This window comes from Artemia franciscana, chromosome 5, assembly GCF_032884065.1.
Source record: "Artemia franciscana chromosome 5, ASM3288406v1, whole genome shotgun sequence".
Taxonomy (NCBI): Eukaryota; Metazoa; Arthropoda; class Branchiopoda; order Anostraca; family Artemiidae; genus Artemia; species Artemia franciscana.
The window spans coordinates 18,225,782-18,297,870 of record NC_088867.1 but is presented as its reverse complement, the minus strand read 5'-3'; the positions used below and the strand labels follow the sequence as shown (position 1 = coordinate 18,297,870).

Genomic DNA, 72,089 nt, shown 5'->3' with positions numbered 1-72,089 from the left:
ATTCACATGACTTTTTTTTCAAAATTAATGCTCTAAAGTATGGTCTGCCAAAGAGTGTACCTCCTCTCATTATCCACCAAAATATTACCCTACTGCACCGGTGTAGCCTGCACGCCCCTCGTTGGGAATCACGGGCTAAAGTGAGAAAATCTAAAATTAAATAAACGAATTTTTTAAATAAATTAAAATTGTGTTAAGACTTTTGTATTTAAACGGGTCTGATAGTTTTCTAAGAGAAACGGGGACGGAGGTATTAATTACAATTGATGATCAAGTAAATCAATTAATTGAACTATTATGTTAAAAAAAGTGTATTGTTCTCCCGAACAGTGAGAACATTTCATGGCTTAACCCAGATTCAAAATGTGTCTACTTTGATAAGCCCAGCTTAAGATCAGAGGCCAAATCTATTGAAAATAATACCACAGGGAATCCACTTTTTACATATTTCCTATTGCAAGAGATTTCTCATTGACACCATTGAGTTAATATGAGATTATCGACATTCACTAGAGGAGTTATACCTTTCCCCTTCAATTAAAATATTGAAAATAAAAAAGTATACAAAATAATGTGAAGATTTTTTCTTGGTGAAAATTTTTCATTTCTAAGTCAGTGCAGTAAAACTTATCTACAAAAGCTACAAAATTTGATTATTTTATTTCTAAAAGGGACTTACAAAAATAAGGAGAAAATACATTTTGCATAAGGAACTTCATGGAGACAAAATTATTAATGAGAAAGTTATGAAATTAGACAGTTTAAATGATTTTCAGAGAATGGTGGTGGGGAGGTGATGGAAATATATATCCACAATTCCACCTTTTTTTCAGAAATATATTCTTCGGTTCTACCATGTTTTCTACCATCGGTTCTCATTTATATTTGTATGCTTTTTATTTGTATTTTTTACATGACTAGTAATTAGTTGACTAATTGACTTCGCTCCTTATATGACTTTATTGCAATATTATCATGCGATTTTAATATAACGTCATTGCAACCTCCATGTAGAATTTTATATTTGCAAGTGACGTCATTATTTGAGCATCAAAATAGTGTGATAAATATGACGTCATCTTTACTATATAAATCGGAATCCCGATGGTGTGGTTCAGTTATTGATTGTATTTGATAAAGCACAAAGCAATGTTTAAAACAACCTTAAAACATAGAGCATATGAAATGGAGACATCCTCAGTGATGGAAGATGACGAAGGAAATAGCGACAGAAGTCCACTTCATTCAGCAGCGTTAGGTGGACGGTCACAAACAGTTGAATGTCTTTTAAGGTCTCCTGCGAATGTTTATGCAAGGAATATTGATGGCGATAGTCCACTTCAGTTAGCAGCTTCAAGTAGACACTTAAGAGTTGTGAAATGTCTTTTAAAGTCTGGTGCTGATGCTAATCTACCAAACAAAAATGGAGAAAGTCTACTTCATTTAGCAGCTAAAAATGGACACCCAAAAACAGCTGAATATCTTTTACAGTCTGGAGCACATGTTAATATGAGAAACAATGATGGTGAAAGTCCACTTCATTTAGCAGTTTCGTATAAACACCCAAAAACTGTTGAATGTCTTTTAAAGTTTGGCGCTGATGCTAATATACAATGCAATAGTGGTGAAAGTCCACTTCATTTAGCAGCAAAATCAATGGAATGCTTAAAAACTGTTGAATGCCTTTTAAAGTCTGGCGCTGATGCTAATCTACGAAACAAATATGGTGAAACTCCACTTCATTTAGCAGCAACATCAATTTATTGCTCAAAAACTGTTGAATGCCTTTTAAAGTTTGGCGCTGATACTAATATACAAAGCAATATTGGTGAAAGTCCACTTCATTTAGCAGCAAAATCAATGGAATGCTCAAAAACTGTTGAATGTCTTTTAAATTCTGGCACTGATGTTAATATAAGACAAAATAAAGGTGAAACTCCACTTCATACAGCAGTTATATATAATAACACAAAAACTGTTGAATATCTTTTAAAGTTTGGTGCAGATGTTAATATAAGAAACAATCATGGTAAAAGTCCACTTGACTTATCAAGATTTAGTTTTGGGTCGGAAACTTTTGAATATCTTGCATACCACATATTAAAAATGAAAGTGGCAAATTTAAATTTAAGTGAAGAAAACAATTCACCCTTATTCTGGTGGGATTCAAAGTGGGATTACAGGAGAGTAGTGAAAGAGTGTGAAATAGAACTAGAACAAATGAAGAGTGAAATGATATTTTGTAATATTTCGTTCTATGATCTTTTGGTCAAAAGAATAAGCTCAATAGAATTATACACAATGAATGAAAATTCCTTGAAAAGTTCACTGAGATCAGGCAAAAGCAAAGTTCAAGCAAAATTTCCAATGTATAACACAATAATAGTTAGCCAATTCAGAAAGAGTATAGAAAGGAAAGTGTTACTTGAACTAGCCAATAGAAGATTCAATTTTCTCTTTAATAGATTTGCTGAGTTACCACATGAATGTGCTGAACAAATACTTAGCTATCTCTACAATGAAAACTTAAAAAATTTGATAGATGCTTCTGAGCATCATCACAACAGTTAATTGAAAAATATTGTAAGAGCGTTGTGGTCTAAATGTATATATATATATATATATATATATATATATATATATATATATTGCAAAATATTTATTTAAAATACAAATTACTCTTGCTGCAAAACACTTTTTTCTCGAAGAATACCGTTTAAGATGAGAATTTCTGCATAATTTGTTACCGAGGATGGGAGATTGCTTTTAACAACAGATGTTTCTCCAACTTTTTATATCGGGTGTTGAGAAGGGAACAGCCCCTTTCATATACGGAGCAATTTCTATTTGTTTTAAGATTTAACGTCGCTTCTTAGTTTCATTTAAAAAGAACTTGTTTTTTTAATTAATTCATCTAAGAAGCCATTAAAGAGGGGTAAATTATTATTAATATGGAAAATGGAAAAAACATTTTTCACATAATACATCGACTCCATATTTTGAAAAAGTTTTACGTATAAGTGATCAATACGATCTTGAAATGACAAAAGTTGAGCAAGAAAAACTCCTTTGCTCCTTATATAGGGAGATAGTACAGTACACTGTTAAATTTATTGTATTCCATGGGGTTCCCAAATTAGCAGCCTGCTACCTAGCTATAGAGCACCATCTGGGAGGGGATAAGTTTATCGTTTTTTCTATTTTTTTTTTCATTGAAAACACCCCTTAAAAGATATTTTAATAAAGATAAATTTTTAGAAACATGTTTTTCAAATCTAAGGGACACAGGCAAACCCCACCTCCCCCAACGGACGCCACTGATAATTTAGTGTTTCTAATATTTCTCTATACAAACGTTTTATTTTTGAATAAAAAAAGAAAACTAAAACAGTTTTTGTTTATAATGTAGCAAAATAAATCAAATTTCGTAAGAAAAAGTGATGCCCGTTAAACCCTTGAAACTTTTTACCTTTCCATGTTTATCTGGTGAAACCCTTCTGTAGCAGAACGAAGAAAACAAAGCCACCTATATCCTTGGGGGATCAACTGTCCTAGTACCTAGTATCAACAGTCCTAGCATCTTGAAACGCAGTAAAGAAAACCAGGTCCTGACTAGATCTTTTTGAATATTAAAGAGATTCAATACTGATAAATACAATTGAAATAAATTTACACTGATAAGAATAACACGAATCCTTGACTTTCTCCATTCAAACCCTGGATGACAGTTGAAATTATTAAAGAAATAGAGAACAGGAATCACCTTTATGAACATTACTCAGACAGGAAGCGATGGATATTTCGGAGAATTCAGGATTGCCTGTAACAAGGTGAACTCTTTCAGAAAAAGAGCAAAGAGGGGTTACTTTGAAGAGAAGTTTATTGCAGCCAAAATTAACTTGGAATGTCATCGGGGAGAGGGTATCAAAGAAAAGCAATGGCAAGCCTCTCTCGATAGAAATAGATGGTACTACAATTAATGATGCTCAAAAAGTGGCACAACATTTTGCTGGTTATTTCTCAAAAATTGGTCAAACATTGCAACGGGATAATAACCAGAGTCTTAAATCTATCCGCTGCCACGAGCTTCGAGACGATAGAGGTAGTAGATTAGCCTTTGAGTTTGAGATGTGTTCCAGTGAGGAACCACTCAAGAAGGAAGCATTAGCTCCAGTTCAATGGGGATAGACGGAATGAACCTCCAGACTTTCTAATCAGTGTTGGTTTACCCTTTTCGGTGCATCCTTCATATCATCGACCCACCATTAGAAACTGAGATCTTTCCTGAAGGTCTCAAGGAAGCCAAGGATATCCCTCTTCACAAGGGCAGTGTAAGATCAAATGTCGGAAACTGGAGCCTAATTTCTGGCCTTATTCTTTTCTCGAAAATATTTGACAAAGTAGTTCATAAACGGAAAGTGAATACTCAAATAATCACAAACATGCCTGTTTACATTGATTTTAAAAAGGCATTTGATACAGTTGATTTTAATACTTTATCGAGAAGATTAGAGTCACTAGGAGTTAAAGGGGTTTGTTTAAATTCGTTTTATTCTTTTATGTCAATAAAGGTTGTAATTGCATACAACCAGTACTTATGGTCTTCATTGATTTTAAATGTTACTTCCAGTGTATATCTTGTGAATTGTGCTGTCCCACAAGGGGGTGTTTTGGGTCCTCTCTAATATATAGTCTCCATGATTCATGTCTTAAATCTTTTGCTGATGGCATGTCTATCTCTTTTTGTGGTATTTCTGTTGATTATCTGATAAATAAAGTAAACATATGTTTAAATGATTTAAATGTGTTTACAACTTCAAGTATGTACCAATTAATGTAAAAAAGACAAATTTCTATGGCTTTCAGTCGAATTGGCACACCCGTAGATCTGAGAGGGCGAATGTTATTATTTGGCAAGTTCCTTGAACAGGGTGTTTGGTTGAGGTATTTAGGTTTTTCACCTCAATTTCACATGTCTTGAAAACGTCAAGGCGATATTATGGCATCAAAAGTTGCAAGAGGTCTTGGAATCTTACGTCGTCTGAAGCACTTCGTACCTGCTCGAGTGTTATTACTTCTTTATCATGCGATTTTTAGCCCCTATATTTCTTACTGTTGTGTTTTATGGGCTAGCAGTTTTATTAGGAATTTTAGGCGTGTTCAGATCTGACAGAATAAGCCATTCCGTTTGATTGGTGCATAATTTGTCCGTCTGTGTTTTTAGATTTGTATAGACAAAATAATGATTTGCATGGCTAATATACAAGGAATGCTACTAATCTGGTAACTGAGCATAGGAGTGGTAGACGAACTACATCTTTAACTAAACATTTGGGCCAGTCGGTATGGAATTCACTGCTTGATAGTGTTAAGGCGGCTGAGCACCAACAATTATTTAAAAAAAGAGTAAAGAAATTTTTGTTGGAGGGGTGAGTAGTCACGATTTAGAGAATGAAGCTAATATATATATATATATATATATATATATATATATATATATATATATATATATATATATATATATATATATATATATATATATATATATATATATATATATATATATGATCTGATACAGATTTCTTGGGAAATAGAATTTTAATTAAAATTTTGGAAAGTAAATACAAGTATTTAAGTTTGGCTTCTTGAATGTGTCTACCAGATAAAATCGATGGGGGAAAGAAGCAAAAATTCCTAAATTTATGCAGACGATTATCCTAGAACTAATTCATATAATATTATATTAAAACTAAAAAATTAAGTTTACTTAATCATGTTACATTATAGGAATATGTTCCTTAAAGAAGCAAAGTAATAAAGAAAGCTGCATCCTGGCAAAAGCAAAAAACTGCTATGCTAGCGCATAACCAACTGGGCTGCAGTGAGCTAGGGAGAGAAGATGGACTTTCAAACAAGAGGTCGGGTTTTAAAGAGACCTGGTGTTTCGACGCGTTTTGCAACATAAGATGAACACATAGTTATGATCATGTACACGTACATGACTGATAGTATAGATCTCTTTGATATTTAAAAACGGCAACAGGAGTAAAAATTAGCTGTCAAATGAGCCCTTTCCATCTCTCTGCGACCATCCGTTCATATGATGACTCCTTAAGGGACAAAAGAGAATTAAGGGCTACATCACAGATACTAATTGTGAAATGCATTTTTTTTTTTCAGTTTTCGAGATAGAAAATGAGAAACTTCGATTGTCAATTTCAAGCCATGACGACTCCAAAGACAAACTTTTGATTTTGTTTCAGCAGCACTTTCAAGGCTTTTGTTTTGAACCATTGTCAATTGACGATTTTTCACGCTGAATTGCTCCTTTGAAAACATACTCTTTAATTTTTGGTTGCTATGGATTGACAGATTTACGAGAGGGACAATTTTGAAAAAAAAGGGAGGAGAGGAGGCCTAGTTGCCATCCAGTTTTTGGTTACTTAAAATGCAACTAGATTTTTATTTTATTTTTTAGGAACGTTTTTGTTAGTAATACACATACGTACCTTACGAATTAGACCTTAAGAATTGTTAGTATTACGTATATGAGGGGGTTCGCCCCCTCTTCAATACCTCGCTCTTTACACTGAAGCTTGAATTTTGTCCCAGATGTTTAAGAATGACCCCTGGATCACAAAGGCCGTTGAATAAATAGTTGAAATAACTAAAAATACTTTAGCGTAAAGAGCAAGGTATTGTGGAGGAGAGGAACCTTTTTATATAAGTAATATTTTGTGTTCGTTTTTCTCATTTTTTTTAAATAATGCTAGAAAAACCTGCGCACCCTTCATGGATATTCTCTGATCTCATGAAAAATTCCCCCATGGAAAGATCCTCCCACGTAACCCCCTCTCCCCGACCCCCCCCCCACCCCAACGTGAAAGTCGCCCTGAAAATGTCTGTACACTTCATAATAACCATTACTATATGTTAACAATGGTCGAAGCTTGTAACTTGCAGCCCCTCCCCCAGGGACTGTGGGGTATTAAGTCATCCCCAAAGAAATAGTTATTAAGTTTTTAACTAAACTGAACAGAATGGTTATCTCAAAATTTTCATCTATTGACTTTGGGGGAAAAATGTGCGTGGGAGGGAGCCTGGGTGCCCTCCAATTTTTTGGTTACTTAAAAAGGACACTAGAAATTTTAATATACGTTAGAATGAGCCCTCTTGTGACAATCTAGGACCACTAGGTCGATACGATCACCCCTGGAAAAAAAACAACAACAAAAAACAAACAAACAAATAAACATGCATCCAAAATCTGTCTTCTGGGAAAAATTCCACATTTTTGTAGATAAAAGCTTGAAACTTCTACACTAGGGTTCTCTGATACATCGAATCTGATGGTGAGATTTTCATTAAGATGACTTTTAGAGGGTATTTTCCCCTATTTTCCAAAATAAGGCAAATTTGGGTAAGATATAACTTGATGAAACTTATATATTTAAAATCAGCATTAAAATACGGCTCTTTTGATGTAACTATTGGTATCAAAATTCCGTTTTTTAGAGTTTCAGTTACTATTGAGAAGGGTCGCTCCTTACTACAGTTCGTTACCACAAACTGTTTGATCAGAGCATCTAGATGAAGGAATAATCCGACCTTAATAAGACTTGTCCAGAATTGCATTTAACTGGTTAAAGCCTGTAATCGAGTCAGTTTCCACGACGGAGGGGGAATATGGGTCCCTATATCCCGTTCATAAGCACTTCCAACAGAAAAAAAGTCGTCCTCTAACCAAAACTGGTAGGAACTCTTATTCAGGCTCATAATTGAGTCTTCATACCGTCTTTAACTGAACTAAACTCTGACGCAAATGGGAAGATAAAATCTTTTGAATCAAGATCACTAGCCAAACCGACAGAATTCATTGAAACAAATGTGTTGTCAACAGCTAAGTTATGATCTTAGGTATCTATGCATGATTAGAATGACCTCTGTAGGGTCATCCCGTCCACAGTAAAAGTTTAGTTGTAATTCAATGAATCAGATGTGGAATAGCAGCTGACATTTTTGATGTACCTAGCTAATATTTGACTCAATCCTATACACACTGTTACTTTTGATGCCACGCAGGGGCATGGGCATAAGAGGTCTAGCTTGCTGCTTCTATTAATATGTCTATGTTAGGCAATTTGCCTTTGTCAATATTATTCAGAACTCCAAAATATCCGATTCTTGTTAGATTTACCTGTTGTTTTTTTTTTAATATATCATGATCACTTAGTTGATCCCAGGACCAATTAAAGATCAGGATAGAAGAAATGAATAAAGAGAATCCTTCACTCTGATTTGGTATAAGTTCTGAACCCATACCTCTTTCCTTCATTAAGTACTGAAAATATTAACCAAGGAAGATCCGTGGGGCCCAGTCTTTTCGCAACCTCCCCTCTCCCCTCCCCACAAAAACGAGTATCGAGCTATAAAACAAAGATAGAAGAGATAAAATCGTTAATTATCAATCAATCAATCAATCAATCAATCAATCAATTTATTGATACTAAAAGAAAAAAAAACTATTACAAAAGTAAAGTGGTTACTAGGCCCAAGAAGCTTTGCTTGTAATGGACCACAGAGAACAAGAATAAAACACTATTATAAAATATATACAAAAAAAAAAAAAAAAAAAAAAAAAAAAAAAACACTGGAACAAGACAAGGACATTGAATAGATAGGATATTTAACAGATAGAAGATTTAGAAGGAGATTAACATATAGCTGAAAATGATTTTAAAAGAAGAGAAGAGACATACAAATTAGGAAAGGATTAATAAAGAGAGAAAAATTATTGAATTGGAAATACCCGACGAAATAATGCCTTTGCAGAAAGAAAAAGAGGGACATCCGAAGGGATGGAGTTCCATAATAGAATTGATTGATATACTGGAGACCTCTGGCTTGCTGTAGAAGATCGTTTTGGTAAAATAAATCGTCGAGAAGAATTACGTAAAGAAGAAAAGTACCTACCTGAGCCTGTCCGTGAGAAAAACTGCTGTAGGGGCGGTGGGAGAGTACCTAGAAAAGCAGAATGCGCAAAATAAAGGGTACTTTTACCTATAATATGATCCAGCGGAGCTATTCCAGTATCATTATAAAGATCAGAGGAAGGGTAAAGCCGAGGGAGAAGAAAAGTAGCCTTCACTGCCCTATTTTGGGCTCTTTGAAGTGAGCAGAGAAGAGATTTATTAGTATTACCCCAGACAGAGCAGCAATAAGAAAGGTAAGGATAAATAAAAGCATAATAAAGAGAAACCATAATATCAGGAGGAAGAAATGAGTTAATCCGGTGCAACATTGAAGACTGGCGGAGGATTAAGGAACGGGTGTGAGTTATATGCGGTTTGAAAGAAAGAAAACAGTCAAGATACACACCAAGAAATTTCACCACAGTAGCTTGTGGTATAATATCATTCCCAAAAGTCAGGGTGATTGGCTCCTGTACGTCTCGCATACGGTAAGGGGTCCTGAAGTTGACAATGGCACTCTTTCGGCTGTTAAGAGCCATACCATTTGACCAGCACCAATCCTTTACTTTATCAAGAAGACCTTGAGCCATAGAAGTGGCAGATGGCAGGTCCACCGCAGCAATGAAAAAGTTACTGTCATCAGCAAAAAGAACAGGGTGAACATGGGGATGAAGACCATCAACAAGATCATTGATGTAAATTAGAAATAAAAGTGGACCAAGCACAGAGCCTTGTGGGACACCTTTCAATACAGGCAAAGTAGAGGAAGAAGTACAGTTAACCAAAACATACTGAGATCTCTCTGAGAGGTAGGACCTAAACCATTCTAGTGGGACTCCATGCACTCCAAATAAAGATAGTTTAGACAGAAGAACATTGTGGTCAACCATATCAAAGGCCTTAGAAAAGTCGAGAAATAGACCCAAAACACACAAGCCCTTGTCCAGATTAACGCGCACAAACTCAGTTGCATCAGAAAGTGCGTGCAAGGTAGAGAATGAGGGACGAAAACCATACTGATGGTTAGTGATGAGAGGATTTCCAGCAGTCGAATTAGTACTAAATACAAATGAAGAGAGTCGACGATACACTACTTTTTCAACAACCTTTGAGATGACGGGAAGAAGAGAAATAGGTCTGTAATTTGAAATTAGAGAAGAATCACCTTTTTTATGCAAGGGTACAACGGTAGCAACTTTAAATAAATGAGGAAAAAAACCAGAAGAAAGAGAGAGGTTAGTTATGTGTGAGATGGGATGAGAAACAAACTGACTGATTTTTTTAAGGACATTATTACTCAAACCAAAACTATCAACTGAACAACTACTTGGAAGTTGAGAAATAATACTAGAAATCTCAGTAGTACTACATGGGGAAAGGAAAAAAGACTTCTCTGTCATAGGAAAACAACTTACTCTACTCAGGGGTGGAATGAGAACTGAGGGAAGTGTGGTGAAATACGAATTGAAGGCACTTGCTAAGGATTTTTTATCCACAACAGATCCATCAGCTTTCCTATAAAGAGATGGGGAAGATTGTTTGAGTTTCTTACGGGAGAGAGCTTCATTAATTACAGTCCAAACCTTGCGCAAATTCCCTTTACACTCATTAATTCGACGCGAAAAATACAGCTTTTTTGCTAAGCGAACTGAAGAAGTGAGCACATTTTTGTAATGTTTATACTTCAGAAGATCTTCCTGTGTCTTACTTTTACATGCAGCCTTGAACAAAGACGCCTTCATATGGGTTGCATTGATCAGACCTCTAGACATCCATGGGCATTTAGGTGTAAAATTCCTTGGCCTCTTTCTAAGAGGAAAATGCTTATCCAACAGAGTGCCCATACGACACAAAAATAATCTAGTTGCACAATCAGCATCATTAGCTTCAAGAACACTAGACCAATCATTACTCTGAAGACTATGTATTAAATTAGAAATTTCTCTATCTGTAAAAGTTCTAAAAGAAGACTTGCCTTTCTCATCCACAGTAATCTCTGTTTTAGGCACAGATAGTGATAGATAAATAGGGAAGTGATCAGAAAGATCAGTGAAAACAAGACCAGACGAGAACTTCAAATTAGGAGAAAGAGAAGTGAAAATATTATCTATTAAAGTGGCAGAATTTCTTGAAGGGTCAACGCGTGAAGGAAAAAAAATTGAAGGAAGTAGCCCAGAAGAAGAAAATACATCAAAAAGATGGTCACATTCATCATTTGATCCAACATTTAACATATTACAATTAAAGTCTCCCAAAACACAAATCCGTTTTTTAGAGAAAGTCCCCACACCAGAAAGCTGATCAAGCAAATCACAGAACAGATGTGTTGGAAAAGGAGGGGGCTTATAAAACAAACAAACAGTATCACATGCAACCTGGCTTTTCAGATCAATAACAAGAGAATAAACTGTCCTACTATTAGACACCACCGATGTAAACAAGGATTCAAGATCAGATCTTCTACAAAATTCAATACTAGATTTTATGAACAAAGAAATACCCCCAGAACACTTTGTTACCATTCTAGGGACATGAATAGCAATATAACCATGCATGTCATAAGCTGTAAAATTATCACTGTCAGATAACCATGTTTCCGTCAAGCCTATGACATCAAAAGGGCAAGAATTATCAGACCACAGATACGATTTAAGAGTGTCCCACTTATCTCTTATCCCACGCACATTCAAACAAAAAACATTAAAGCAACTGTTTGAAGAGAGTGAGGGCATAATATTATCACAATAATCAATGGTGGTGTGATAATTACAGCTAGAACTAACCATAGATTCAAGGAGAGGGTCAGAAGTGTGTGCCTCTTGTTTACCAGCACTACTTGGTTGATCAAATATAACTGAATTAAGAATAGAAGAATTCATAAGGAAAGAGAAATCACCCATATTTATCTCAGACATATAAAACCTTCACAAATGACACACTATCCATAGTACACTTGAAGGTAATGGAATCATAAACAAAGAAAAAGAAATATCAGTGGGATGGCAAATATTAACCAAAGAAAGGGGTCAAATAATGTGGCACCAATCAGGAAAAGATGAGCTGCGAGTGTTAAGGCATGACAAACAATGACAGAAATCAGGCTACATAAAGGCAATAGGATCTCAAACAAATATAAAGAGACATTAGTAGGATGGCTCATAATATTTGAAGAATAGGCTAAATTTACAATATGGGACCAGTAAAATTTATGTGAGCTGTAAGTGTGCTGACATGACAAAAGTGTGATAGAAAATAGCATACATGAAGGTGATAGGAACACAAACAAATACAAATAAATATCAATGGTAAGACACACAATATTCAAAGTATAAGACCAAAATAGATTTGAGCAATCAAAATTATGTGATCTGCATGTGAACACACAGAACAAAGATATGGTAGAATTAAGGCAAAATAAATTTGTCAAAGTACTGGCCAAAAGTATAATGTGGAGCCAGTCAAGATTATAAGAGCTGCAATTATGCTGACATGACAAAAATATGATAGAAATTGGCCTACATGAAGGTGAGAAAGTCAAAAACAAAAATAAAAAAAAAATTCAGTAGGATGGCATATATTAATCATAATATTGGCCCAAAATATAATATGGGAACAGTCAAAACTCGATGAGCTGCAAGTGTGCAGACACAACAAGAACGTTCTAGAAGCCAAGCAACATGATGGTGATAGGATCACAAACAAACATAATGAAAAATCAGTGGAAAGGCACATATTAATTAAAGGAGTGGCACAAAATATAATGTGTAACCAGTTAAAATTATGTGAGCTATAAGTATGCTGACATGACAAGAGTAAAACAGAAAGCAAACTACATGAAGGTGGTAGAATCACAAACAAACATTGAGCAATATTAGTGGGAAGGGACATATCATCCAAGGTACTGCCCCAAAGCATAATATAGCACAAGTCAGAATTATGTGAAGACAGTGAAGAGTGAAAAAGGAAAAATGTAAGAACATAAAATAAATTCATACAAAAACAATTCAACATATTATAACAAAGTGAACTAAAATCCATCACTTTAATTCTCTGCATTTGCAGCACACAAATCAATTTCATCCTGATCACTGAACTTAACTACTCTTCCAGACTGAGTTTTATACAGGATATCACCTTTACTGGACCAAACATTACGTAAACCAAGCTTTGACTTGGCATATGAAAGAAGCTGTAAGCGTGGTTTTGTAAGCATCTCAGAAAATAGTGTCCCAGATCCTTTCAAATCCTTCTTTTGTCTGAGAAGCAGTTGGCGAATTCGTAAATTACAAAATTCAACAACTATGGGTCTGGGTTTGGCAGATGGTTTGCCAATTCTTTTGGCTGATACAACATCAGACTGGGTAATTGGTATGCCAGGAAATTTCCCAGCACATAATGACATGAACTGACTTTCAGTGTTTTCAATGGGGACATCTTCTTTCACCCCAAAGACAATAATTTGGTTGCTCAAAGCCTGCTGTTCAAAACGATCATTTAATCTTGCCAGGTTAGACTGGATAGGCTTGAAAGAGCTCTCAAGGTCTTTCATTGATGACCCTAGAGTAGTCAAAGAAGATTCAATTGAAGATATGCGTTTATTATAGCTTTCAAGGGTCTTATCAACTAGACTACTAAGATCTAGACTGAGGCCAGCATACACATCCTGCTTGATTGCATCCAGCTTATCTGAAGAAATAGTGGCATCATGTTGAATGAATGCCTGTTCATCTTTCATTTTGATCACAGCCTCATCTACCTGGGTAGAGATCTTAGCCAATATGAGGTCATCAAGTAACCCTTTCACTGAAGATTTAAGGCTGTCAGGATGCAGTGAATCTGCTAACATTTTGTGTTTTATTTTTATATTATTCATGTGGCTAGTCAGGATGAGTATTTGCTCTGAGACAGATTCTGATCCAGAGAATTGGAGTGAGCTGTCTGACCTAAGTTCACGGGGTGGCTTGATTTGACCTTTCATTACTTACTTAATGTGAACAACAAGACAGGTACAGAGTAAGCAGTAGTATATGGCAGGCTGTGTATAAGGCAGGATATGGTTCACAATCTAGCAGCAAATTTCAAATAACAAAGCAGGAGCAAATTAAAATTAGCATAGGTCTCACCTGATGAGTCCCCTCTTACACCCCAGGGGTAGGGGCTGCTAAGTATGCCTGCCTTTACCCACTGGTAGGCAGGCAGAACCAGTACTTCGGGCTGCTTAAAGCGTTGTTGGTAATGCCACAAGACTTCAGATTACTCCAGTTAATATTAACACGTCTTTTCAATTTTTAAATTTGGCAAAATACATTTCCTTAAATCTAATCAAGTCCATCGCCGTCTCAATAAAGAGGAATTGAATCATGTAGTTGACATAAAATGCGTCGTTCTCAGGTAAGAAAAGGCAATACCATCTGGTTGGTATTTCATGTTCGGAAAACAGCCATTTAAGAATCCCAGCGAACATGCCATCCATACTAAAAGAAACATATATTGATATGTTGAATCACATAATAAAAGGCAAAACAGAACAATAGAAACAAACGAATTTTGTTTGTTCACAGATTAATATATACATGAGAGAGAAGGAAAATAGTCATCATTAGGTGTCAGTTTAAGAGGGGGAATATTTTCTTCTCCTTTTTCAGCAAGTATCTACAAATACGCATTATTTCAAACATTTCTTCCATATGTTCTAAATAATTTGAATGCTCACAATAGGATTTGATATTTTTAACCAATCACCTAACTAGTTAAATATAATAATTATCCAGTGCTTTATTAACGAACTAAGTGATCCCCCCCCCCATAACACCCCATCCCATAAACACCGCCCAGTATGATGTTAACAGTTTTAATGACATAATAATGTCATCTAGTGTCAAATTCGTAAATTTAATAATATCATGAACACATTCTGAGAATACCTCCTAGCTGGAAGTGTACACTGGAGAAAATCCTATGTCTTCTGTAAAACTATCCATTTCGTGCTTTTATGCTCAAGGACAGTTTTTAAGTAATTTCCCTCCCTGAATTCTGCAAATCTGTTTTGGGAGTAAGCCGCATTATAGAGATAAAACTCAACAAAAAGAACCTCAAACGAAACTGCGGTCAGTAGACAGAAAAGAGATGAAAGACTAAAATAACGCGGATATTTTTCCTGTATCAAGACTAGGCGTCCTCAGCACAAGATAAAAAGAAATAAAACACTAAACTAAAAACAAATAAAACCACCACCAATAATAATAAATACAATTACCGCTACTGATTCCCGTAGGGAAAAGAAGCTATTCGAGTTACTTTAATGAGAGCATCAAAGCAACTGAGGAAAAATTATGACAATTGAAACTAAGTTAACTATTCTGTTGCAAAATAATCCTCTTGTTAGCTAATATTGAAGCAACTCTTTTTGATCCAGTAGGTAATCTTGTCCCCACAAATTAAATTACTCTACTCTGTTGAAAAGTAAAACATCGACTAAAATCAATATCTGACAATTCGAGAGAGCTACCATATGAACATTTATTGACAATAGCAGCAGTACTGAAAAACTTTTTTTTTGCATACTTAAATTCTTTACTGGAGATAAAAAAACACCATTAGTCTAAAGAATTAGCAGCATGTCGCATGTTGTCAAAAACCTAAACCATAAAACATCAACAATTTTTCGCAGCAAGTGAAATGTGCAATACAGTTTTAAGTTAGTATCACTGTTCTGAATAATGAGTGACAAAAGAAAAAAGGAGAGAAAAGACAAATACGAATAAGATGGTTAAAACAGTAGAAAGAAAGTATAGCAGAATTATAACAGAATTGGTGAGACAAATTTATTGCATTCATTTTTTACACAAACCTTGTTGTAGCATGGTGGATTTAAGCTCTGCTTGGCATGGTTTTGATCCCTGCCACAGTAAGGTTGGGCAACAAGTTTGTCATTTGTCCCTATAAAAAGACCTAACAAATGAAACGTCAATTCGACATCCTATTCAACAGCAGTGGCTCAGGAGGATCTTTATCCTATCCTTATTTCTACATCGAGGCGTTTTTAGAATGTATAATAATGAATGTTTTTGTTTTTTTTTATAATACGTTATAAACATTTCAAGTTGTATCTATTTCAGACTGCAGTCGGAGAGTCTAAGATGCAATTCCAAAGATTGAAGATGGATTGAATTCGGAATATATAAAAAATTTCTTATTAGAAATTTTGTATTTGTTTCAGAACAAGGTTCTCTCAGAACAAGCGTAGGTAAAAGACTATCAAAGAATTTTGCAAAAAAGCAAAAACTTCAAATCATAGCCGTGGTTTTAAGTGCAAATAAATAATTAATTTACTTACCTCTTTCTAACTAGCTCTGCAACCTCCTGTGTATCATGGACTACACTTATCTCTTTTACAAGTATGTCAGGGTAGGCTTTTTTAAAGTGATCTTCTAGCTCATTTTGGAGGATGGTTGTAGAATAATCGTAAGCATAATGTCTGCATTTCGCATTCAAATTGGAAATCATTAGTGTTACTGATAAAGGCGATCCGAATTCGTTTGAATAGAGGTCTTCTACATGATTTTTCATTATGCATGCAACGGTGATAAAAAATGCAATGCCTAGTAATATGTGCACTCCCACATACGGAGAGCCGAAAAAAAGGGATACTTCTATTAGTGTGCATCTATTTGTAATAAACAAATGACCTGTCACAATCTTTCTTTAGGAAAGCATAAAATTACTGGATGTTCATGCTAGGGCCCTGAAACTATCAATTGCCATATACTCTGATACATGCACTTTATTCTAATTCTTAAGTATTTACCATTTTTCCTTACAATTATTCCATTTTCTTGGCTAGTAACCTTCGCAATATTTTTGTTTGATATATGATCTATTTTTGGCTGCTATTTAACGTAGATTCTTTGACTCAATAGATTGGGAGAATAGGTACTAACACCATTTTTTGGGAGTAGGCAGGAGACAGATCCGTACCATACGACAGTGTTGTGAGTTATATTTATTGTTATTATTGTTATTCGTCAAGCAAAAAAAAAACAACAACTATTTTTTGGTCTAAAACTCAAGTTATTCTTCTATGCAAGGTTCCTAGGTCAAATCTCAACTTTACTTTTCCGTTTGTATTGCAACCTTTCCTTGCCCAACTTCTTCCTGCATAGCCAATTTTGCCTGTTCAATTTTAATTTCATCTTACATAAGATACAATTTTTAAGCTCACCTTTTATAAGCTTAAATTTATTTCGATGATTAATAGGTTTTTTTTTAAAGGTGATATCTTGAACAGCGTTCTTTTTTTCTTTAAACGGTTTGAAAGCTGAACAAAAATTCTGATGACAGGTCACGGTTTTAAAGCTCAATTTAAATTGCTAAATTACAAGCAATAAGTGTAAGTGTAAATAATGGATACCATAAGATTTACTAGTAAGAAGTAGATATATACGGATACGTAAAAAAAAAGATGGCTGATTAGGAAATTGTCTCAAAATAAAAAAATAAAAAATAAAAAAAATTGTCTCGAGATAGTTTTTCATTTGTAGCGTGGACTAAAAACACCTAACTCCAAATTTTTCGCATGGCTAAGCATGAAATCCAACAAAAAGCGGTTACGATAGAAATTATCAATAATAAACAAATAGAAATTATCATCAATACTAAAGGGGCAATGGCAGGAAGCAGTGGAAACAAATCGAAGTTCATATTGAAGCTTGATTCTTAAAAAAACAAACTTACTACTTACAAACTTACTTTAATGATAGAAGCACTAGAAACTAAAATGAGATTGTTGTGGAAATTGAGACGAATAGAAAATTTTTCGATATGATAATAAAACAGTATCAACTATGTCCTGACTAAATTTCAAATGTAATTTTAGTGCAAACCCAGGACCAGAATACATTTGTATGTAAAATTATAGGGATGCTTCTAATACTACAAGCATGTCGCGGCATCAAGGCATTTTGTGGCAATTACTTCGAAATACTTCAACTCCATTAAAGTGTAATAACTAAAATGTCGACTCTACTGCTGTAACTCAAAACTTTTTTTGCAAATCTGAGGTTCTTAGTTCAATTGTAAGAAAAATGTATTTCTGCAGAAAATTAAGCATTAGTCTAAATTCCTGTGAATCTAGGCTAAATTATTAATGTCTTTTACCAAGTTATTTTTTCTCTTATTTTTTTGATGTGATTGCTATCTTTATTAATCTTTGTCGCGTTTGATTTTATTATTTTTCACAATATCATATTTATAACAGTAGCCAAGTGAATTTAATAGCTTGTATGATTTTATAAAAGTAATCATTGTATTACTGTATCTCTAAAGTTTGTTAAAAGGTATTATTGTCTCTATTGGTCAAATGAGTTGTTGGTTTTTCACCCCCCCCCCTTTTTTTTCTTGATCCTTCCCTTTATATTTTATTACAGGGGCTTCACATTAATAAAAAAATAAAAACAATAATGAACCCTTGCTGAAAAATACAAATAAAAAAAATATTTTGTGATTTTGATATATTTTTAAAAACAACCATGCTGATGTTCAAAACTGTTTACTACCTAATTTTAAGTCTATCTTTGGTAACTACTTGTCGTGATATGTGCTGTTTATTTTAGCAGACTAGAGTCCTTCAAAAATATCACTGCCATTCTGGTTTTAAAAGACATCCTCTCACCCACATTGTCCATTATATGGGCGTTTTTACTGCATTATCATTAAAACCAACTCACCCCGGATCTAGATTCGAAAGGGTTGTTACTGCAAACACATTGTTCTTCAACGTTGTACCACACCAAATGTTTAAAGACAGAACAATCACCATGGACGACAATGCAACAATGGACAGAACTTTTATCAGGGCCCTTTGAAAACTTAAATAGCTGAGAGCATCACTCCCACCTAAAAATGAAACGTCCTTTTCGCTGAAAAAAGAAAAAAATAACTTAAATCTCAGCAATATAAAAACGATCAACAATCCAAATCAGTTATATCAGAAAGTTTACCATTTTTGTATAAGATGTACTCAATTTACTCATCCTTGTGGTGGGAATCAGTGTGTTCACCTTGCCCAACATCAAGGATCTTCAAGACCCTTTTTGACCATGTAGTGAGGTCTGCTGCCAACTCCAAATTCTTTACATATCACGATCATTGCATTTTTATGTGGTCACTACACTGAGCAATATGCATCTAATGAGCTGTTCAAAAGATTAGGAATTGGGTACTTGTTGGTCGAAGCACAAACATGGTTTTTCCTCCACTTCGGTTTTTTTTTTAAGATGTGCAAACTTAAATAAGCAAAAATTAAAGGAAAACGTTAACAACCACTGTAACAATAAAAAACACTAAAATACACTTGAATTCACTGAAAAAGGAATACACTTGTCAACACTTTTTGTCAAGAATTTTTAAAAAAAATTCTCCGATTTTATACGTTTTACTGTAACCATCTTCGGGCAAAATTTGTGGAGTATGTTCTTTGAATTGCTGTTCTATTCCACTAAGCAAGTGATTTCCATTAGCATAAACAATAGTGGCTCTCGTTGTTGCTCTACTAATTGCTTCTATAAGGTCTTGAATCTTCAGATTATCTCGTAATTCCTTGTCACTGAAATGTTTCATAATAGTTTTAAAGATAAATTCTGTCCTCTTGAAACCTTTGGAACTCATTTCTTGAACAATTGTTTCTAGCTTGTTTTTGTCCGTATATAATTCTAAGTTTTTGTTAACACAAATGACACTAATTTTGTATTCCTTTCCTCGAAGTGGAAAATTTCTTCCATTAAAAAAAAATTTTACTGAATGAGCATCTTTAGTTTCTTCATCAGAAATTGCTAGAGAACTCATAAGGCTCTTTGCCTCTGAAAAAGCACCTTCTCCATCCCTGGAATAAAAAAAAAAGGTGAAATAGATTATAATGAAAATACAAATGTAGTTCATAAAATTAAAAAAAAACTATTCAAATTTTTTAGGGATGATTCTCCATTATTTTTTCAATAGCGTTTTTTACTTTGAGGACCTTTGAACCATTGCAATCACCGCTACAACAATGAAAACAACCCAATATGATTTGGAAAAAGAAATATTTTGTAATTTGATTTCAATAAAAGTTTCTAAGCCCTATATGGACAATTGTGTCCATTATTTTAAAGTTTGATTGTCCATTATTCTAAATTAGTTATATTAAAATTCTAATTAATTGTTAGTGATTCTAATTTTACGTCTGATCACTTCCCTTGTCTTTTAGTGCTCTGGTCGGTGATTTTGGCTCTTCTTCTAACTAGCTTCCGAAAAAGCAATCTATATTTTGTCCTAATGACTGGGACTGGAAGTCTCCAGATCTTTTCCAGAATGCGTGCAATCATGTCCTGGCAAAAATTTGTATTCTGTTCGATTTGTTGATGTAGAGATCAAGAAAGAAGAAGTCTTATTTAGGCTCATAATTGAGTCTTCATACCGTCTTTAACTGAACAAAACTCTGACGCAAATGGGAAGATAAAATCTTTTGAATTAAGATCACTAGCCAAACCGACAGAATTCATTGAAACAAATGTGTTGTCAACAGCTAAGTTAGGATCTTAGGTATCTATGCATGATTAGAATGACATCTGTGGGGTCATCCCATCCACAGTAAAAGTTTAGCTGTAATTCAATGAATCAGATGTGGAATAGACGCTGACATTTTTGATGTACCTAGCTAATATTTGACTCAATCCTATACACACTGTTACTTTTGATCCCACGCAGGGGCATGGGCATAAGAGGTCTAGCTTGCTGCTTCTATTAATATGTCTATGTTAGGCAATTTGCCTTTGTCAATATTATTCAGAACTGTAAAATATCCGATTTTAATCGGATATAAATAATCCTTCAGTCTAATTTGGTATAAGTTCTGAACCCATACCTCTTTTTCCTTCATTAAGTACTGAAAATATTAACCAAGGAAGATCCGTGGGGCCCAGTCTTTTCGCAACCTCCACTCTCCCCTCCCCACGAAAACGAGTACCGAGCTATAAAACAAAGATCGAAGAGACAAAATCGTTAATTATCAAATTTAAACTTAATTTGAAAATACTAGACCTTTCAAATAATAAAACATTTCCTTAAATCTAATCAAGTCTATCGCCGTCTCAATAAAGAGGGATTGAATCATGTAGTTGACATAAAATGCGTCGTCCTCGGGTAAGAAAATACAATGCCATCTGGTTGGTATTTCATGTTCGGAAAACAGCCATTTAAGAATCCCAGTGAACATGCCATCCATACTAAAAGCAACATATATTGATATTTTGAATCACATAATAAAAGGCAAAACAGAACAATAGAAACAAACGAATTCTGTTTATTCACAGATTAATATATACATGAGAGAGAAGGAAAATAGTCATCATTAGGTGTCAGTTTAAGAGGGGAAATATTTTCTTCTCCTTTTTCAGCAAGCATCTACAAATAGGCATTATTTCAAACATTTCTTCCATATGTTCTAAATAATTTGAATGCTCACAATAGGATTTGATATTTTTAACCAATCTCCCAACTAATTAAATACAATAATTATCCAGTACTTTATTAACGAACTAAGTGATCCCCCCATAACACCCCATCCCATAAACACCGCCCAGTATGATGTTAACAGTTTTAATGACATAATAATGTCATCTAGTGTCAAATTCGTCAATTTAACAATATCATGAGCGCATTCTGAGAATACCTCCTAGCTGGAAAAGTGTACACTGGAGAAAATCCTATGTCTTCCTTAAAACTATCCATTTCGTGCTTTTATGCTCAAGGACAGTTTTTAAGTAATTTCCCTCCCTGAATTCTGCAAATCTGTTTTGAGAGTAAGCCGCATTATATCACATATAATAAAGACAGTTTATTCCAAGAGGACAATAAACAACATAGAGAGATAAAACTCAACAAAGAAAACCTCAAATGAAACTGCGGTCAGTAGAGAGAAAAGAGATGAAAGACTAAAATAACGCGGATATTTTTCCTGTATCAAGACTAGGGGTCCTCAGCACAAGATAAAAAGAAATAAAACACTAAACTAAAAACAAAAAAAACCACCACCAATAATAATAAATACAATTATCGCTACTGATTCCCGTAGGGAAAAGAAGCTATTCGAGTTACTTTAATGAGAACATCAAAGCAACCGGGGAAAAATTATGACAATTGAAACTAAGTTAACTATTCTGTTGCAAAATAATCCTCTTGTTAGCTAATATTGAAGCAACTCTTTTTGATCCAGTAGGTAATCTTGTCCCCTGGTGATTATGCAAAATTTTAATTCCCTTATTGACTATTGTTTCATTTTTCAAAAGACAATTATAAATTGGGTCAATACTTAGATTCTTCGTGTCTCTTTTTATTGAAAGATTTGCAAACATATATTTTTTAATTTCTATAGCCTCCCTTGCCCAATGAGAGTAGGCGAGGGTATGTCCAACTGTCCATTGAGAGTGGACAACTAACTGTCTGTTAGTTCAAGGACCGTTCCACAAATATCCAAGTCAACCTATTTTAGGTCTTTTAATCAGTCGCCAGGAACTTGTTTGACTGAAAATTGAAAAATGTGCAATAGAAACACATTACAAAACCTAAAGTATAATACCAAAACCTATTTTATTGATATTGACAATCCTTAGCAACGGTATGCACGGATTGGTTTGCTCCTTTTTTAATTATAAAACGTAGCGTAATTGTATAATTTTGAAATCTACTTTTTATAAATATTGGCAAAGTTTTACATTGATAGTAAAATTTGAAGTAATCATTTCTTATATTGATGCCAAAATATCATATTTTTCTTGCAAATCGTACCTATTTCAGAGTTTCGTTCAAAAAAACACAGGCATACATTAACGATAACATTTATAACACATTTTAAGAGCTACTAACTCATAAAACAGGGTCTTTTGTTTATACATTTGTTCTTAGCTTTAAAAACCCAAAAAAAGAGGAAAGAATAATGTTACCTTAGGAGACCTAACGAGGGAAGCAACAGGACCCAAAACAACAGGGAAAAGAATTTCGTCATCATAACGTGGAAGTTGACTTTGGACCGGGTGTAATGATACGACAACAGCAAGCTCAAGAATATCGGAATCCATAAAAGTTTTTTTGATATAAATGAAAGAATGGTTGACAGACATTGCGCGGAGATGCGGTTCATCTTTTCTGACGGAGCAAGGTTCAAAATGTTGATGATGATATTCGGTGTTGAAAACACAAAAACGAAACACACCAGCCCAAGATAGGTAAAAAACCACATAAAACCCCAACATAAATTTTTTGTATCTTCTTCAGTTCTCATTTTGTAGAGCTTGCTCCTAAAAGAAAAGCTTACAAGTAATAATTTAACTTAAAATTTCGTAAGAAGAACGATAGTAGCAACAAAACAGAAAAATAAAGGTAAAAACAAAAATACTATAAATGATATTTATTAACAATAAAACTAACAATAATTAAAAAGAATTAAAAAATATATAAGTGGATGGCCTGAGAGGCAAATGAAACATGCAACAACACATTGAAACCATCGACCTGGCGTACTTAGTCTAGGGTATGGATTTTCAATAGATGTGGATTTTCGAAAAAAGGACAGACTTTGGCTTTTTCAAGGAATCCAAGTCAGATGGTGAGGCGACATTATTCGAGTGACAAACCTTTGGTACTCAATATGTATTGCCCCATTCGTTCAACCGTAAATTGCAGCACAACGTCCAGATTTGCTATTTCTATTTCCCTTCGAAAATAAAACCAAAATCAAAAACGAATCTAATTGATAGCAGTCCTTTCGTGTAGGAAATTTCAAAGATCTGCAATAACTTGCAACTGCAGAGAAACAGTTTACTTGAATAAAAGTTTTCCATAAACTATAATCCGTAGCATGCCTCTGCAGAGAAACAGCTTGCCTGAAGAAAAAATCTACGACCTATAAATTTATCCCTGACCTATAGTGTTACTGCCTTGAATCAAAGAGTTTACTTGGAATTGCCTTTTTCGTCACCAATAGCCTTATCCGTGACTTAGAACGTGGTACTGCAGAGAAACAGAGTTTTCTTAAAGAAAAATTTTCAGTGACCTACAACGATATCCGTGAACCATAGCGAATCACTGGTGAGAAACAGTTTCCTTGATAAAAATTTCGTGACCAGAAAACTTCTGACTCAGGAAACAGGACTTGTTTAGTCAAGATTGATAGAAAGAATCGTTGATCAGAGTATTCAGTATTGATTAGGAGTTCAAGGTGAAAACATCTGTCAAGAATTTGATATCATTAAGTATCACACCAGTAAGCTTTTTCAGTGAATTTTAATCCCAGCGAAGCTAGTTAGATTTCGCAATATCTGGCAAATGATTAAAGTTCATGATCAAGTAAAATTATTACTCAGCATTTCAATACGTAAGAGATAATCCTATGATAATTATCAAATTATTTACTCATCTATTATTTTTGCAAATTTTTACTAAAAAGCGAGCAGAAGAGGGGAGGTTTTCTGTAGCAAGTGTCGTCGCACCTGCCGGTAGTGGTGTCTCCCTTAAATTGCGGGGAATAGACTTATTGGCATTTCTAGCTTCTGAAATTTAGCCAACTACCATTCAGCTATCGTGAGGTTAAGACGTGTTTTGCCCTGGCTTATGTTTTTGACTCGGAATTGGATTATCGGTATTTTTTCTGCATGAAATGGACTCTGATTCGGATACGGACTGCTTAGTTTATGCCCCGTTTCTGAACTTTATGCAGTACAATAATGAAAAAGGTATCGAAGTTGCAGTGATCTTAAAATTTGCTGTCGAATTTTTGAGTCAAGTGATATTGCCAAATCGAAGAATTGACCGAGCTCATTCCAATTCGCATGGGTTCAAATGCAGCTCTGAATCATTTGAAAGACATATTGGAACTTCTTCAAAATCAGAGTTCTTCCGAGGACAAGCCTTTTTTTGTTATCCGTTCCCCAGCCGACGTTCCCTGTATTCCAGCAGTTGCTTACTCCAGGATAGCTTTTAAGCTTAACGGAATTCAACAGACTCTTTTGCAAGTTAATGAGAAAATGTCAACTTACGATATAAATTTCCCCAGCCTTCCGAGTAGTGCCACAGGCAGTGATATAAGCAAAGCCACTATTATTATCACGAATGTACCGCTTGATCTAGATAATGCATCCAAGCGGAAGGAAAGAATTGACTATATTTCTGGTCACGAGTGCATTGATACTGCGCGCGCCTCTGGTGATAAATTGATTGTGAAAATAGATAGCGATGCCGCTGCTCACTTTTCCAAATCTGTGCGCTAGTATTTTCGTGATTGTGAGGCAAAAATAGTGGAAAAAAAGATTTTTGGCATAATGAAAGGCGTCAAAGCTTGCCGGGGTGTTCGAGACGCTGAGAGAATTGGGAGCTCAAATTGTGTGAAAATTACGCTCGAAGACAAAATTTCTCTTTCCTCAGCCCTTAAATCTGACTAAATATAGACTAGGAACTTGTCCGACTGAATGAATATCATCAAATTCCTAGGTATTGTAGGAAATGTTAATCTCATAACCACCTTGCTGCAAACTGTCCGATCATAACTACAAATGCTGACGGTACTCTGGCCTCCATAATAACGCCAGCGACTCACCTCGCAGCAACACCCCCAAGTGTGCAAATTGCAGTAAAGATCATGTTGCTTACAGTTTTTGTTGCTCCAGCCTAAAGGCTCTTACTAATTCCAAAGTTCCGCGACCTTGTCGCTTCAATCATGGATGAGTAAAAAGTCTCAGTGTGCTCTTTCAACACCGATGGGACAAAGGATAAAGTGTTAAGCCTTGATAAGAAACTAGTCAATCCCGATGTTGTTCTCATACAATAACACGTGCTCCCAAGCAGCAGTGTAAACTTTCTAAGGCGAAGTTCTCAACATGCTGCTTTTAGCACGAATACCCGTCGTACCCGAGGCAGGCCTTCTGGCGGTCTTGCCTGTATAACTAAGGGATCTCATCTTATCTATTTGGCTCCTAGCTGCTACCAATCCTCTGAACACTATATTGCAACCCGGCTTGAAGACGTGATCCTAATCAACACCTATTGCCCCATGATAGAAGATCAGTTTCTTCCTTCTCCATTTATGTGAATGCCTACAGCAAATTAAACTCTCATATCTAGTATTGAGCGTCTGAGATACAGCTGGGTACTTATAGGCGACCTAAACTGTGAGATTGCCGTTTCCTCGACACATAAGGAAGCGCTTTTTCAGTGTTCACCTTCAGCATTTACGGTCCTAACGAAAGACCTCAGTTTTACATATATCCACTGCAGTGGTTCTGCCTCGAATTCTGACCTCTGTATCTACTCTCCTTCATTACAAACTTCTGCAGTACATGTCGATGAAGATGAGAGATTATGATCCTTTACCTCTGTATTTCGATATTACGGTTACTTCTGACGTATACTCGTGCCAACCATTACTGTCGCATAAGTGCTTTAAAAAAACGTGATTGGTCTAGTGCGAACACACCTCTTTACCTTGTTACACATGGAGCTCTACTGTCCAGCGTACGTGTCCCTTTCCATCTTCTTTGCACAAACACGTACCCTACTATTGACAATGCTTGTACTGATTTGAATTGCCATTATCGTGGCATTATCTCATGTATAAAGCAAGCTGAGGATGTGACCGTCCCACTGATCCACGTCAGGCGGAATACCCAAAAACAAATCTGGAAGTGTACTCCTATGCTAAAAAAAAAAGTTAAGAGTAAGGCCAAATTCTGGTTAAGAATCTGGTCTGTCTGGGGTCGAGCTTCTCGGGGTACTGTGTTCGATCTAAAACAAAAGACGAAACTCGAATATAAGCACCATCTTCGCGCCGTTCGTTACTCTGGTGAAAATTTTCCGAAAAATAATAGTGAGTAGCGGTGATGAATTCTACCAAGTTTTCTGATACAAGTTCTAGTGATATTATTCCTCGCCCATCTTAGATCGAACATAATTCAAACATTTTTTCGAAAGTTAATTTTGCAGTGCAAAAGCGTTTATCATGTTTGCTCGGAAAAAATTTGCCGTCACGTTTATGTCAGACATGTGATTCCATTTGAAAAGTCGGCTATTCTTAAAGGTAATAAGGGTTCAAAATCAAAATCTTTGGATCTTGATGGGATTAGTGTTTCAATCTTGTTTCTAACTCTTGGAACTGAAATCTTATCTCCAACTGTTTTTTCAAATGTGTTTTAGTAGTTCGAGTGCGCCCGATTCGTTCTTATACGGTAGCGTCACGTCATTTTCTAAAAAAAGGAAAAGGCCCGGTTTCTTGCAGTTCTTATAGAACCATAACAAAAATCATGCATGTACTCTTAGCAAACTTTTTGAATGCCTCCTACTACCTTATATCACAAACCTTGCTATATAACATGATAATCAATTTGGTTTAAATCTGGGCTAGGTTGGCAGCATGTTCAACGTGCTTTGACTTCTTTGTTAAAAGATGCCTATCGCATTCGTCGCGTACTTCATTTCGCAAATCTAGACTTGTCTAAATCATTTGACACTGCCATACTCAAGCATGGACAACGTTATGCCAGAGGGGAGTAAATCTGTCGGTATTTCACGTGCTTCATTTTTGGTATTCCCATTCTTGCCTTAAGCCATTAGATAATTCTTATTTTGGTCATACCTGTCCGTTGCGGAATAAGACAAGGGGGAGTTCTTTCTCCGTATATTTTTAATGCTTGTATTGAAGATGTGTTATCAAAAATATCGACTACGTGCCTACTAAGACCATCTGATATCTCATATCTGGCTTATGCGGATGACCTTCTTCTGATTAGTCAAACTGAGTCTGGTCTTGTCCATTTAGTGAAATCAGTCACTTCTGCTTTCCGCGATATCAGCCTGTACCTAAATATTAACAAGTGTAAGTTTCTTGTTTTCAACAGTAATAATTGTTCAGAATCGCCATATTGCGACGGTTTTAGTATTCCCCATGTTCAATCGTTTTGTTGGCTTGGCATAACAGTTTGCGATTCTATGAATGCTCTACGGTCTCGTGCCGTCAAAGATATTAGTAAAAAGCAGAGGCTTGGTTACTCGAAGATTGTGGCAAATCGTGGACACTATAGGAGAAGAGCGCTAACTCGGCTTTACTCAATTTTTTGTGATCATTCTGTACTCTTCTGTACTGGTATTCAGCCACTTCTGTTGACATGGGATCTAAAACGTATCCGTATAAATTATTACTGGCATTACAAATTTCTTTTATATCTACCTCGTTTTTACCGGAATACAAAACTGGTTAAAAATATTGTGCGACAGATATTGCTGGTGTTTTCGAAAACTTATTTACCAAGCTAGCTATTGAAGCGCCATATAGGGTAGGATATTTCATTACCTTATCCTTTTTATTTCTGTATGTGATTAACTTTGTTGTTTTGATTGTTTGTTGTTTTGTTTGCTGTGTTTCTTTTGTATTTACTCCATTTAACATCTGTTTTGTAAAGTGGGTGATAAATAAATTATTATTCTTATTATTAGTCGGCCAAGAAGGAAGAATTATAAAATAAACACTAATGTCTAAATATAGGGTAGGGTGTTTCATTACCTTATCCTTCTTTTTTCTAATGTGATTAACTTTGTTTATTGTTTGTTTTTTTTTGCTGTTTTTCTTTTGTATTTACTCCATTTAACATCTGTTTTGTAAAGTGGGTGATAAATAAATTATTATCATTATTAGTCAGCCAAGAAGGAAAAATTATAAAATAAACTCTAAAGATTAATTGTAATTGAAGTTGATTGTTTAGAATTTCTGGCTCAGTTGGATACTGGAATTTTAACATATAAGAAAATTAAAAAGAAATTAATTTAATTAACTATCGAATAAATTTAATTAACTAAAAATTAAAACAACTTAACAATAGACGAAGAATCTGAAAAAGGATAGATCAGCTTTTACCAAAAATCTAAGTAAAAAATGAATCTATATAATATTAATCTAAAAACAATGATAATAAAAGAAATGACATTTAATAATAAAAGAGGAGTCCAAGAAAGAAAAAACTATGTCTTTTATTGATGCTACAACAAGCTTTAAACTTGAATCAGGGATTACCGTAATGGGAGGGGAGAGAAAGGGGAGTGAAGAGAGAGGAGGGGATAGAGAAAGGGGAGAGAGAGAGAGAGAGAGAGAGAGAGAGAGAGAGAGAGAGAGAGAGAGAGAGAGAGAGAGAGAGAGAGAGAGAGAGAGAGAGAGAGAGAGAAACATTTAATTTAAGTTTGACTTGTTTATTCATTTTAATTTCTGTTAGATCTATATTTCATCAATTCAAACGAGTATGGGTAACTTAAAGACTGGAAACTGGTGCTAATGTAGAAGAAAAAAAGCATCAGTGCCACCTAGTGTTTGGCGTTTTATTGGCATTTATCATAGCGATAATAATGCAAGATTAGTGCAGCTTACTTAATCGCCAAAATTAGTGTAGAAATAAGTGTCTGATGTCATAATTGCGAAAACTTGAAAAAAAAAATCCAAAAATTCACCAAAGGATAGATGACGATGATATTTATTTTCTCTTTTAGACACTAGTGGCAGTTTCGACTCTTAAAACTTGTCCACACTCTTTGATCAATTCATCCATGGTATTATTCGTTTTAATTTATGGTCGTTTTAAGTTTGTATAAATATTCAATCATAGCCTTTTCTGACACTTGAGTCATTACATCACTAATTGGCTCGTTTTAGGTTTTAACAAGATACATTCCTTCTTAATTTTTTTTCCCATAATACTTTTTTTTAATTGACCTCAGTTTTTTTTTCGGCTCGACATATTTTTACATATTTGGCATATTTTTGAAGTTAATTAAATAGCACCTCCGTCTCCTCTGCTGATTTAGTGTTGGACAAGCCTTGTTTCCCGGGGGAGATACGCAAATAGTGAGATGAAGATACTCACCGGATTCAGATTCAGAGACGTCACCAATACTGGGTCGAACAGTTTTTTCAGTTTCCAGTACGAAATCATCTTGAAAAAATGAAAATACGACATAGGAAAATATATAGACTGCAACAAAGCCAAGGGCAACAATGCCAAAAATTAACCGTCTGTCTTTCGTAAAAGATTGAACGAGATCCTTCAATATTCCCATCTCATATAACACGAACAAGCACTTGAAAAAGAATATAAAATAATGAAGGTAAAGCACTGAAACACAAAACAAGCCAAGAAAACAAGTGAGTCGAGAGGAGAGAGAGAGAGGGGAGAGAGAGAGAGAGAGAGAGAGAGAGAGAGAGAGAGAGAGGGAGAGAGAGAGAGAGAGAGAGAGAGAGAGAGAGAGAGAGAGAGAGAGAGAGAGAGAGAGAGAGAGAGAGAGAGAGAGAGAGAGAGGAACTTAAATGATTCAGCTTAAAATCCTACTTGTCTGTGAAGATAAATAGACTTAGCTCTTGTGTCAACATTGGTTAGAGATATAAAATCTTTGCTATTCACTTTTACCAGCATTTAGTCTTAAAGTGAGTTATTCTGAGTAGTTATAAATGAATTACAAAAGATGGAATGATAAAAGCTAAAATCAAAGTCTTCATGTCAAATTAGTTTTAATAAGAGCTAAGTTAGCTCTTATTAAACCGGTCCAGTTTTGTCAATTACGCATCTAGAACTTGTGTTTATTCTTGAACTCGCCAAAGAACTAGAAATCCCCTCAAACTCCCCCAAAGAGATCAGATCTGGTCCGGTTATGTCAATCACATATCTAAAACTTGTCCTTATTCCTCCCATCAAGTTTCATCCCGATCTCTCCACTCCAAGCGTTTTCCAAGATTTCCGGTTTCTCCGATTTGTTTCCTCCCTCCACCTCCCAATGTCCCCATATCCGATTCGAACAGAAAATAAAGCATCTGAGATATAATATGGTACTATACAACAAGTCTCATTAAGATCCGATCAATGATTCGTGAGATTGATCTCACAATTTCTTCGAATTTTTTTTTTCATTTTTTTTTCGAATTAACCGTCCTTCCACGGAAAAAAGGCAAAATACTCTTTTTGCTTCTTTTTTTGTTATAACAAATATAGTTCATTTCAACCTCTAAAGCTTTCGTGTCGATTTGTTTTCAAAAATTAACAAAATTTCTCCAAACGAATCAAATTGGGGAAAGATGGCTAGAATTTTTCAAATTTTTCCATTACCGCTTTACAGAAGCCAAAGCAGTCTAAAAAAGATCAGAGATTTAATCCTCATTCGTTGATCATGTCTAGCGTTGAATTGGCATACACCTTCTGCGGCATCAAATGCAGCATTCCTAAAAAGAGAAAGAGACAATACATCAATTAATTTCAAACTAATTTCTTTGCTTAAGAAACACAACTTCATTGCTTTCCCATTTAGGCAGAAAAAGGGATAAAAGACAATATATTATCTATTACTTAATGAGCTCCATATTCTTCACTATATTGGATCCCTACTCTTATGTATCCCGTTTGATGTATTTATTTTTATAAATCAATCCTTTATAAAATAAATCTTTTATAAAATGATTTATTTTACAAATCAATAAATAAATAATTTGTTTTTGAAACAAACACATGTTACTCTGGTATTGTAGACTCTTCTCTTCTAATACAGGTACTTTCCAGTTTTTATTTCATTTTTACCCACACTTTATTAATTTTACATACAATGCGAATGTGCTTTCAAGTGAGCCAATAAATAGGATCACTTGATCTGCTGGATAAGCAATTATCTTGTCTAATAGGTGATACTACTGGCCGTTACAGGTGAAATAAGAGCTGTGAAATTTAAAGCTTCGTAGCATCACTTCGAAGCAAAGTTTTTTTTTTCGTCAGAAGGCGTCAGAATCAATTGCTGCATATCGTCGGCCTCGAATACAATATGTGCGCTATAGTCGCAGTAACTGACCTTAAACTGGTTATCCCAACAGTTTTCCTGGAATAAAAGTAGAAATGTTGGAGCAGATTATCACACATTTTACATCAGAGAATAGAAGGAAAGAAACGCTACGCATAGGAAAGCTTTAAACTAGATTAGTGACCATTTTGACAATTTTTCCTTTTCATTGTCACAGTTAATGCGTACAATTATACCATAAGGCGTTTGCATTATTGTTGATTAACAGTGACTTGATTTGTTATAAATTAAGTTACTCTACTCCGTAAAAAGTAAAACACCGACTATATTCAATATGTGACAATTTGAGAGTTACCATATGAACATTTATTGACAATAGCAGCAGTACTGAAAAACTCGTTTTTTTTTTTGAATAATTAAATTCTTTGCTGGAGATAAAAAACACCATTAGTCTCAAGAATTAGCCGCATGTTGTCAAAAACCTAAACCATAAAACATCAAAATTTTTCGCAGCAAGTGAAATGTGCAATACAGTTTTAAGTTAGTATCACTGTTTTGAATAATGAGTGACAAAACAAAAAAGGAGAGAAAAGACAAATAGGAATAAGATGGTTAAAACAGTAGAAAGAAAGTATAGCAGAATTATAAAAGAATTGGTGAGACAAATTTATTGCATTCATTTTTTACACAAAGCTTGTTGTAGCATGGTGGATTTACGCTCTGCTTGGCATGGTTTCGATCCCTGCCACAGTAAGGTTGGGCAACAAGTTTGTCCCTATAAAAAGACCTACTAAGATGGTTAAAACAGTAGAAAGAAAGTATAGCAGAATCATAACTGAATTGGTGAGAAACATTTATTGCATTCATTTTTTACACAAACCCTGTTGTAGCATGGTGGATTTACGCTCTGCTTGGCATGGTTTCGATCCCTGCCACAGTAAGGTTGGGCAACAAGTTTGTCATTTGTCCCTAAAAAAAGACCTAACAAATGAAACGTCAATTCGACGTCCTATTTGCCAGCAGTGGCTCAGGAGGATCTTTATCCTATCCTTATTTCTACATCGAGGCGTTTTTAGAATGTATAATAATGAATGTTTTTTTTTCTAATATGTTATAAACATTTCAAGTTGCTTCCATTTCAGACTGCAGTCTGAGAGTCTAAGATGCAATTCCAAAGATTGAAGATGGATTGAATTCAGAATATATAAAAAAATTCTTATTAGAAATTTTGCATTTGTTTCGGAACAATGCTCTCTCAGAACAAGCAGCCGGTAGGTAATAGACTATCAAAGAATTCTGAAAAATTTTTGTTGAATTTTGCAAAAAAACAAAAACTTTTAAATCATAGCAATGGTTTTAAGCGTAAATAAATAATTAATTTACTTACCTCTCTCTATCTAGCTCTAAAACCTTCTGTGTATCATGAACGACACTAATCTCTTTAACACGTCTGTCAGGATAGGCTTGGTTGAAGTGTTCTCTTAGATGATCTTGGAGGATTGTTCTAGCAATTCCAATTTTGGCATGTTTTGAGTTTGCTGTCACTTATCTTCTAGCCCTGTTTTATTTCTTATTCTTCATTTTGAATTTTTATTATTTAAGACAAGGTTATTTTTAGTCAAGGTTGTAGATTTGTTGATTGTTCAGGTAGTGGGACAAAAACTTCTTTTTCTTCCAATGATTTATCATTTATAACACTTGTAAATTTTGGTTTTGTGGGTCTTGAATTTGGTTAGAGAAATTGGATTGCTAGAATTTGGGATTCTAGTTGAAATAAGATCATCAATTTCCGCTGGATTAGGGATTTGACCCTCAGGACTCATGATCAATAGCAAATACATATTTGGTAGACTGTGTTTTTGAAACTCAATTGTATACAAATATGCTGCCACCTTTCCAAATATGAGCCCCTTATAAAAACATCATTGATTACATTGTTAAAATTCAGTTTAGCAATTTGGGTAATGAGATTGTTACAATCTTAAAGTTACTGTTCAATAATAATTATCATCAAATTTAATAATTGGTGCTTCATTAAAGTCAGGCGAATCAGGATTGCAAGTCACATTTATAAGGAAATATGAGGGTCCAAGGCGTCTTCGAAATGCAGAGCAAAGTAGTGTGCTGGCCCAACAAATGATGACGGTAGTATTACTTTTTTTTTACCAACAAATGCATCTTGTTTCAAGGCTAAGTCTTTAAGAAGTTGTGTAAAACCCATGTAGTTTTCACTCAATATTTTTCAGGTTAAATTTTAAAAGCATGTTCTATGGCTGTTTAGACAGAGAGAGAGAGAGGAAGATTAGAAGAGGGAGGTGGAAGGGGAAAAAGTGAGGGAGTGATACTTGCAAAGCAAGTCACCACACTGAATATTAACTTCTCAGGAATCCCTCCAAATTTCACATCAAGATAGTTGGTGATGGTTGAATTCCCTGAATCCTGTACACAGACTTTCAAAATTGGATAATCTGGAGATATTCCAAAGAGTGCTTTGAGTCTTGTTGTAAATAATATGAAAAAAACTTCGTTTTCTTAAAGAGTTAAAGAGGCTGCGTCCCAAAGTCGAACCTTAAAACGTACAGAAATTAGAAGAGGCAGTTGGGGGGCTGCCGCCCCCCCAAACCCCCAGCTTTTAAAGACTCTTTTGTACAGGTTTTTTGTTTTTTTGCTAACCCCCCGCTCTTGGCTTCGGAAAGGCCCTCTTTTAATTAACAAAAAATTGAAATGAATGAATAATGGAATAACTTCGAAAAATGTTAAACACAAGAGGACAGGAGAACCATTGCGCCGAAACTAGTAATTAGTAACAATGAAGTCCCCCCACAAAAAAACCTGTACAAAAGAGTCTTTAAAAGCTGGGGGTTTGGGGGGCGGCAGCCCCCCAACTGCCTCTTCTAATTCCTGTACGTTTTAAGGTTCGACTTTGGGACGCAGCCTCTTTAACTCTTTAAGAAAACGAAGTTTTTTTCATATTATTTCTGTACGTTTTTCTATTAGGACTATAAGAAGACTATTAGGAGAGGCAAACCCCCCGCTTTTAAAGACTCTTTTGTACAGGTTTAATTTTTTTCATATTAATTCTGTACGTTTTTCTACAATCCATGGTGGATGTAATTTAATAATTTACTAATTTTTAATAATTTAATAGGAGAGGAACCCCCCCCCCCGCTTTTAAATCATTGTATAAAATAGAAAAAAAAATAGATAGAATGACCGAAATGTTTCTTTTGCTCATAAGAAGCTAATATTCTGTTATCTCTCAAATGATAAGCTGTCCAGGTGTTACCAAAATTTTTTTGATGTTGTGAAAAAAAACCAACCGTAAGGGACTTGAACCCTTGACCAGAGGATTAATAGTCCCACGCTCTACCGACTGAGCTAAACACTTGCATGTGTGTAAATATAACTTCTCAATAACTTTTAAAAATTTCAAATTAACATGGGCTCTTATGGAGAGAAATGCGTTAATTAAATAGCTAATGCGTGGTTTCTGGAAAACAGGGAAGGAGTTATCGGATCGAGCTGAAATTTCGCGGATAAGCTCCTGGGCCGTAGGGGACCTTAACTTGTGAATTTCAGCCCGATCGGACAACGATAAAAGGGGGGGTGGGGTTAGGGGGTCGAAACTTTCGGGGGGTTAAGATTTTCCTACGAAACTTTCAAGGGCACTTACTCTTAGAATTCCACATCGAATGAGTCTTCGTACACCCAGATCCGATGTCGGATGTGACCTGTAGGCGTCTAGGAAAAAAAAGAAAATGAATTTTAAGTGGCTATGCGTGGTTAATGGAAAACAGGGAAGGAGTTATCGGATCGAGCTGAAATTTCGCGAATAAGCTCCTGGGCCCTAGGGGACCTTAACTTGTGAATTTCAGCCCGATCGGACAACGTTAAAGGGGGGCTGGGGTTGACGGGTCGAAACTTTCGGCCAGATTTTCCCCATGAAGGAAAAGTTGGAGGGGGATGAAATTTTGCAGGTTTCTTAGTTGGAGCTCGGGCTACGAAATGCATCCCTCCCCATCCCTCTGCGACCACTGGAACCGAAGATTGCTTAACATTGTCGTGTGTCGCCTCTTTATAGAGGCACGAGTGTGCCTCCTTGAACTCATTTCAATCTTCTGTAAAAAAAAGTTTGCAATAAGGCTCATAATGGTTAGCTATTTCTAGGATAACAGAAAAGGATAGAATAATTTATATGAGTCAATTGGGCCTGGGAAACTGTTATGTAACTGGGAATATGTTCAATTGTTACTGTTGATATGCTTGATGTCAATTGGGAACACCCTTGTTGAGAGGTAGTTTCATTAGAAAATATCATTTTTTCATTAAGATAATTGAAAAAAAATGACAAATTTGGATCATCATGGATTTGGAGGTATTTACTCTCATGTTAAATCTTGTGTCAAAGTATCTGGTGAAGTGTTATTGAGGATGCTCATTAAATTTCTATGTCAAGTTTTAACAACTCTAAGGTCATCAACAAATTTCCATCTATTAGGCAATTCTATTGCAAGACTGTTAATCAAGACTAAAAAAACAAGAAGGCCTTGGAGAGTAAGTTGGGGTACTCCACTGTTAACAGGAAAAGGATTGGAATAAAGTTTAAGATATTTAACAATTTATCATCTATTTGATAAGAAGGAGGCAACCAATGGGAAGATCACCAGCAAAGAGTTTATATTAAACTCAGTGACAAGTTTTTCAACTAATATACTGAGATTAACTGGATCAAATAGTTTTTGGAGATCAATGCAACATAGAGAAGAATTTTAGAGAGGAATCCATTGTGTATAGAAAAAACATTTTGATAACCATTTTCTACTGGCAAATATTAAGGTAAAAGTCCAGAAGTGCTACTGACCCAAAGGGAACATCTTCATAAAATAAAAGTATTAACAGCTGATTCCTTGTTTTATGCTCCTTTTTAATATGAGTCTATATCCTGACTACAGTATTACCTACTTAGCCTGCATATGCTTTCCCCCTTATAAGTAATAATGTTACCCGATGCACTTTGCTCTGCTTACTTCTTATGTTTTATATTTTAAGTACTTGGGTCATAATAAAAGATTGACATCAACTTCTACATAGTGTCTGAAGTAAAAATCCAAAAATGAATGTCCAACATCCTTTTATCAATTGGGATGCACATAATTTTGACAAAAAGAGGACAATTTTTAAAGACCATGCTACACTTATATTCTAGGGTCCTTAGCAAGGAAGACTGTAAAAGTGCAGTGTGCTAATCTCCTATCTTGGTTGGAGATAGAATATGTGAAATCTTCAGGACATTTGATAAGCCAGTTGTTGAAGTGGATAAGACAACAGCATATATTAGAAATTTAAAGGCTATACTGCACCACAATACAACCAAGTTTTCTCATGATGTGTTTGAGAAAAGAGCAAAACTGGAAACAAAAAGTGTGGACGTATTCATTACTAAAATTAAGACCCTTGTCAAAGCTTGCAGCTACACCAAGGAGAGTGAAAGGATTTGGGACAAGATTGTCTCTGGTGTAAATAATACAACAATCCATGAGAGATTGTTAGCGGAAGGTGATCAACTAATGCTTGAAATTACCATAACAATCCAGCAAACATATGAAATGACCAAAGCACAACTAAAAATACTTGAAGAGAAAAAAGAAATAGAGCAAGAAATTGACTCTGTAGCAAGAAACAGAAAATATTTTCTCTTTGATGTTTTAAAATACAATGGAGTACAAAAGTTTCAAAGAATTTCCCTTTTATCATGTCTGAAATATTTGCTTCATATTTCTAACAAAGCTAGATTTCCAGGGCCAAAGGCTTGGTTCTGAGTGCTTCAATAACTGTTGAAAGTTCCACCATTGGGCTGATGATAGCTAAGACAGGACATCTAAGATAGCCTAGGACAATACATAGCCACATTGTGGGTAAAATTCTAGTCAATTGACTTCTTGCTATCGTGGAAAGGGTTTAGGTTAGGAAAATGAAACTATCAGGGATGGATCTACAGGCTAAAGTATGTCCTGGGAAGGTATTTTAAAGTACCCACCTCCACTCCTTCTCCCTCTGGAGGGTCCCAAAATTTGCCTACATGACAGGTCTATACCTATTGAAATTTTGACAAAACAACATTTTACCTTAATTTTCAGTTACTAGTTGCTTTTTCTCTGCCTTTAGTTCTGAAAATGCAATTCCTGTTATTTGAGTAGAATTCTGAGCCATATCAATGTTTTTTTCTTCTTCAAAATTTAAGAAATGTCTTTGCATATCTTTAAAACCTTACAAAATAGAATTGAGCAAAGTTATGAAACTGAAAACAATTTTGTTGTACTTCAATTAAGCAGAAGATCTATTTAAAAAGGTTTCACATTTATAACAGACATATTTTTAAAGGTCATCATGGATCAGGGCCCTCTAGAGGGAGAAGGAGTGGAGATAGTTGCTTCAAAATACCTTCCTGGGATAAGTCTGTAGATTCATCCCTGAAAGTTTCATTTTCCTAACCTAAACCCTTTCAGAGGTAGCAAGAAGTCAATTAACTAGAATTTTACTGCCTTGTGTATGGCCTATTGTTATATACACATTATGGCCTAATAAGAAGAACAGCACATTTAGTTTTATCTTCAATTTGTCCATAATAGGCAATAGACTTGGCTAGTAGGCCTAGTGGTTGCTCCAATAGCAATTACACCTAACTCCCTCCCCTTTAATAGTCCTAGGCTAGCCTATTTAGCTTTATTTGGCATCATGAGTCAATTGTTGATTGAAAATAAGCAAAGAATAAGGGTTATTCCTCAAAACTAACAAACCTTCAGTGTAATTCAGGCGAAAATCAAGTAACTTTAAAGTAGGCTAACTAGAAAAGTTACTTAAATTTCACATTCGCTAGGAACAGCTTTTGAAATTAGCCTACTAAGGTCTTATTCAGACAGAGTAAAAAATCAGGACCATTATTTTGATAAATATTTGCTTTAGATTCATTTAGTTTGAATTTAGAATAACTTCCTTCACGTAAGTCCTCGTAAATTATTTTATTTAAAGCCACTGACTAGCCTAGAAGAGGAAACTCTTAGAATATTTTAGAATTGATTTAGAAGTCAAAAATTTAGATATACCCTGGGTGTGTTCCAGCTGACGGTTTTTCAGTAACTGCGCGGTAACTGCCCATTTCTAACTGCGGTAGAGCCAGTGGGAGCGGCACAGTAAGCTGACTAGCAGTAGCGTCATTTTCGAATTAAATGCACGTGTTTAAATTTAAGGGACAGTTTAATGCTGATTAGTATAATTTTTTTATTCCTTCTGCTTCAGAGCATTTAGAGAGGTTCTAAGCCAACCATGGGCATTTGGCTGTCACAAATGATTTTGCTCAAATGAGCTGGTGAAAAATAAATAGATCATATACTTTTTCTCTTTTTTATTATTTGAAGACTAGAATATCACATAACTAAGCATTCAAATAGCTTGATTGTATCTTAAGCATATACAATCCCTGATGGAGTTTTGTTGATACCTGTCTTAAATTGATTTGTCTAAATAAAATGGGCCTATAGCATTTACAGGATAGTAGTGGTACAACTATAGCAAGTTTTTTTTCAATATTCTACTTTTTTTTATATAATTATTGTTCTCTGGTCAAATTTGTGTTCCTTGCTAAGTGGTAGGCACTCTGGGCTGGAATGCTTTGTCCAAGGGGTACAGGTTTAATTCCTGGCATTGTCAGTTTATTTTGTTTTGGATAGGGGTTGGTGATATGACTAACCTCAGCTAGAATTGGCCTAACTTTAAATGAGTACAGATGGAAATCTAGGGACAGTAAGAAGGAAGGGCATGCAAGAGCATAGGCTGGCTGGTCCCTAGCTTCCTATTGCACTACCTGGCTAAAGGACCACCAGGTCCTTTACTGGCCTACTGACTTAGCCATAGAAACTTTCTTTCAAACCCATTAAATATAAGTAAAAATGAAGAATACCAGTATGATGGTCCTTCTATTTCCCTGAAATGTGGATGTATGGACAAGAGTGTGGGTCATGAGAGATAGTTTGTGAATGTAATTGGGGTGAATGTTCTGCAAGATTTAAAAAATTTATGACTGTTGCTCAGGTTGGCAACAGTCATAAATAATAACTAACTCCGCCTGTAATCATACAGCCAGTCCCAAGCCTGGATAAAGGAGGAGGGTTTGGCGGCAGACTAGCAGCCTGGCCCTGGAAAAAAGATTTGCCATAGAACCGTCTAATTGAGTGCCAACATGATACCGACTATGCAACCTGCCGACGACTATGGACCGCCCCCGGACTCCTTGACGACGAATTCGGACCGCCCCCGAACACGATTTTTGAAAACGAATTGCGAAATTAAACTTGGTTTTTGGAACGTAAGGACCATGGTTCAACTTTCTAAAACAGAACAGGTTGTGAATGAGATGGACAATTATGGCCTTGACATCCTTGCTCTGTCGGAAGTCCGTTGGACTGGTGCAGGTAGTCAAACCCTCAAGAAGGGATCCACAATCCTGCACAGTGGCACCGAAAAAAAGGAAGAAGCAGGCGTCGCCATAATGCTGTCGAAATCTGCGTCCAGAGCCCTAACGAAATGGACGCCTATAAATGAGAGGATCCTCGTGGCATGGTTCACAGGTCGCCAAGCTAAGTTAACAGTAGTCGCATGTTACGCACCAACTAATGAGGCAGACAATACCACAAAAGATAACTTCTACAACACCTTACAAGCTGTCGCCAAGGATATCCCCAGCCACGATCTCGTCTGCTTTGTTGGTGACTTCAACGCCAAGGTGGGGAGCGACAAGTCCTATTGTCCTGAGGTTCTTGGGAGCCAAGGCCTCGGCGAAATAAATGAGAATAGGATACTGTTAGTTGACTTCGCACTAACAAATGACCTTATCATCGGAGGAACCCAGTTTCAGCATAAAACTATCCACAAATACTCATGGAACTCGCCTGATGGTCGAACCCACAACCAGATTGACCATATCTTGATCAACAAAAAGTGGAAGTCAAGCCTTCAAGATGTAAGAGCCTACAGAGGAGCCGACGTCGCCTCAGACCACGCCTTGATGATTGCAAAGCTGTCCCTCAAACTGAAAGCCACAAAAAAATCCCAAACCAAAGAGAAACCTGCCTACGACTCTGAAAAGCTCTCAAACGCAGCAGTTCGTCATAGGTTCAACATACAGCTTACAAACAGGTTTGAGAGCTTGGCCCTAGATTTGGATAGAGAAGCCACTGTGGAGACAACCTGGGCCACCCTAAAAGAAGCCTACAACCAGACAGCAATAGAAACAATTGGGCACAAAAAAAGACCCAAAGACGAGTGGTTATCCGATAAGACATGGACCCTTATCGAAGAGCGTCGGAAACTAAAACAACGTCTTCTAAATGATGGAGATAACAGCGACACAGTCTTGAGTAACCAGCTGTATCGATACCAAGACAAGCTGGTGAAAAAGAGCGCAAGGGGAGATAAACGGAACTTTCTAGAACAAAAGGCAGCTATGGCAGAAGAAGCGGCCAAGCGCGGTGATTCCAGAGCCGTCTATAAAATCACCAATGAAATCATCGGGAAACGTCGCAACCTAAATGGACCAGTAAAAGACGGAAACGGGAAGACAGTCACAGCCCCCGATGAAATCTCTGAAGTTTGGGCCCAACACTTCGAGAAAGTTCTCAACCGACCTAGTCCTCCGAACACAGCAGATATCCCCACAACCCCTTTCCTGGAACTTCAAATCAATACGGAAGAACCGTCAACCGAAGAACTGGTACAAGCCGCTCGCAAACTGAAGAACGGTAGAGCACCAGGAAGCGACAGGATATCAGCAGAAATGATCAAAGCCTCTTTAGGCGCTTGCATAACTGTGTGGATCACATTCTTTGCATGTATATGGAAATCAGAGAAAGTCCCCGAAGAATGGAGAAAAAGCACACTCATCAAGCTTTTTAAGAAAGGAGATGCAGCAAAATGCGATAACTGGAGGGGCATCAGTCTCCTTTCTATCCCGGGGAAACTATTCTCACAGATAATCCTTCGTCGCATCCAGACAGCCTTAGATAAGCACTTGCGAGACGAGCAACATGGCTTCCGCCCATCCCGCTCCTGCTCCGACCTTATATATGTCCTACGCATGATGATCGAGGAATGCAATGAATGGAGGCAAAAGATGTACCTTGTCTTTGTGGATTTCGAAAAAGCCTTTGATTCAATACACCGAGATTCGCTGTGGAATATCCTCCGATATTACGGCATTCCAGAAAAACTTGTATCCTTGATCATTGCCCTATATGAAGACACCGAGTGCTGCGTTCGGACCCACGAAGGAAATACAAGGTATTTCCATAGCATGTCCGGTGTCAAACGGGGGTGTGTCCTCTCCCCCTTGCTTTTTGTCCTTGTAATCGATTATGTGCTCCGAGACTGCACGGGGTTTGGTATCCAAATCTGCGACAACAAATGACTAGCAGATCTTGATTTCGCCGACGACATCACCCTGATGGAGGCAAACAAGGAAAGGCTCCAGGATCTTCTCGAAGTAATCCGAGAGAAAGCGAGTCTTTTGGGACTAAAGATCAACTCGGACAAAACAAAAAGCATGGCAACGAGCGACTCACCACTGGGCTTAAAGTGCGGGGACAATACAGTAGAGCAGGTAGTGGATTTTAGATACCTTGGAAGTACAGTCGAACGAACTGGATCCAGCGAAAAGGAGGTGCAGTCTAGGATTGGACAAGCCAGTGGAGCTTTTAATCGACTAAAGCCAGTGTGGCGATCGAAAAAGTACTCCCTGAAACTGAAAATGAGGCTGTTCAACAGTAACGTCATCTCCGCCCTCCTTTATAGCTGTGAATGTTGGAAACTAAACCAACACCAAGAAAAGAGGATTCTTGCCTTCGAGAACAACTGTCTTTGCAGAATACTAAACATTAACTGGAGAGACCACATAACCAACCAGACTGTTCGGTCTATCTCGCGCCAGCCCCTGGTAACAGATGTCATACGCCAACGAAGATGGCGCTACCTGGGGCATGTTATCCGTATGGCGGGAGATAGACTCCCCAGAACTGTACTGGAGTGGCAACCAGAGGGAACCCGAAGAAGAGGGAAGCCGAAGAATACACTTCGTCGTTCGTACCAGCGGGACCTAAAACACATCAATGCGATAGTCCAACCCCATTGGGAAGACGTCTGGGCAGCAGCACATATGAGGGACGACTGGCGGCTCTTTTTGGATGCCCTGGGTGCCTCTGGCGGCACAGGAGGAACTAAGGTCTAAGGTAAGGCTCAGGTTGGTAACTGAACACAGAAGTATAATTTTGTTATTTGTTTTTCTTTGTGACTATCATGCTTATTTAATGTCCAGTATTTTAAAGTTAATCTTCTTTAATTTGTCTTTAATTGCCATAGCCCTAGGGCTTAAATACAATAAAACCTACTTATATCCATTGATTTTCTTTAAATAGATAGTAGCTCTATGTTTCCTAGCTTCAGTAAATTTAAATGTAATTGTGAGACCAGGGATTACAAAGTAGGTGAAAACTTGCAAATGAACCTCTGGTATCAATAAAAATTTGTAAGAAATGGATATCAATTTAAAGATTAAAAAAACTGTTAGAAAACAAAGAAGACAAATGAATAAACAAAAGTAACCCTTTACAACCATTTAATGAATTGTCACAAATATAGGTCACCCTTAAGATTGAAATGAACAAAGCTTCAATTATGAATCCATTTTCCTTTAAACAGACTGAAGGGGCAAACCTCCAAGCTTTGACAAATTCAATCTCACTTTTGGGCATTCTCACCTTTCCTTTTCAAAGGAAACTTTCTTTGGATGTTTCTCATCCAACTAAAAACAACACGGACAGTATCAGGTACAAGTGACCTTCTACTTAGCCTACATACCAAAGGGAAAAGCATGCATCTCTATACTATAATTTACCTCCAACCTGCCTAATGTGCAAATATATAGCCAAAATTATGTAGTTCCAATGTATTCTGTCACCTGTTACCTTTTCCTCCATTCTTGCTTTGTTTACAGTTGCTTCAATTAGCAGGGAGTTAAAGGTTGAGGGATAGATTCGCAGAATCAATGGGAAACATGTAACTTCAGCTATAAATATTTTTGAAGGTCATCAAAGATCAAGGCCCTCTAGAGCAAGAATGAGTAGAGATGTGTACTTTGAAATACCTTCCCAGGACATACTTTAGCCTGTAGATCCATCCCTGAAAGTTTCATTTTCCTAACCTAACCCATTTCAGTGATAGCAAGAAGTCAATCGACTAGAATTTTACTGGATAAAATTACCATCCTTTGGAATAGACTCTGAATAGTCTACCCTAGCCTACTTTTTCAATAGGATTAAAGACAGTCTCAGAATAATGATTTGGCAGCCCATAAATCCTCAACTTATCTGTAATACTTCACCTAGGCCTGTTTACAGAGCCTAAAAGGAGTTAATGCTTAAAATGATACCATGTGACAATTTAATGGAGCCTCAATGTTACCTGGAAGAAATCAATCCTTAGAATGATTCCAAATGGCAATTTAAGGTAATAATTATGCCTGGATATGCCAGAAAACATGGAAATCTTTAAATTAAATAAAAAGTTTTTCATTGATTTAACCTACTTGCCAATAGATAGCCTACTACTCAGGGTGTCCTTTAATGTTGATCCCAAAATATGGTGATTTACTAACCTGGCTCAGATCCCTCTTTCTTTTGCAAAATCACTGTCCCACCTTCTTCCAAGCAAATAACTTCATATTCCATTACTTCATTCTTGTCCATATTTATTTTTTGTTGAATGAGATTTTTGTTGAAGAAGGTGAATTATGTACTTACTGCGCTAACCATTCTTTTGAGCACGGTAAGAAAATCACTTACTGCGGTTACTGCCGGCAGTAACTATTCTCGTTCCCAGTGGGTTGGGCAGTAACCATTTTCCCGCTAGGAACGGAAATAGTAACCATTCGGTTACTACAGTAAGTCCCTGGAACACACCCCCTAGGGCTACGGGATATTATAGGCCGAAGGCCTCGACCGAGATCCGTTGATTTTTGAATCTAAAAGAAAGGGAATAGTTGTGGGAAAAGTGGAAGTCATGGCCAATTGTAGAAAAAAGCCAAGACAGATTGTCCAGGTTAATTTTACCCCTTTGATGGCCGTTGTTACTGTCTCCCATTTATGCTCCGTGCAAACGTGTCCCTTCACAATGCCGAACTGAAGTCGTACCGGTTGGAGGTTCTCGCTGGGGAACAATTGCAGGTTGACTACAAGTTGACTTGCATGAAAATTTTCCTCTCATGCATATGACTCCACAATGCTGAACTAGAGTCCATCCTCTCATGCTAATTCACGGTGGGTTGGGTTCAACCTGTTGGAGGTTCTAACGGATTCATTCACGGTGGGGGAAGCAATATATTGACAAATTTGGCAATGAATATAAATGGAAATAAGACTATCTTTCTTTAGACTATCATTGACTATCTTTCTTTAGTTTCTTCTGAAAAACCTCAGATAAATGCTGCAATTTCGTAGAATCTTTCGTAGGGTTTTTTGACGTCATAACTCTGTGATAATTACAGATGAAATTCTAGTCCGGACTGAGAATTCTTCAAAGAATTCCAGACGGTGCGAAATTAATTCTGCATACTTGAGCTTTCGGACACGCTCAATATTAGTTAAACCGATCAGTTAACGCAAAATGACGCCTTTAAGGCGACATTTTAATTATAAGGAGACATATGACTTCTTACTAAATAAAACGGCAGCAGAGAAAAAAGTCAACTCTAATTAACTTTTGCGAGTCGAATCAAACGCAACTCTAGTGAAGTGAATCACCGAAAGACCCCCTCTGTGTTTTAATACCTTAGGCTCCATGCACTTCCGCAATTGGAATTTCACAATTCGCTTCGAAAAATTTACAACGTCCTTTCTCTACTAAACAATCTAAAAAATTTACAAACTAAATTTATACTTTCAACCGACTGTTCTTCAGTTAATGCTCCTCCGAGTAAATCTTCACATAGTTTTATTCAATGTTCTCTCATAAGCCTTCTAATTTCTGTCCTGTAACACTCTGTGCGGACACATTGGATGATGAGGTGCATGCATAGCCAAACATCTTTTAAATTGTACTGAAAGCTATTGTATACATACCCTAACAATAGCTTTTAGCACAATTTAAAAGATATTCTTAGAACCACGCCAATGTCAAAATGGATTCTCAGATTTTTCTTAAAGTCCGAAAAAGTGAAACACATAGTTAATTTTTTTTAAATAAAACAAATAATAAATTGATGTATTTAAAGCAATTTTTTATTATTTAACTATATAATGAAATATATTTCTATATTTTAAAAAAATACAACAGCAGTGCATTAAATTATGATGGATAGTCGGAAAGCAAACTTATTTAAATTTTGGCAGAATGACATTAAATTTACCTTATTTACAAAGCTAAGTAGGCAACAGAAACAGGCTATGAACTTCAATCATGGTGTATTGATTATATTATGCAACATTAAATTATATTGTGTATTAAAACTAATGCTAGGCCACTACTAATATTTGATGTTTAAAATGCTGTGGAGTACAAGTTTCCAAGAATTTTCCTTCTAATATAGATCTGAAATATATGCTTGGTATTTCTTTTAAAGCTAGATTTCCAGGCCAAAGGCACGGTTTTGACCCCGTGTTCTTTTACTTGTCCGATAAAATTTCCACTTATCCCAGTTTAACCACTAAAAGATATCTTTGGGGTAGATGTTTGTAGTTTAATCAAGTTAGTTAATGATAAAGAAATGCGAAGATGTATTATTTTCTACTTGCCTGTTTTTCGTACCTGTAGAAGGTCCATATAGTTTTCCTCTCTTTTGTTAAACACATTATTTTTGTTTAAGAGTTATTTCCGTAATCTGTTTTGGTTTTTCTCTTGCTTGTGAGTTTTGCTTTGCTTCTAAACATAAACGTAAATAAATCACCTAAGAATTTTCACAGTCATATTTTACTTAAATCAGTGCTTTGACATCCGTTGGGGGGGGGGGCATGGAACAGATTTGTTGGAACTTCTATTAAACTTCAAACTATATTTTACTGAATAAAGTGCAAAAGCTACCATTTACAAGGAATCTCAAATCAGGATAGTTTCGCTTTCGATTCTTATATCATTCAATTTTTACCGTTAAAACTTGCCTCATTCATTGCTGCTGCAGAAAATAATGTCCTTGCAGAAAATATACAGAAATAAAGTTTCCTAATAAAATTTGATTATTTTACTTAATAAGTTGTTTTAAAAATTAGCTTAGATTGCTAAGGTCGGAACTATATTGTCATGAAACTTAAATGTACATCTTAAGTATACAAATAATTAGTCTAATCAAGTCTTTTGATGCGAAATGCTAGCCATCACGTAGTAAAACCAAAATCATCTAGTTAAGTCCTAAGGCCTAACTACGCGATTTTTGGGTGCAAGGCAAAGAGGAAACTATGCTGACATCTAAGTTACTTCCTATGTTGAGAGTGTTGTGATGTCGACACCTGTAGATACATCAAACCTCATTGGTCTGCATGAAAAATATTGTTGTTCTTATGATATATTTTAATAGCTTCTAGCCTACATTTAGTCTGAACACCTGATGTATTTTTCATATTAGTTGCCTTGAATTGTGTGTTAAAATCTTGTAAAAAGTAGAATGTTGAAACGTGATTGATATTTTTTTCATTCAGTAAACATTAAATGAATGAACTACAATTTTAATCTTTTTTTCTCAGAATTACTGACAAGACAAATTTTTTCTGAATGAAATAGAGTAATATGTCTGGGGAGGGGGGGCCGTAATACTGATTTTGATTACCGTGATTTATTACTACAACAAATATCTTGTAATCTTGTTCCTAAATTTTGGTGGGTTCGACCAATTTAATAATTTCCGCAACTACATGGTATTTGATACACCCCTCTTAGACGAGTAACTTGGGTTTTATAATTACCAGAATTAAGAAGATTCATTATTCTTAAATTACTTCTGAAGCCGACACGTAAATTATTTTTTAAACAAACTTTTTTCATTTTTGAAGTAATTTTCAGAATATAAGGTAGGTAAATCGTGCTTGTGGGTTTATTCGAATCATTTACTGGTGTGGGATTTAAGGCCTTAGAGAAATGTATCTTTAATCTTTGAGCAATAGCAGTATTTATGAGAGAAATTTGGTACCCGTTGCAAAAAGGTATGTCTGTAACAAAATTTAATTCCTTTTTAATATACGGCTCTGAACAGATATTAAGTACTATGTCCACACAAGATATTACCACGCCTCTTTTAACCTGTGGAAGATGGTTAGATTTGAAGTGAAGGTATCTATTATTGTGTGTAGGTTTTCAAACATCATACTAGTATACATGAAAATTATATCAAAGCTGCTTAAAATGGAATTTTCAGAAATGTCTATCTGTTTTAACTTTTCTACAAGATCAACTGAATTTTTTATATAAGATTTTTGAGAATGAAGCAATGGCTTAAATGCAATGCACAACCATTTTTAAATCATTGAGGCAGGTGATTTTGTACTAGCTACAATAGGTCCTAGAGGGATGACTTGTTTTTGCAATTTTGGTAATCCATAAAACTTTGAGCAAAAAATACCACAAGGGAGAAATTTATTGCATAACTGAGGAGTGACTCTGCCATTTTCTTTCAGAGTTTTTAATTCTTTTATAGTATTTTGAGGAAATTGATCAGTCTGATCATGGGTTAATTTAGCTTAAGTATTTGTATCATTTAAATTATACTGAATTTTATTATAATAATCAGTTTTATTCATAAATACTAAGGAGTTGCTTTTATCGGCTTTAGTGATTATTATTGAGGAATCATTACGGAGTTTGTTCAGAAATTTCGTTTCATATGATTATTCCATATACATATATATATATATATATATATATATATATATATATATATATATATATATATATATATATATATATATATATATACTAGCTGTTGGGGTGGCGCTTCGCGCCACCCCAACACCTAGTTGGTTGGGGCGCTTCGCGCCCCCCCCCAAGCCCCCCCGCGCGCGTAAGTCGTTACGCGCCATAATAGTTACGCGCCATTGTAGTTGTGTCCCTATGTCCCACCTGTGAATATATATATATATATATATATATATATATATATATATATATATATATATATATATATATATATATATATATATATATATATATATATATATATATATATATATATATATATATATATATATATATATATATATATATATATATATATATGGTTTTAACTACGTAAAACTTGCGAATATACAACATTCTTTGCTGTCCCATTGTCTTTGCATATAAATAGATTGTCAGGTTTACCGACTCTTGAACATGCAACATATAATGGTCCATGGGAAAACAATCTGTATTCAGATCTATACCTCATGATTCTAATGATTGCCCTTGAGCTTTGTTGATGGTGATTGCTAATCGACCATTCCCTGTCCCGGTGTCCTGGTCGTCATTTACATCCCCCTGTTTCCCCCGGTGTCCCCGTTGTAGTTGTGTCCCTGTGTCCCGGTCGTCATTTATATTCCCTGTGTCCCGGTCGTCATTTGTATCCCGGTGTACCGGTCTGTATATACATTCGTTTTTTAGTTTTGTTTTTCTCCTTTATTTTTTTCCTTTTTTTTTCTTTTTTAGTTTATTTAGATTTTTAGATTTTTTAGTTTTTTTATTAGTTTTTAGTTTTTTTTTTCTTTTTAGTTTTTTTGTAGTTTTTACCTTCTTTTTAGTTTTGATAATTTTTTTTTTTACTTATGTCCTGGTCGTCATTTATACTCCCTGTGTCCCGGTGCTTTGTTGATTGCTAATCGAACATTCCTTTTGTCCTGGTCGCTTTCTCTTTGAGTGTCGTCATTTATTTTTTTCTTTTTTAGTTCTTTTAGTTTTTACCTTTTTTAGTTTTTTTTAGTTTTTTAGATGAAAATTTTTTTTAGTTTTTTCCTTTTTTTCTTTTTAGTTTTTTATTGGTTTTTACCTTTATGTTAGCTTATTTTTCAGTTTTTTCCTTTTTTTTTTAGTTTTTTTTTATTTTTTATTTTTTTTAGTTTTTTACCTTTTTTTAGTTTTTTTAGTTTTTTTAGTTTTTTAGCTTTTTTACTTTTTTTATTAGTTTTTAGTTTTTTTGTAGTTTTTGCCTTTTTTTAGTTTTTTCAGTTTTTTTTTTAGTTTTTTATTGGTTTTTACCTTTATTTTAGCTTATTTTTCAGTTTTTTCCTTTTTTTTAGTTTTTTTTAGTTTTTAGTTTTTTTAGTTTTTTACCTTTTTTTAGTTTTTTTAGTTTTTTTAGTTTTTTAGCTTTTTTATTTTTTTTATTAGTTTTTAGTTTTTTTTGTAGTTTTTGCCTTTTTTTTAGTTTTTTTAGTTTTTTAGCTTTTTTATTAGTTTTTAGTTTTTTTGTAGTTTTTGCCTTTTTTTAGTTTTTTTAGTTTTTTAGCTTTTTTATTTTTTTTATTAGTTTTTAGTTTTTTTTGTAGTTTTTGCCTTTTTTTAGTTTTTTCAGTTTTGACGTCACCTGATCCAGTTTTTTCAGGTGACGTCACCTGATCCACGATCCACAGATCCACAGACAACTTATTTTTATATATATAGATAGTTTTTTTTCTATTTATGTCCTGGTCGTCATTTATACTCCCTGTGTCCCGGTGCTTTGTTGATTGCTAATCGAACATTCCTTTTGTCCTGGTCGCTTTCTCTTTCAGTTTCGTCATTTATTTTTTTCTTTTTTAGTTCTTTTAGTTTTTACCTTTTTTAGTTTTTTTTAGTTTTTTAGATGAAAATTTTTTTTAGTTTTTTCCTTTTTTTCTTTTTAGTTTTTTATTGGTTTTTACCTTTATTTTAGCTTATTTTTCAGTTTTTTCCTTTTTTTTAGTTTTTTTTTATTTTTTATTTTTTTTAGTTTTTTACCTTTTTTTAGTTTTTTTAGTTTTTTAGCTTTTTTACTTTTTTATTAGTTTTTAGTTTTTTTTTGTAGTTTTTGCCTTTTTTTAGTTTTTTCAGTTTTTTTTTAGTTTTTTATTGGTTTTTACCTTTATTTTAGCTTATTTTTCAGTTTTTTCCTTTTTTTTTAGTTTTTTTTAGTTTTTAGTTTTTTTAGTTTTTTACCTGTTTTTAGTTTTTTTTAGTTTTTTTAGTTTTTTAGCTTTTTTATTTTTTTATTAGTTTTTAGTTTTTTTTGTAGTTTTTGCCTTTTTTTAGTTTTTTTAGTTTTTTAGCTTTTTTATTAGTTTTTAGTTTTTTTTGTAGTTTTTGCCTTTTTTTAGTTTTTTTAGTTTTTTAGCTTTTTTATTTTTTTTATTAGTTTTTAGTTTTTTTTGTAGTTTTTGCCTTTTTTTAGTTTTTTCAGTTTTGACGTCACCTGATCCAGTTTTTTCAGGTGACGTCACCTGATCCATCCACAGACAGACAGACAACTTATTTTTATATATATAGATATATATATATATATATATATATATATATATATATATATATATATATATATATATATATATATATATATATATATATATATATATATATATATATTTAGGAGCATAAACCTTAATTTTATGTTTACTTAAGATATTCTATTCATATCTTCGACAAAAGCCGAAAGCCCACAAATTGTATGAATACTAAAACGAGGTATCCTTCGGATAAAAACACTAAAACCGGATAAAAACACTAAAATAGAGAGGCCATATTTCATAATTCAAAGGCTAATAATAGAGACCTCTATCCTAAAAGTATGGCAAATATTATTACTGAAACGTGTCCTATTTGAGGATTCATTTTTTTGAAATATATTCTTAACGCTTTGGAGAATGGTTATTAAAGATTCAAAATGTAATATTAGTAAACATTCATAAGATTTTTATCAAAAAATATTTATCATTTAGAATTGATTTAGGAACTGTTGACCCAATAAAACGTATTTCGTTTGAACGCAAAGATTTCTGTTAGCAAACCATAAGTCTTGCTACAATAATACTCTTTGCTATAAGCAAAGTCTTCTTAAAAGCACCTATTATGCTTAGCATAGCAGTTAAAAATTATATTTAGATACCTGGGAACTAGTAGCTACCTGAACATTTTGAAATAAAAGCTACCTGAAAATTGGATTAATTAACTAGCTGTTGTTCAGTAAGCCCGCCAAAACTACCAGAACAAGAGCTATGAGCTCATATGGCACTTGTGACGAGAACGGACGAGCCAAAAGCCAAGAACTCATATGGTATTAGCTCTAGAAAAGTTGTAAGAATCAAGAGATTGCTTTAAAAGGACAATCAGAGGCTTAATACCTGTCGGGATTTAAAATAGGAGCTCTAAGTCACGAAATCCTTCTAAATGTCAAAATTCATTAAGATCCGATCCTCCACTCGTAAGTTATAAATACCTAATTTTTTCTGATTTTTCCTCTCCCTTCAGCCCCTCAGATGGTCTAATCGGGGAAAACGCCTTTATCAAGTCAATTTGTGTAGCTCGCGGACACACCTACTAATTTCCATCGTCCTAGCACGTCCAGAAGCACCAAACTCACCAAAGCACTGAACTCCACCCCCTAACTCCCCCAAAGAGAGTGGATCCAGTATGGTTACGTCAATCACGTATTTACGACATTTGTTTATTCTAGCCACCAAGTTTCAACCCGATTTCTCTACTCTAAGCGTTTTCCAAGTTTTCTGGTTTCCCCCTCCAACTCCCCCCAATGTCAACAGATATGGTCGGAATTTGAAATAAGAGCTCTGAGACATTAATTCCTTCTAAATATCAAATTTCATTATGAACCGGTCACCTGCCCTTAAGTTAAAAATTCCTCAATTTTTTTAATTTTTACAAATCAACACACCCCCCAGCTCCTCCAAAGTGAATAGATCCAGTACAATTATGTCAGTCACGTATCTAAAACTTGTTTTTATTCTTTCCATCAATTTTCGTCCCGGTCTCTCCACTCTAAGCGTTTCCAAGATTTCTGTGTTCCCCCTCGAACCCCCTGACACTGGTTCCAGTCGGGATTTAAAATAAGAGATCTGAGTTACGAGGTCCTTCTAAATATGAAATTTCATTAAGATCCGATCACTCCTTCGTAAGTTAAAAATACCTCATTTTTTCCAAGTTTCTTAGAATTAGCCCCCCCCCCAGCTCCCCCAAATAGAGTGTATCCGTTCTGGTTATGTCCATCACGTATCTAGGACGTGACGTGTGCTTATTTTGCCCCCTAGTTTCATCCCGATACCTACACTCCAAGCGTTTTCCAAGATTCTAGGTCCCCCCCCAACTTCCCCATATGTCACCGGATCCAGAGCGGATCTGTTCCGGTTATGTCAGTCGTGTATCTTGGACTTGTTTTTATTCTTCTCGCCAAGTTTCATCCTGAACTCTCCGCTCTAAGTGTTTTCCAAGATTTCCGGTTTACCCCAAACTCCCCCCCCCCCTTTAATGACTCTGGATCTGGTCAAGATTTAAAATAAGAGATCTGAGTTACGAGGTCCTTCCAAATATTAAATTTCATTAAGATCCGATCACTCCTTCGTAAGTTAAAAATACCCCATTTTTCTAATTTTTCAGAGTTAACCCCCCCCCCAACTCCCCCAAATAGAGAGGATCCGTTCTGGTTATATCAGTCACGTATCTAGGACTTCTGCTTATTTTTCCCACCAAAATTCATCCCAAAATTCAAGTTAAAGAGAGTAGAGAGGTCATTAAAGTATTTGCTCTGGAAGATGCAGCTGGATAGTGAAGCAGAAAATATTTTATTATCATATTATAAAACTGAGAGGCAGTAGTCAGTCTGGACTTGTCCCAGGTGAAGAAAGAAACGAGGCTAAAGTCGAGATTAATTTAAAAGAAACTTTTTATGCAAAAGAAGCTTTCAAAAAGCAGCTCCATTTAACTGATGACGAGGAAAATATAATTTGAATGCTAATTCACATGTAAAAGGAACAGAATTTGCTATCAATGAATAGTGTCTTGTTTATTAAAATTAGTTGAATCAAGTAAAAAAGTGGCCTTGTTAGGTCTATCCCATTCCAATTAAATTGGAAAGAGGCCATCTTTATTCTCTGATTAGAGACAAGTGCAGTGCCATCTTTGGGATACTCTTTCAATTATACTTTATAAATGTATAACCAAATAAAGAGCTTAGACTCCAAACAGCAGTAGTTACCTCAATTCCTTTAAACCGGCCTATAGCCACTATTCCTTTCTTCCTTTGATGGTTCAGACGAAGAAGAACTTTAACAATGGCCCCCCTTAAGACGAAGCCGTTATTAATTTCCTTGAACATGCAGGTTGTTGTTACGTAATAGTAAATGTTTGTTAGGAGTGTTTGTTATGTTAGGAAGTTTTTTTTACATCATAGTTTCTTTGATTGTTTAACAACCTTGGGGTGCAGGGAAAAAAGCTTCCGGGGTCCCTGCTAAATCTTGATTTCATTGGATGTTTATAAATATGTAGGTGTCTGTTACATAATAAATATTGTTTTTTCTTTAATTGCGTAAGAACCTATGAGGGCAAAAAAAAATCGCTTCAGGAGACATCAAGTAAGATCATGGTCCAACTTGGTAATAAACCAATATTTTCAAGCTTAACACACACATAATCTTTTGCTGTCTGCAAACAAAAGATTTTCCACCATTTCTAGGAGCAAAACCGTTATACAGTCTTGACATAAATTGATTTTCTAGGAACAATGGCATGTTATTTAACTAGCAGGAAAAACAAAAGATATCCCTCTATACCCGGGAACAAAAGCGTCACGTGATCTTTCTATTGATTTTCTAGGAACAAGGATTTGCTATTCTTTTAGCGAGAGGGTGTAATTTCCTATTGTCTCAGAGGATATAGACGTGAATCAGACTGGCCATAAGGCTTTGCGTATTTGTTGACGATTTGTCTCAATTTTCATCAGCATGTCACCGACACTTCTATTATAGTTGAACGATTAGGTTTGATTCAATAGAGCAAATCAAACCATAAACTATTTTAGTTAATCAGGACAGAGATACTACATGACACCCAATATTATGCTTTTGTTGTAGATCATGGATCCTGAAAATCCAAGCCTTAATTCAGAAAAAATTAACGATCTAATTTAAGTTTGAATTCTAAAAACTGGCAGACCCTAAAATATTAAAATTAGTGTTAAAAGGTTCTTCATAATTCGTCCAGAGCGGAGTTGCATCCAGATGCTACATGTATGGTCAATAAAAATGGAAAGTTGTAGTGGCGCTCCAGTTATCCAATGTAATTAAAAGAAATATAATCTCTAGCAGATGATGAAAAACCCAGATATTGTCATAGTCATGACTTCAACTTGTAATTAGGCAATTGAGAAGAATTTTCTGTCGAAATTGCAGTCAAGCAAATAGAAAAAGATAGTCGCCAAGTTCCAAAAGATAGCCGTCATTTCGATGTATATAAAGCTTATTTAGTGAAAACCGTTTCAATGTCATATCAATATTGAATATGTTGGTAGGATAGATCTGGTAAAATATGTACGTAAATATTTCTACTAAGGACACGATTGCGCTTCAATAAAGGTTGTCAAGAATCAACAGAGTTTGAATTATAATAAAGCAGATATTCATGTGGAAGGTGAGTCCATTACACCAAATACAGAAAACTGACGATCAGGGCTGGATTTAAGGCTTTGACACTTCTAAGCTCAAGCCTTTTTGCAATTCTATTTTTTTTTAGATCTTTGGAGCTATTCTCGAGAACTCGGCAACGGTGGAAGTAATGAACAGTGCGCAACTAATGAGTCAAAAGTAATAAAAAGAGAGGCGATACCAAACTTTTAGCTTCCATTCTTTGGAAACACCTGGTAGTTTATAAGTGGCCATAAAATTCATGTGATGTTTCAAAATCACTTTTCTGTGAATTGGTAGCACGGTGGTGGAATGCACCTTGCACTTTAATGGTAAATCACATCCGTCCAGTTTTGTCAAGGATAACATCGCCCAGTGATAATTTTTTTCACCCCCTGACTTTAAGCATCCTTAGCCCCGAGCCTAGTGAGCCTATTGGTAGATTTAAGACTGCTGAAGATTATTTGGAAACGAAAATCAAAAGAAAGAATTATATCGACCAACACTAGAATATTTATTAACGTTGTCAATACCGAATGCAAGATATTAACCAATTCCGAAGAGATTTTACAGATATTGGACAAAAAAGTTCAATGTAAGAAAAGTGTTTTTGACCTGTCGAAGCGTTGATGCAAATGCATAAGTGAAACAAAATTAGTTCTGCTTTTTACAAATATCCAAAATTTTAAATGGGACGGCAACGATAGATGTTTTCAGTAAAGCGATAATAAAAAATAGCGCAAAAACATGGGGATGCATCATTACCCTAAATTGCACATGCCAGCAATAAGAAAAAATTCCGTGGACGCCAGGCAGTACGAAAGATAGCTCATTTAATCAGGCATATCCGAAGTTATTTACCATTACCAAACTATAATTTGATTACGTCAACTCTAGGAGACAAAACAGATTTCTGGCTAAGAAAATTCCATAGGTTACCCAATTGGTTAGACTAGAAAGAGTTTTGCAGCCTGATGTTAGTATGTTTCTTGTAGTTTCACCGATTGACTAGACATTCCTGATGAGCTGTCTAATTGAAATTTTTTTTGGATAATATTTTGGTTTCAGAGCAGCTTACCAGTCATCTATACTTCCCTAAACTGAAGTTAGTGTCTGAGTACCTTATTTCTAGCTTCTGAAGTTGAAATGAGTACGATGTACATTTGAGACTCATTTTGCACTTTGTATATCTCCGCTGTAATGACACCATGTTGTGGTGTCTTTGGCTTTGTCAAGCAAAGTCGCCATAGTTTTTCACTTTCAATGGAAACCCATTCTCCATTCACACTTTTTAAGATTCATAAAAGCAAATCAGCCGTACTTGAAGTGACTTTTTTAAGAATTTTTTTTTTAATGATTCCAAAGCTGCTTTTCATTGACTGCCTTCAACTTTAGGTGACAAGGCAGTCTTCTGGCTGATAAAATTCCATAGGTTATCCTCTCGGTTGGAGAAGATATAGTTTTGCAGCCTTATTAACATAACCTTTCACAGTACCTTTCTTATAGTTTCCTTGATTGACTAGACATTCTTGATGAGCTGTCTAATTGGAAAATTTTTTGGATGATATTTTGGTCTCAGTGCAGTTTGCAGGTCATTTATACTTTCCCAAACTGAAGTTGGTGCCTGAGTACCTAATTCCAGGTTCTGAAGTTCAAATGAGCACAGTTTGCATTTGAGGCCCTTTTTGCACGTTGTAGTTCCCCGCTGTAATGACGCCTTACTATATTGTCTATGCCTTTTTCAAGCAAAGTTGCCATAGTTTTTCACTTTTAATGGAAACCCAGTCTCCATTGGTACTTTTTAAAACTCAAAAAAGCAATTCAGGCATATTTGAAGTGAATTTTTTCAGAAAAAGTCTATTTTATTGATTCAAAAGCTATTTTTCTTTGACTGTCTTTGCCTAAAAAAGCCATTACGAAGGCAAAGGTTGTTCAAAAGTTGCTGAACCTGATTTGAATGATCGGAGTCACAATTCTCATTCTAAATTCTGACTTTGGTTAAACCAAAACGTAAAGTTTAATCTCAGTCTCTATTTTCTTTATTTTATTTTTTTTGCTTAAATATATACAATTTTTGGTTAGGAACTCTTGTTTTGCTTTTCCACACAGACAAGAAATATTGTCATATTTTTTGCCTGTGATTTTGCGTGTGTATTCGATCGTCAACGCTCCTACTGGTAATGTGTTGGTTTACCCTAAGTAAAAGAATATGTATATATAAAGATGTAAAATTAGGTTTATTATTTTTTTGCTTCAAAAATTTTTTTTTCTTTAAAAAACTATCTATGTTTTAATTAAAAATCAATTTTAACGTATTTCTTTGTCAATAAATATTCTTACTAATTTTATACAAATACTAAAGCCTTCTATAGAATTGAAAGATTGGATTTGAATTAAAAAGACCAGAGAATCATATATTTAACGAACTGCTAAAAAAGTGAGTAGCTCTTAAGTTACTTTCAGATTAAGCACACACTGGGCTATGAGACAAAGGTGACAAATCATCATCATTGGTCATGAGCAGTCAGATCCAATAAATTAAAAAAAAATATATTTCTAGAATTTGGAATGTTGAAAAGGAAACATGTTAAGAAAACAATTCTTACTTCATAATAAGCAGAATAATTGTTGCCTTGTTGATAAATATTGCCTAGAGTTCCACTATTGCCTACTTCAGGTGTCCCCCCCAATGTTCAAATAAGGATAAATTTGGGGCAGTTGTTATTACTAACATATAGCCTAGATAAGGTGAACATAGCACTTGATGCCATTTTTATGATTTTTACAAATATAATAAGCTAATTACTTTGGCTTAATTGGAAATTCAATTGTAAGTCCAATATTGACTGTAAGAGATTATAGTCCTACTTTTTCTCCCATTTAATGGTTAAACAGATGTAAAGGGGTAAAAACAGCAATTCCTACTTCATTATATGCAAAATAATTGTAGTTAACAATTATTCCCCAAATCACTTCAGCCTTTTGTCAACATTTTAAACTTCTTTATAGCCCTCTTCCATAGAAGGGTTATACTTAGATGTCCAATAAATTTTGTCTAGTATACTAGAAGAAAACACAGTCCATTCCCATCAACTGGACCTAAGAACACTCTTTTCTAAATGGAATTCCACTCAAGATCCACTTTTCAAGAAGAAAAAACCTGTTTTTCCTCTGTGAAAGAGTAAGGCTTTACCATGTTCTTGGAACATTTTTTCTGCAGCTCCACTTGACTTACTCCCCTTTCTTATGCAAATATATATTTTAGCCCATAACTTATATTTCCCATGCATTTTTGTTTCACAGTCAGTACAATTTATGGTTAAACCAGTTTAAACAAGTGATGCTAAAAGTAGTTCTAGCCTTGTAGGCCTATATAAGTGTTATCTAAAATAAAAGAATCATCATGTAGAATCATAAAATTCTAGTTTGGCTACTTTTTACTATCTGGGAAAGGGGTTAGACAAGGAAAATAACACTTTCAAGGATGAGTCAACAGACCAAAGCATGTCCCAGGAGGGTATTTTGAAGCATATATCCCCACTTCTTCTAGAGGACAGTGACCTTTCTTTGTGTTATGAAAGTGAAACCTTGCAAACAGATCTTCTGCTTAATTGAAATACAGCAAAATTGTTTTCAGCTTCATAACTTTGTTCAACCCCATTTATGATGTTTCACAGATCTGCATATACATTCCTAAATTTAGAAAACACCTATTGATATAGATCAAAATTCAATTCAAAGAGCAGGAATTTCATTTTCAGAACTAAAACAAGAGAAAAGGAAACTGATAACTGAAAATGAACATGGAAGCTTGGCAATACCTTCCCAGAGTGATTTTTGGCTCTGTATTCATTTCTGTAAAAGTTTCATTTTCCTAACCTAACCCCTTTTTATGATAGCAAAAAGTAGATAAACTAGACTTTTATCAAAGCAATTAGTATATTTCAAAAGAATATAAAAAGGCATTAAGTAGTATGTTTGCCTCATTTTAGGTAAGTAGTCTAGACTGCCCTGCCTCAAATTTACAGTCCAAGTTTTGTGTTTCCTAAAATTTTTGCCGTGTATCACCTGTTTTAACCCATGTACCTGTAATTCAGATCTACTGTGTTGAAATCAAAAACCAGAAGTCACATGGAAATTATATGATGTGGGCTATATATTTGTATGCTAAGGGGGTTGAGGGTAAAGTATAGTAGAGCTGCAGTTCAAATATGCTAACTACAATTATTCTACGCATTATAAAGTTAGAATCGTTTTTTTAACAAGTTTGCTTCTCAACAGCCCCAAATTCTAGGCTTCTACTAATTTTACAAGATAAAGGGTGGTAAACTGGGAAGAAAGAAATTAATTTTAAATTATTAAATATATATTGCCAGGTTCTTTGGTGAAATAAGAGGTGAATTGGTGGAAAGAGGACTAATCTCCTTGTATAGCCTACAGGCACAAGTGACACACCACTCAGAGTATCTTTTTATGCTCTTCCAAATCAATGCTTGGTATTATTGTTCAGTTCAAGCAGTTGAGAAGGAAACACTATACGATCCTGAAAATAACTTAACATTCTTACTTACTTAAAGTTGTTCAGCACCATCTGGCAGCTGACCTGCCTGTTTGATGCCCTCTGTTTGCTTGATGGGTTTGTAGTCATTTGACCACTCAGCAAATGCATTGAATTTGTTGTTGTGTTTCTCCCAAGACTTGTCAACTCTGTTTTTATAGCACTTGGTATCTACCAAGTGACATATAGCAATTGCAAATTCTGTCAGTTTGTTAGTCTGTCTGTCCTGGTTTTGCTACTTTAGGCACTTCCAGGTAAGCTGGGAAGATGAAATTTGGCAGGTGTATCAGGAACCAGACCAGATTAAATTAGAAATTATTGTTTCCCTGATTTGACTTTCTGGGTGGGGGGTGGGGGGACAGTTAAATTAGAAAAAAATAAAAAAATGAGGTATTTCTAACTTATAAATGGGTGATTGGATCTTAATGAAATTTGATGTTTGGAAGGATATTGTGTCTCAGAGCTCTCATTTTAAATACCGACTGGATCTGGTGATATTGGGGGGAGGGGGAGAACCTAAATTCTTGGAAAATGCTTAGAGTGGAGGGATTGGGATGAAACTTGGTGGGAAAAGTGATCACAGACCCTAGATATGTGATTGACATAACCGGAACGGATCTGCTCTCTTTAGGGGAGCTGGGGGGGGGAAGGGTTAATTCTGAAAATTTGAAAAAATGAGGTATTTCTAACTTACAAAGTAGTGATCATATCTTAGTGAAATTTGATGTTTGGAAGGATATCGTGTTTCAGAGCTCTTATTTTAAATCCTGACTGCATCCAGTGACATTGCAGGGAGTTTGGGGGGGGGGAACTAAAATCTTGGAAAATGCTTAGGGTGGAGGGATTGGGATGAAACTTGGTGGGGAAAATAAGTACAAGTCCTAATTAACAAGTCGTAATTAACATAACTGGAATGAATCTGTTCTCTTTGGGGGAGTTGGGGGGGGGGGGGCTTAATTCCAAAAAATTTGAAAAAATGAGGTATTTTTAACTTACAAAGGAGTGATCAGATCTTAACGAAATTTGATATTTGAAAGGATATCGTGTCTCAGAGCTCTTATTTTAAATGCCGATCGGATTCGGTGACAATGGGGGGAGTTAGGGGGGAACCTAAAATCTTGGAAAATGCTTAGAGTGGAGGGATTGGGATGAAACTTGGTGGGAAAATAAGCACATGTCCTGGATACGTGATTGAAACAACCGGAACGGATCCGCTCTCTTTGGGGGAGTTGGGGGGGGGGGAGGTTAAATAGAAAAAAATAGGTATTTTTAACTTATGAAGTAGTGATCGGATCTTAACGAAATTTCATATTCAGAAGGACCTCATGACTCAGATCTCTTATTTTAAATCCCGGCCGGATACAGTGTCATTGGGGGGGAGGAGGGTGGAAATCCTGGAAAATGCTTAAGACGGAGAGATCAGGATGAAACTTGATGGGAAGAATAAGCACAAGTTATAGATACATGATTGACATAATTGGAACAGATTCGTTCTCTTTAGGGGAGCTGAGGGTTGTTAATTTGGAAAAATTAGATAAATCGAGGTATTTTAACTTAAGAAAAGGAGGCCCGGATCTTAATGAAATTTGATATTTAGAAGGAACTCATGTCTCAGAGCTCTTATTTCAAATCCTGACCAGATCTGTTGACATTCGAGGGAGTTGGAGGGGGAAACCGGAAATCTTGGAACATGCTTATAAATGTTGTAGATACGTGATTGACTTAACCGGACTGGCTCCACTCTCTTTGGGGGAGTTAGGGGGTGGGGTTCAGTGCTTTGATGAGTTTGGTGCTTCTGGACATGCTAGGACAATGAAAATTGATAGACGTGTCAGGGAGCTGCACAAATTGACTTAATAAAGTTGTTTTCCCTGATTTGACCATCTGGGGGGCTGAAAGGAGAGGAAAGGTTAAAAAAATTGAGGTATTTTTGACTTACGAGTGGGTGATTAATCTTAATGAATTTTGATATCTAGAAGGACCTCATGACTCAGAGCTCTTATTTTAAATCTTGACTGGCATTAAGCTTCTGATTTTCCTTTTAAAGTAATCTATTGATTCTTAGAATTTTGCCAGTGCTCATACCTTATTAGCTCTTGGCTCTTCCAACCTCGCCACAAGTGTCATATGAGCTGTTAGCTCTTGTTGAAGCTATTGATGTTTGGTGCTTGGATGGAATGTTCAGACTGGTTGTTCCATATGTCAACTGCTTGTACTGAGAGAAAGTTTGCACAGACATGTTTTCTGGCTTCTGACTTGTACACCTTTTCTGAGTGGTCTCTGGTTTGGTTTATGGCTGTTTTCCTGAATAACTTTTTGAAGGGTAGGTTTTCTATTTTGGCTTTCATCTTGAACATCTGGATGGCGTCTCCTAGCTTACATCCGTACAACAGACTTGGCAGCTCAAGAGTTTTTAGGTAGTCTTTGTATGGCTTCCCTTTTAGGTTGGGCATCATTCTGGTTGCTCTAAGTTGAACCTTTTCCATGGCTGTGCAGTCCCTGATGTAGGATGACCCCAGGCTATGTTTCTGTACTTGATGATTGGCCAGACTAGAGTTTTGTACAGCTGGGCAAGTGTCTTCCTGCTGAAATACTTGAAGGATCAATGGATCAAGGGCAGTACCTCATTAGCTTTGTTAGCTGCTGTGTTGGTTTGGAGGTGAAATTTGAGCTCATCATTGATGATGATGCCAAGGTCTTTTTTCTTATCTTTGACTGGCATAGTGTGTGTTTTGCCCAGCTTGTCTCAAATTGTTAGATGAGGGGGGCAGCTGTCTTTTGGTCTTCCAATCCACATTACTTTGACTTCATGATTTTGAGTTTGAGGCCAAGATTTGAAAGGTCTGAAGTGGAAATGGTGATGTCTCTTTGCAGGGTGTCTAAAGCAATTCCTAAAATACTTACTTGAATCTTTCTTAAAAGTTCTTCACTTTACTTTAAACACCTTGCCACTTCACTTTACTGAACTCTTTAAAACTCTTCACTTTGCTAAATAATATAAGTTTGGTTGATAATTATATGGTAAACCCCCTACTGCTCAGGTTGTTTTTCATTGATGCATTGCAAAACTGTTTTTTTTCTTAGTTACTTTCTGCTTAGTATAAGACAAGACAAAGAGAAGTGACAGAATAGATGAAAAACATATTATTTGAGCTATATATCTACACATTAGGGTGGGGGGGGGTAAGTATTTGGACAGTGTGAAGTTAGAAAAAACAATCTTACTTCATAATATGCAGAATAATTCTACCTAATACATTAGGCATGCAGACCCATTATACATTCCCCCCCCCCCCCAATGTGCAAATGTATAGCCCAAATGTGTTTCTAAAGCATTACGTTTTTTTAATCATACTTAGGTATATTTCATTAGGATATGCTCATGATGCTCATGAGCATCAGAGAAACATCTTAGAAGAGTATTAGCTAGGGGGTATATCATACAAGTACCATAAGCATTTTAGTATTTTGAAACTTGTTTTAAGAATTTCATAGTGTTTTCTTTACAGCCCCAACTATGTACAGATACCCAGTGGTTCCTTTGCAAATTGAATTTTAAGCCACTGTCTTAATTTTTATTCTGTGACACTTTTGGTAACACCATAGATTTGGAGTATTTCTGCAGGGAACAGTATGAAATAAAGAGTTTGATGCTTTATAAACTTAAGGGTTCTAATATTAAGCTCTTTGTGATGCTTAGAGTTGTATTTGTCACCATAAATCCCCCTCAATGATTATTTTGTTATAGTCTTTGGTCATGCACAAAATTAAAGATGTGAATTATAACAAAAGCAATTATAAACACTACTCAATTTATATATTTTAAGGTGCCATTCTTTTTATTCTATAGTATTTGTTTCAGATGAACTCTAACTCTATGCCTTTACCACATTTTGTTCCTTATAAGCAACAGTCTAAAAGTACTACTTTTCTGATGGAAGCATATCAATAAAATTAACCTAATACCATTAAACTCCTTTTTTTAAAATTTTTCAAATGTAATGGCCACTTCTCTAATAGTGCTGCCCACTTGCCCCTGATTTTCCCAGATATAGCTTAGGATATAAAAAAAACACTAATAGAAAACACCAAAATAATGAAATTCTTACTTTATAATATGTAGCATATTTCTAATAATCAGGTTATCATGTTTCCTTCCATTATTATCCCCCTTTAAAATCATTTTAACTGAATCACAGATAAAGATAGATTCCAGACTGGAGGAATATGCATTTTAATGAAGGACCTGTAATGTATGACAAGTTTGAATTAACATGGAATTATATTATTTATGGCTGTATATGGGGACAATATATGCATTATTTTTGTCAATAAACTATTTCTCTCTCTGATTAGGGTAGGGTAGGTTCATTGTCAGGATATAGACTGTTTTGTTGAAAAGGAGCATAAAATAAGGAATTAGTTGTCAATACTTTTATTTTATTAAGATGTTTCCTTTGGAACAGTAGCACTTCTTGACTTTTAATTAAAAAAGTTAATTTTAATTAAAAAAAAGTTTTAATTTAATTAGAAAATGCTTAAAGGGGAGAGATCGTGATGAAACTTGATGGGAAGGATAAGCACAAGTTGTAGATACGTGATTGACATAATTAGAACGAAGCTGTTTTCTTTGGAGGAGCTGGGGGGTATTAATTTGGAAAAATTAGAAAAATTGAGGTATTTTTAACTTAAGAACGGGTGACCTGATCTTAATAAAATTTGATATTTAGAAGGAACTTATGTCTCAGAGCTCTTATTTCAAATTCCGACCAGATCTGTTAACATTGGGGGGAGTTTGAAGGGGAAACCCGAAGTCCTGGTAAACGCTTAGGGTGGAGAAATCGGGATGAAACTTGATGGGTAGAATAAGCAAATGTTGTAGATACGTGACTGACTTAACTGTACTGGATTCATTCTCTTTGGGGGAGTTAGGGGTGGGGTTTCTTGACTTTTATGGAATGCTTGCCCCATTTTCGAAATCCGGCAAATTTCCTCAGCTTCATAAACTCTTGATAGATAACACTAAATTTGATGCATCTTACATATTTGGAATCAGCATAGTAAGATAATTACTTGAATGGATCTATTCATATCAAAATTCTGTTTTTAAGACTTTTGTATTGAGCCGCTTCGCTCCTTACTTACTATTCGTTACCATGGACTGTTTGATAAAGGCTTATCTTTTTACAAAATTATTTTCCTGAATTTGTTTTTCGTTTCATCGTTTCATGTTTCATCGTTTTTTTTTTTATTTTGAAGTGGATGACTACTATGTATAATTTGTCAGTGAGTCATACACATGGAATAAAAATTCTTTTGATGATCACCCGTTTTCTTTTTTTCTAGCTTATTAGATAAATCTAGAAACAATTCTTTAGAACTTACTTTAAATTACATAATAGCCACTTACCTGAACACGACCCTTTTCCATCTTCATTTATTAATCTATATTCAATTTTTGAATGTTTGTTATTATTCTTATATATTAAAAATTACCACTTTTAATGTACCACATCATATATTTAAACAGTATGAGCATTCTCTTACCAGAAATGGAGTTTTGATCTGCTGTGCTTGGAATACATAGATCACTTCCCTTGGTGTCAGTTCTGGACTGTTTTCTCGTATAAGATTTTAAGAAACTAAATTGAAAAATAGTATGTGTCTGTATATATATATATATATATATGTATATATATATATATTTATATATATTTATATTCCATGTGTCCCGGTCGTCATTTGTGTCCAGGTGTCCTGGTCTGTAATTTATCTTTGAGTGTCCCGGTCGTCATTTATATCTCCCGGTCGTTATTTGTGTCCCAGTGTCCCAGTCTGTAATTTCTCTTTGAGTTTCCTGGTCGTCATTTATATTCCATGTGTCCTGGTTTTTAGTTTTCTTTTTCTCCTTTATTTTTCAGTTTTTTTTCCTTTTTTTAGTTATTTTTCTTTTTCAGTTTTTAGTTTTTTTAGTTTTTTTATTAGTTTTTATTTTTTTTCTTTTTAAGTTTTTTTTTGTAGTTTTTACCTTTTTTTAGTTTTTAGTTTTTTTCTTTTTTAGTTTTTTTAGTCTTTTCTTTTTAGTTTTTTTTTGTCGTTTTTACCTTTTTTAGTTTTTTTTCTTCTTTTGTATTAATGCTAAAGCCAAGGTTCGAACCTGGAACCTCTCGGACCTGGAACCTGGAACATAACGCTTTACCAACTCAGCTACTTAGGCTTGAATACATTTGTTTTTGAATTGGTATATGATGAAATAATTCAGACGTCATATAATTACGTCACTCGACAGACAGACAGACAGACAACATATTTTTATATATATATACTAGCTGTTGGGGTGGCGCTTCGCGCCACCCTAACAACTAGTTGGTAGGGGCGCTTCACGCCCCCCAAAGACCCCCCCCCCCCCTCCCGCGCGCGTAAGTCGTTACGCGCCATATTAGTTACGCGCCATTGTAGTTGTGTCCCTGTGTCCCACCTGTGAATATAGATAGATATATATATATATATATATATATATATATTTTTAACTACGTAAAACTTGCGAATATACAACATTCTTGGCTGTCCCACTGTCTGTGCATATAAATAGATTGCCAGGTTTACCGACTCTTGAACATGCAACATATAATTGTCCATGGGAAAAACAATCTGTATTCAGATCTATACCTCATGATTCTAATGATTGCCCTTGAGCTTTGTTGATGGTGATTGCTAATCCAACATTCCCTGTGTCCCCGTCGTCATTTATATATCCCCCTGTGCCCCCCGGCGTCCCCGTTGTTGTTGTTTCCCTGTGTCCCGGTCGTCATTTGTGTCCCGGTGTCCCAGTCTGTAATTTCTCTTTGAGTGTCGCGGTCGTCATTTATATTCCCTGTGTCCCGGTGTCCCGGTCGTCATTTTTGTCCCGGTCGTCATTTGTGTTCCGGTGTCCCGGTCTGTAATTTCTCTTTGAGTGTCCAGGTCGTTACTTATATTCCCTGTGTCCCGGTCGTCATTTGTGTCGTCATATTGGTACGCCTATTTTTAGTTGTAGCACGTGTGGTGGAAACCCTGAAAGATCCACGGAATTTAAAAATTCAGATGGATAATTAACCGCCCCATTTGGTTCCAAAACTGTGTCGACTGACTTGTAAAGGACTGCCTGGTCTCGAATCTTGGTTAAAACAATATTGTTGATTTCGTGGATGTCTATATTTTTGGGTGCAAGAATCGCTCTTTCACTTAGCCATTTATTATTTTTATAATTGTTTAGAATATTCGGAAATACTTTTTCAATCAATTCATTTTTGGACGTCACTAAATTACAGAATTCAGCAGGCAGTTGTATACATCCTGAAATTGAGTCTACTGGGAGCTTTCCGTTTCCAATTGCCAGCAATTGATCTGAAAATGTTTGACCAGAGTCATCGTTTTGCAATCGAACACGCATATTTGTAGTTTTTGAATCATTTTTGCATAGCTAAAAGAAAGCAGTTAACTTTGTATCCGGTGAATTCAGGACTCTCTGTTGCAAGTTGGATTCCGAAAAATAAACACGTTGACCATTCTGTAAATGTACCGCTAAGTGAACAACAGCTGGACTACGTTCATGTATCGGAAATGAAAGAATTCGCCAAACAGCTTCATTACTGCTTATGTATCTTCCAGCCTGATATTGTACGATTTCGTCGATATCTTTGATTTCGGACTGCAAGCCAAAAACTGCCCTGTCACTGCCTTTGTTGACGTATTTACATATGTATTTGATTGCCTTTACGGATTCACAGTATTCAACGTTTATGTGTGCATTAAATGTTTTGATAATAATGGGGAATATGGAACAACCCATACTTCGATGGTGGTACTGTTACGCTTCTTTATTATTGCTGTTTTACCGCCATCTTCAGTAGATCTTCTTCTATATTGTGGGTAACCATCATTGCCAGTAATTGTGTTGAGTACTAAAAGTCGAGGATATTGCTTTGTGCACCTTCCTTTGGCCATGCATGGTGAATTTTCTTTTAGTGCACCGCAAGATTTTCAGGTTGCTCTTGTGATTCCTCGGCACGCTTTCTTTTGGTGATTTCTCTTTGAGACGCAAGCCTAATTTCACGCTGTTGTTGTGATTCCTCGGCACGCTTTCTTTTCTTACTTTCTCTATGAGCCGCAAGCCTGTTTTCTTGCTGTTCTTGTGATTCCTCGGCAAGCCTTCTTTTTTCACTTTCTCTTTTAGCAGCAAGTCTGGTTTCGCGTTCTCTGGTAGTTTGTCGCCACGCTTTCTGTTCTTACTTTCTCTAACAGTCGCAAGCCTGTTTTCTTGCTGTTCTTGTAATTCCTCGGCACGCTTTCTTTTCTTACTTTCTCTATCAGCAGCAAGTTTTTTGGCATAGACTCTTTGAGAAGCTTCCTTGGCTGTTGCCATTGTAGGTTCTTCAGTCATTTTACAATTAAACATTTTTCCGTGAACGAATGTCTTAAATACCTTTAATGACGTCATCGTCATAACAAACATGACGGCAACTAACTTCATGACGACATGACATGATGACATGACGTCACTCGACACACAGACACACATACAACTTATTTTTATATATATAGAAGATAGATATGTCAGTTGACAAACATGATGTCAGTCGACACACAAACATGACGTCAGTAGACAGACACACAGACAAACAACTTATTTTTATATATATATATAGAAGATTAGCTCTTGGGGTGGTGCTTCGCGCCACCCCAACACCTAGTTTGTGGGGGGGCTTTGCGCCCCAACTTAGCCCCTCCCCCCCGCTCGCGTAAGTCGTTACGCACCATATTAGTTACGCGCCATTGTAGTTGTGTCCCTGTGTCCCACCTGTGAATATAGATAGATGTATATATATATATATATATATATATATATATATATATATATATATATATATATATATATATATATATATATATATATATATATATATATATATATATATATATATATATATATATATATATATATATATATATATATATATTATATATATATAGATTTTTAACTACGTAAAACTTGCGAATATACAACATTCTTTGCTGTCCCATTGTCTGTCCATATAAATAGATTGTCAGGTTTACTAACTCTTGAACATGCAACATAATAATTGTCCATGGGAAAACAATCCGTATTCAGATCTATACCGCATTTTTCTAACGATTGCCCTTGAGCTTTGTTGATGGTGATTGCTAATCGAACATTCCCTGTGTCCCCGTCGTCATTTATATATCCCCCTATGCCCCCGGCGTCCCCGTTGTAGTTGTGTCCTGGTCGTCATTTATATTCCCTGTGTCCCGGTCGTCATTTGTGTCCCGGTATTCCAGTCTGTAATTTCTCTTTGAGTGTCCCGGTCGTCATTTATATTCCCTCTGTCCCGGTGTCCCGGTCGTCATTTGTGTCCCGGTGTCCCGGTCTGTATATACATTCGTTTTTGAATTGGTCTTTTTTTTTAGTTTTTAGTTTTTTACCTTCTTTTTAGTTTTTTTTTTAGTTATACCTCATGATTCTAATGATTGCCCTTGAGCTTTGTTGGTGGTGATTGCTAATCAAACATTCCATGTGTCCCCATCGTCATTTACATATCCCCCTGTGCCCCCTGTGTCCCCGTTGTTGTTGTTTCCCTGTTTCCCGGTCGTCATTTATATTCCCTGTGTTCCGGTCGTCATTTGTGTCCCGGTGTCCCGGTCTGTATATACATTCGTTTTTGAATTGGTCTTTTTTTTTTAGTTTTTAGTTGTTTAACTTTTTTTTAGTTTTTTTTTAGTTATGCCTCATGATTCTAATGATTGCCCTTGAGCTTTGTTGGTGGTGATTGCTAATCGAACATTCCATGTGTCCCCGTCGTCATTTACATTTCCCCCTGTGCCCCCGGCGTCCCCGTTGTAGTTGTGTCCCTGTGTCCCGGTCGTCATTTATATTCCCTGTGTCCCGGTTGTCATTTGTGTCCCGGTATCCCAATCTGTTATCTCTCTTTGAGCGTCCCGGTCGTCATTTGTATTCCCTGTGTCCCGGTGTCCCGGTCTGTAATTTCTCTTTGAGTGTCCCGGTCGTCATTTATATTCTCTGTGTCCCGGTCATCATTTGTGTCCCGGTGTCCCGGTCTGAAGTGTCATCTTATAATGACGTCATATACAAAGCCTTATATACTTATAATGACGTCAAATGCAAACCCACAAATAAACAAATATGCATATATACAACTTATTTATATATATATATATATATATATATATATATATATATATATATATATATATATATATATATATATATATATATATATATATATATATATAGATACAGTTTCCTTCTTAGTTTTTTTCTTGGAAAAATCTTCACGTGCCAAGCATGCTAAAGCTCCAACAATTTATAATAAACCTAAAAATTTCGGGTATCTGTTTTAAGGTTTTCGAATTACTTTAATCTATTGTCAAAATATATTGAAATATTTGTGCAATGAGAAAAAACATGAAAAAATTGTTTTCCCAGAAGAGGACCAATGTTTTTTCATCGAACGACTGAATCTTACGCTAGTAAGAACCCTAATTCAGAAAAAAAATTAGGCTGAGTCGAGGCCCCCCAAAAATTTGAATTAGAAAATATCTAGGCTTGTCTGAAAATGGAGCCCGTGGGACCCTAGCCAAGTGGATTCTAATTATAAAGAAATGGTTGGGGGACATGGTCTCCTCAACATCGCGGTCCAAATAAAGGCCAAATTTGTTTTTGATTGGTTCAAAATGTTCAAGGATTGCTGCCTGAGCAAAGGAAATCACCAAGATGAACCCAATTCCCAAAATAAATAGAAAATAATATTAGCTCGCCCTAAAATTTATTGGGTCAACAAGTTATTTGTTGCAAATGATCAAATTGAAATTTAAAAGATTCCTGAGCGGAATTTAACAAGCAAGAAAAATTTGTAATCACTACCGTCTATCACTACCGAAATGGGCAAAGACGAGGACAGAATTTTTCTTCCATCGGCTTGACACTCTCATGAATTGTTTTTGGGATAAGAAGACCAAGCATTTTTTGCGGGAAGGGTGTTAGAGGGCCTGGGAATGGGCCAAAAAAACTCCTCTCCCCTGACCAACTGGAGTTTTTATTTTAAAAAAGCAAATACAGTTTAGAACTTAAAAAAAAGTTGAGTAATTTTGGCGGTATCGGTTCCCGACGCATGAACATGGCCGTTATATTTGTTTCGTCTGTGATAAACTCTAAACCAACCGGGTATGCAAACAGAATCGGGTATACCTTAAGTTTTATGTTCCCTATGCAACTTTGGTAGCCCTGTTTTCATGTTTTTAATACACCGACGAAATACGACAATTTTGCTATCATTCCATACCCGAAAACAGCGATTTTTTCAGATTTTCCTTTTAGCTGACTAAAAACTATAAACTTTTAGGGACATTATAATGTTTTCTTCAGAGTTGGAATGTTGGACTGTGAAAATAAATAAATAATTAATTAATTCAAATTTGCAACGCTTTCCAAAATGCAAAAACTAACAATATTTCATTTCACAGTAAAACTAGACCGTCAAAGGAAAGTACCACATCAAACTGTTTAAAGCCAAGTTTTTGGCTTACTTTCTTTCTGACTTATTTACCAGCAATTCTCTTAGATTTGACACCCGCTTCTACAAAAGACTGCATAACTGAAAATGAAAGATTTTTTTTTATCAAGAAATGAATCCACGATATTTTTAAATTTTTTTAAGATGCATATGGCTGTGTAAGATTCAACTCATTAATCCTAAGAATCACATTCAATTTTCACTACCCTTGGTACTTCAAACTTGAGGCGTGGAGACAAGGACAAAGAGATCTCAATTAAGACGAAGTAATTCGAAGCACGCTCTTCTGTTCGTGATACCCTGAAGGATCTATGGAATTTAAAAATTCAGATGGATAATTAACCGCTTCATTTGGTTCCAAAACTGTGTCGACTGACTTGTAAAGGACTGCCTGGTCTCGAATCTTGTTCAAAAACAATATTGTTGATTTCGTGGACGTCTATATTTTTGGGTGCGAGAATCGCTCTTTCACTTAGCCATTTATTATTTT

At 35.4% G+C, this 72,089-nt stretch overlaps 2 protein-coding genes and 1 long non-coding RNA gene across 9 annotated transcripts in view; 2 read left to right on the top strand and 1 right to left on the bottom strand.

Moving 5' to 3' along the window:
• Positions 1-20,858: 20,858 nt before the first annotated feature.
• On the bottom strand, positions 20,859-38,959 carry LOC136027045 (uncharacterized). Of its 6 annotated transcripts, XR_010617480.1 has the most exons (6): positions 38,915-38,943; positions 35,485-35,552; positions 31,133-31,245; positions 29,900-30,113; positions 22,949-23,302; positions 20,859-21,232 (listed from the first exon to the last, which is right to left on the bottom strand). It is a non-coding gene; the product is annotated as an uncharacterized LOC136027045 (long non-coding RNA). The 6 variants fall into 6 exon arrangements; XR_010617481.1 differs by lacking the exon at positions 35,485-35,552 and having other exon boundaries at positions 20,860-21,232; positions 38,915-38,959; XR_010617479.1 differs by lacking the exon at positions 38,915-38,943 and having other exon boundaries at positions 20,860-21,232; positions 35,485-38,253.
• Positions 38,960-42,306: 3,347 nt separating this feature from the next.
• On the top strand, positions 42,307-43,086 carry LOC136027690 (uncharacterized). The gene has a single exon (XM_065705138.1). The coding sequence runs from the start codon at positions 42,307-42,309 to the stop codon at positions 43,084-43,086; it is 780 nt and encodes a 259-aa protein (XP_065561210.1).
• A 14,713-nt stretch (positions 43,087-57,799) lies between these two features.
• Positions 57,800-72,089, top strand: part of LOC136027044 (lethal(2) giant larvae protein-like) — a 275,839-nt gene continuing 261,549 nt past the window's right edge. Inside the window, exon 1 of one of the 2 annotated variants that reach the window (XM_065703968.1) lies at positions 57,800-57,887. The gene's annotated coding sequence lies outside the window, so the exon portion shown is untranslated. The remainder of the gene's footprint in view (positions 57,888-72,089) is intronic. The other variant, XM_065703966.1, reaches the window with a different exon arrangement.

Excerpts from the sequence above, each read along its gene's own strand:
- LOC136027690 (XM_065705138.1), top strand. The coding sequence starts at position 42,307 with ATGGAGGCAAACAAGGAAAGGCTCCAGGATCTTCTCGAAGTAATCCGA.